Raw genomic sequence first — 72,089 nt, 5'->3', positions numbered from 1 at the left:
GGTTGCATATATGGATACTATCAAAATATAATTTGTGGATGTTATTTTGGATAATGTAGTCAATATAGTAGATATGTGGATACTACCAAAATATAATTTGTGGATATTATTTCTAGATAATTTGATCAATATAATGGATATGGCTATTGCTTTATAGTTTATTAATAGGTGTATTTTAATTTAAGTTTTGTGGCATATGTGAGTGAATGCTATCAGAATTTTTTATGAATGTTATTGTTGTATAATTTGATTATATACAATGGATAAGTAAGACTGTTCTATATTTTATTAATTAAATATTTTTTGATAACTTGCTATTAGTCTATTGATTTAAAAAATAATTAACAGTTTAATTTTATTGTACTGAGATATGTTAATGATGTATATTTTGAACTATTTTTATCTTAATTTAGATATTGGCATGTATCCAATTTTTTCTACTACAACTTTTATTTTCAGTTTTATTTTTTTTTATTAGGTAAAAAAATCATATAAAATGATAATTTAAAATCAACCTACTATTAGTTATATATTTTTTATCTTAAAAAAGTTATTATAAATATTTTTTTAATAAAATAATTTTCTATTTCTAAATTTTTAATAAAATCCAATATAGAACGTAAGGAAAGAAACAATATTTTAATAATAATTTTTATTAAAAATTTTTAAAGTCTGGCATAAGGCTTAACCGACCGATTTAGTGAGTTATCCAATATATCCAAATTCGAATTAACTGATAAAAAATTGGATAAAATTGGATATTTTTTTAAATAATTCAGTTAAATATAATTAACTACTTTTAGATCTGAACCCACCCAAAACTGACCGATGATCACTTCTACGTCCGTACACATTCACCACATATATGTTTTGAATTTCACAGATATATCAAAACTAATTTATCTAATTTTCAAAGGCAAAAATCAATTCATTCACTGTAACCGATACTAGACTTAATATTTCTAATATATGCACAGAAAATTTCATGCTTAATTTCTTTTCAGACTTTATCATCCATAACGTGCAGAGGTAGTGGTCAGCATACATTCATTTCATCTATTTCATATTATTATTTGTTACATGCAGGAACTGAATCAAGGTATATATATACTACCTGCTTTCACTAAATTCATAATTTATCCCACATTAAGGTCAAATCAATATATATACATATTCAGCATAGGAAAATTTGTATGCATGCATATCATACACAACTCTCATCTTTTCTTGCTTTGGGATGGTTAACTTGTTCCTTTTGACATCATTGATTTTATACTATATTCATACACTAGGCTTCGTTATGCAGAAAGAAAATTAATACACTACACATAGTTAATATTCATATATCAGATTCTTTCTTTGTAACACACAATGCCTATATCAGTATAACAAATATATTATGCAAAGGTTCAGTTAATACACACATGATCGCAACTTATATTTGAGGGATAAAATCAGAGTTTGATAGACTTAAATTAAAAATGGACTCCCCCTTACCTTGGTGAGTGAAGTAATTGGTAGGTTCTTTTTCTTGAATTTTTCGATGTTGGTATTTAAAATTTCTTGGTTTATTGTGTTCCTAATTCATAGAGGAGTTTATCAAAATCCTTTGAGGCAAAATGGCCAAGAGCTAGTATTTTTAAAAATTCAAAATCAGCCATGCACTTATTGCAGAAAACTGAAAAACTTCATATTTGCGCAATGTTTATAAAATTAAATTTAACAAATTCAAACAAAATCCAAATCACGATCCGTAAATTTTGTTAGAAAGCTAAGATCCTAAGGATCAAAATAAATTTTTAAAAATTTAGTTTTAATGCATAGGAAAGTGCAGAAAAATCAAACATTACTGCTGTTCACAGCAGGTTTATTAGCTTTGCAACCTTTTGTAATTCATCTCGTAAGGTTTTCAAACAAAGTCTAAAATTAACATAAAAATATGTGTTGGAAAGATATTTTCATATAGTTTATGAAAATAAAATTTTAGGTTAAAACAAATCTGTACAGAGGGCGTAAAAATTATTTCTGTATACTATTTTTGCAGAAAAATGTAAAAACAAAGGTGCTCACATATTTCATGTGTTTGAGGGGGCAAACATGTCAAATTTGAGCTCAAGATATGTTGTTGGAAATATGATTTTATTAATTATGTAACTCGGCTAAAGAAAGGCAAAATGTGCTAGAGGGTGGCTCGGTTTTGATAGTATAGGGACAAGGATGCAAAAAAAGGAAATGATCGCCTTAATGCAGTCTAGGTGAGTTACTGGGACTTGGTTTCCCCTATTCTATCCTTCCTCCCTTGATTTCTCTTCTCAAGGGTCTCTATGTCGTGATAATAGAGAGATCTAAGAACCTTGGGCTTTATTCTCTATTTGGAACTTACAAAAGCTTCGATATAAGAAATCTCGTTCTAGGTAAGGGGAGTTTACTTGCATTGGCCTTGTTCATTCACTAGATGTGGAGATATTTATATGTATAATTTTGTTTTAACTGAGGATGAGTTGATGCAGGGACATATTTATATCTATGTGATTGATTGTGAAAGTTGGATTGTTGTGTTAAGGCATGTAGGCTAAAATATTTAATAAAGACTGTGAAATATTTAGCATCTATATATCTATGCAAAATTGACTACACGTACTTGTTACTGAGTGTGTCAAATTTTGAAACGTAAAAAATTATTTTTATATATATAACTTCATCTACTTATTATTCTATATATTAAAATTCAGAATGTATAAAGTCATTCGCATTGACTCACTTACTTATTACTCTGTGCATTAAAATTTAAAACGTATAACTTATGAATCTATATCTATATATTTATGTAAAATTGACTACACCTACTTATTACTGAGTGTATTAAATTTTGAAACGTAAAAAATTATTTTTATATATGTAACTTCATCTACTTATTACTCTATATATTAAAATTCAGAATGTATAAAGTCATTCGTATTGACTACATTTACTTATTACTCTGTGCATTAAAATTTAAATCGTATAACTTATAAATTAAAATTATATTTTATTCACACTTATTATTTTTAAATTGTATTTAAAGAATGTTTATTAGTATTGGCGGTTATATTATGTTACAAACGGCAACATAAATATTTATACTATAAATTAGCTTAAATTATCGTTATTAAAATTAATTATAATATTTTTATAATTTATGAATTAAAATTATTAATGTATTTTAATATAATCTATATTTTATTATGTACTTCACACACTAAAATATATTTTAAATTAAAAAAATTAAACTTACAAAATTATTAGTTTATATTATATGTTTTTAAATTAAATTTATAATAAAAGATAAATTTGTATATTTAAATTGTTTTATTAATTAATTTAACATAATCTATATTTTAATATGTACTTCAAATATTAAAATGTAATTTAAATAAAAAACACATTTATAAAATTATTTGTTTATATTATATATTGTTAAAATAAATTTCTAATCAAAATACAATTTTATATATTTAAATTATTTTATTAAATATTTTAATATAATTTATTTTTCATATTTATTAACAATACTAAATTGTAATTTGAATTAAAAATACTACATTTATCAAATTATTAGTTTATAACATATATTGTTAAATTAAATTTCTAATAAAAAGGCAAGTTTACAAATTTAAATTATTTTATTAATTATGTTAATATAATATATAGTTTAATATATATTTCAAAAATTAAATTTACTTTAAAATAAAAAAAATTATAGTTACATAATTATTAGTTTATATTATATATTGTTAAGATCAAATAATTTAAAATTACTTTAATATTTTTCATAACTTAAAAATTATAATCATAATTAATTCATATTTATTATTTTTAAATTAAATTTAAGAAAAATTTATTAGAATTAATAATTATATAATGTTAAAAATGATAATAACAAAACTACTGTAAATAATATTTAATAAAAAATTATTAAAATTTATTATAGATAATTTAAACTAATTTCAAAATTTTCCATGTTAAATGTTAAAAATAGAAAAAAGAATATTAATTAAATTGTACAAAAATATTTTAAGAAAATTTGATGAAGTTCTCAAGTTATTTTTTAATTATAAATAAAAATGTATCTTTATTTTTAACTTATATTTAACATTTGAATGTTAATTATTCTTTTATATTATATATTATTAAATTAAATTTTCAATGAAAAGATAAGTAAATTATAATAAAAATGAAAAGACAACTTTAATCATATTAATTTTTTATTTTCTGATTTTTCATATATCAACAAGTAGGATTTCATTTCTATTTATATAAATCATGTTTACACAACTTTTGAAAATTGCTCACGATATTTTCTATTGTCATCTTTTTTCTTTATATTTTACAATCATGTTAATTGTCAATAATTACCTACCCACATAAGTATATGTATTTTTGAGTTTGATATTTTTTAGTTTGTTTCACTGAATTGTGTTATATATTTTAATTTAATTTTTTGAACAAGCATAAAGCTGTATTTTTTTTAAATGATATCATGTATTGAATTTTGTTTTTAACAGATTAATTTGTATCAAATCTATCACTATTATTCATGCTTTTGTAGGAGATCAACAAGTTGCAATGAAGATAAATAAACTTTTCTTAACGATCTGAATTCAATAATAAATGATTGTATCAAACCTATATCTCTAATCATGGAAATACCAAACCAAAAAGAAGGAGGAAATTAATGTATAAATTATAAATTTGTAATGTATTATTCAAATTTCTTAGATCATACAGTAATTTATTGATATTTTCTTTTAGGTCGTAACTTGAGGAAGATGAAACAGAAAATGATAAATAAAAGGCAACAATGAAAGGTTTAGAAGATTGAACCATTTTTATTGCAATATTGTATAAATACTTTTAACATTACATAGACTTTGAAAAATAAAATGTCATCAAACATTTAAGTTTTTTATAAAATAATTTTGTTATCTTATTATATATATCTTATTTTATTATTATATATATTATGTATTGACTTTGTTCTTAACATCAAATTTGTTTAAATTTTATTTGTGACTCATATAAACATCTATAATTCTAATTGATATAAAGATTAATTTTTATATTAAATAAAATCATTATTCTCTTTTAGTTTCTACTTAAGTCTTAAATAAAAAAAATTTAACTACTCTTTTTTTCTCTACTTCTATTATTTTAATTTTTAAAAATAATTTAATAGGAATTGACTTATCATAATAATGTATAACCTATTAATGTAGATCATATTTTATTTATATTTTATATTATAATAATTATGATGGTAAATTTAATTTTTTTAAATTAAAAAATTAACAATATTTTTATTTAATAATTTTGTTACAATTTTTTTTTATAAAATGTTATAATGATGATGATGTTATATTGCAATTTTTTTAATGTTATAATATATAGAGAACCATGTTCTCTAATGGAAAAATTCAGTCAGTTTGAACTTAAAGTTAGTTCTCAGGATATAAATTAAAATACATGTATTATACGTAAAATTATTAATTTAATACAAATATTTTTTATTAATATAATTATTTATTATGTTATATTTTTAAAATTATATATTTTTTATTTAAAAAATATTTAAATCAGGTTCACTAAATATTGATTTTTTTTTTTGTAAAACTATGTGATATATCAAATATTAGATTACAAAAATAGACACATAGAAATCACACAAAATTTATATCTGAAAGCAATCATCAAACCTCAAATACACAAGATTTACGTCAAATTGACTGCACCTACTCATTCTGCGTATATTAAATTTTGAAACGTAAAAAGTTATTTTTATATATATAACTTCATCTACTTTTTACTTTATACATTAAAATTCAGAATGGATAAAGTCATTTGCAATGACTACACTTACTTATTAATCTGTGCATTAAAATTCAAAACGTATAACTTATGAATTAAAATTATATTTTATTCACACTTATTATTTTTTAATTATATTTAAAGAATATTTATTAGTATTGATGGTTATATTATGTTACAAACGGTAACATAAATATTTATACTATAAATTAGCTTAAATTATCGTTATTAAAATTAATTATAATTTTTTTTATAATTTATGAATTAAAATTATTACTGTATTTTAATATAATGTATATTTTATTATGTACTTCAAATACTAAAATATATTTTGAATTAAAAAAATTAAACTTACAAAATTATTAATTTATATTATATGTTGTTAAATTAAATTTATAATAAAAGATAAATTTGCATATTTAAATTATTTTATTAAATATCTTAATATGTACTTCAAATATTAAAATGTAATTTAAATAAAAAAACACATTTATAAAATTATTTATTTATATTATATATTGTTAAATTAAATTTCTAATCAAAATACAATTTTACATATTAAAATTATTTTATTAAATATTTTAATATAATCAATTTTTCAATATTTATTCACAATACTAAATTATGATTTAAATTAAAAATACTACATTTATCAAATTATTAGTTTATAATATATATTATTAAATTAAATTTCTAATGAAAAGATAAATTTATAAATTTAAATTGTTTTATTAACTATGTTAATATAATATATAGTTTAACATATATTTCAAAAATTAAAATTTATTTTAAAATAAAAAAATTATACTTACATAATTAGTAGTTTATATTATATATTATTAGGATCAAATAAGATAATTTAAAATTACTTTAATAATTTTTATAATTTAAGAATTATAATCATAATTAATTCATACTTATTATTTTTAAATTGTATTTAAGAAAAATTTATTAGAATTGATAATTATATAATGTTAAAAATGATAATAACAAAACTACTGTAAATAATATTTAATAAAAAATTATTAAAATTTATTATAAATAATTTAAACAAATTTCAAACTTTTCTATGTTAAATGTTAAAAATAGAAAAAAGAATATTAATTAAATTGTACAAAAATACTTTTGAGAAAATTTGATGAAATTCTTGAGTTATCTTTTAATTATAAATAAACATATATCTACGTTTTAAACTTCTATTTAACATTTGAATGTTAATTATTCTTTTATATTATATATTATTAAATTAAATTTTCAATGAAAAGACAAGTAAATTATAATACAAATGAAAAGATAACTTTTATTATATTAACTTTTTATTTTCTGACTTTTTATATATCAACAAGTAGGATTTCATTTCTATTTATATAAGTCACGTTTACATAACTTTTGAAAACTGCTCACGGTTCTTTCTATTGTCATCATTTTTCTTTATATTTTGTAATCATGTTAGGTGTCAAGAATTACCTATCTACATAAGTACATGTATTTTTGAGTTTAATATTTTTTAGTTTGTTTCACTAAATTGTGTTATATATTTCAATTTAATTTTTTGAGCAAGCATAAAGCTATACTTTTTTAAATGATATCATGTATTGAATTTTATTTTTAACAGATTAATTTATATCAAATCTATCACTATTATTCATGCTTTTGTAAGAGAACAACAAGTTGTATTTATATTTTTTAAAATAATTACATACCTAATAAATATTTTAATGATGATATAATATATAAATATATATATTTATTTAAATTAAAATTTCATTTATTTATATATTGGTCTTTTTTAAGATGCAACATATTATTAAATCTATTATTATCTTAATAAATATTATCTTAATTTTATTAATTCTATTATTATTAAATTAACAAATAATTATTTAAAATTATTTCATATAAATAAATTAATTTACTTCTTTATTTTAATTAGAGAATAATTATAAAAATTTATTCATTCATATATTATTATTAATATTATAAACTGTGATAATATTTACTTATTTATTTATTAATATAATTCAATTACACACTTATAGAGTTTATCATAACTAATTCTATAATTAATATTTTTTCATAGAAATCATAAATTAAAATTATGCTTACTTATTTATTAATAATTTTTTAAAAATTGTAAGTGATAAATAAAATTAAATCATTAAATAAAAGCTTATGTATCCTGTAGAATTTTTAAATACTTTAAATTTTAACAGATTTCCTCTCAATTGCTTGCAACTCAAAGAAGAAATGTCAATTATGCTACTTAGGAATATCAATCCCACATTAAGAATGTGCAATGGAACAAAACTCTTTATGAAGGACAATCATTAAATTATGTTGGATTATATTTGTCAAAACCTATATTTAATCATGGTCAATTATATGTTGCATTGTCTAAAATATTAATAATTTTTTTAAAATTGTAAGTGATAAATAAAATGAAATCATTAAACAAAAGCTTATGTATCCCGTAGAATTTTTGAATACTTTTTGAATACTTTAAATTTTAACAGATTTCCTCCTAATTGCTTGCAACTCAAAGAAGAAATGCAATTATGCTACCTAGGAACATCGATCCCATATTAAGAATGTGCAATGGAACAAGACTCTTTATCAAGGATAATCATTAAATTATATTGAATTATATTTGTCAAAACCTATATTTAATCATGGTCAATTATATGTTGCATTGTCTAAAATAATGTTAATAAAAGAAATAAAAATATTTATTATTAAAGAAGATAACAAATATATAGAATATACGAAAAATATTATATATATAAAAATATTTCATAATCTTCTTTAGGGTAATTATATTTAATATAATAAATTTTTTACCATATTTATATATTTATATTTAAATTATATATTTTATATTTTAAAATAAATTAATTTAATAAAAATAAAACAAACCCATGCAACGCACGGACATATTTACTAGTATACTATGAATCCTATGTGCTGAAATAAATGAATGAGTGCTAATATGATGCTATAATACAAGTTATAAATGTTGAGCTATCGCTGTATATGTATGTATATAGCTAAATATTACTGAGTTGTTAAATACATAATTATGGCTAAGATGGATTATCGTGCCGATATTCATCATTTTAGAACCTAGTTGCATATCTAGGCAGGGTAGGCATGTATCTATTAGATAACATGCTGAGTTGTATTGTGTTGTATATATGGATCTAGGTACACTCTTAGGCCAGAGAATTGTAGGTTTCTTTTGGATTACTAGGGCTATGAAACCAATTGAAACTGAGCTGTTACATTGTGCATTAGATGGACTGCATTGTTGTGTTATGTATTTAAAAATATTGAAATAACAACCTATATAAACATTCATATTCACATTCTACTTTTATAACTGTGATTGTTATCTCGTAAGCTCACCCTTGCATTTTGTCTATGTTGGTGTGTGTTTTGCAATGATTGTACGGTGGTATGTGAGAAGAGGTGATAGGTAGTGTAGCTACTTCTCAAGCTGGAAGGTCTGGTTACAAAGTCGACATACTTTTGAGGAAAAATTGTTGCTTTGAATTATTTTGTCAGTCTAGGTTTTAGTGATAGATTTATATAGTTTAGCCATATTTATCAACAAATGTAATTATTATTTATATATTTATATTTTGAGCTCCACGTAGAGCAACTATTGTAAACACATACTTATGTAATTTTTGGATTGTATTAAAATGCCCATACAACTTTGTTATTCTGTTGTTGTTGAAGTTTAATTTTTTGAAGATCATATTTCTTGTACTATACATGCATTATCCCATAAATAAATTTCAATTAGGAGCAATAATGTAGAATGTCATTCATCCTTTACAAAAAGAGGTCTGACAATAATGATGCTAGCAATTGTTGGGTGTTTTAAGGAAAATGAAAGTTAAATGATTTCTTTTATAATTAAAAACCAAAACTAGTTTTTATGGTTGTCAAAATTAAAGTAAAAATTATTTTGAGCTTGAGTTAAAATTAATTCAGTTCCATTTTAGTCAATCATATTTTGTTGTAAAACTTTCATTTTGAAAATTCAAAACCCTAAACCCGTACAATTGTCCAAAATAGGCCCTAAATATTTTTGTTTTAAAAATTAAGCTAAAAATATTTTAAAATTGAGTTAAAAATTGATTAAAATTTATTTTAGCCAAACATGTTATGCTTTAAAAGTTGTATATGAAAATCGAAAATTGAGACCTCTTAGTCACCCTAAATAAATCCCTAATAATTGATTTTCACACAAGGACCCAAATTATTGAGAAATTATAATTTTAAATATAATTTTATCAATTTTCTATTTTTAGTAATTAAAGTGATTGATCTTATCAAGTTTTAGGAATCAACACAACAATTTGGTTACCAAAAAAGTATATGGCAATTGATGTACTACTTGAGTAAGTTTGTCAGCATTACATAAATGATATTAACTCAAAGACTAAAATGATTTACTTCATACTTTTACGAACAAAATAAATTGACTAAAATGTTAAAAATATATTGACTAAAAGTATTAAATTAAAAACAATATTAATTAAAAGTATTAAATTTAAAAATCAGTTTTGTTTTAAATAAAGCAAAAAAAAAAAAAAAAGCTTAAAAATTATAAGGAAATGGAATGTAAAAAAACAAAAATCACTTTTATTCAACAATAACAATGCATTTATAATAATTCAAATAAAATACAAATAAACTTTGATGACAAATTAACTTGCTTTTAAGTATAAGAACTACTTATTAAGTAAGATTAATAAATTGAAATAACTAAAAAACAAAAATCAAATACAGTTATAAAAATATATTGTTAATAATATAAAAAATATTTTTATATTTATTTATTGTCTATATTGTTGTTTTTTTAATTTTTATTATTTAGGTAGGTTAACCAATTAATCAATACGAGATGAGCTCAGTTGACATTCCTAATCTACTCTCATTTCAAACACAGACCAATTCATTTCATCACTTTTTTGGTGAGTTAGCAACTTACATTCTCAATCCACTTTCAAACACAAACCAAATCACTTCATCACTTTTTTATGAATTAGTTACTCAACATAAATAGTCATATTAGAATAAAGCATCTTTCTGCATTTTGAGCCATATTCAATGTAACACCTTAATTTAATTTCTAAATAATAAATTTCACAAAAATAAGAAAATATTTTTTTCATTTAACTAAAATTCCCATCACATGACTTCATAAAACTGTTTAAAACAATAAAGGATTACAAGTTTATTACAAAGATTGCTACAAGACTAATCCAGGTACATCATAAATTTTAAAATAAATTTTAAGTCCTATAGCAGTCCTATGAGTCATTTTCAAAGAGTTTCAATGGTCAGAGACTAGTTTTACACGCGTTCCTTAGCCGCTAAGCAAAAGGGGACAAAAAATAGACCAAAATCAAAACTTGGGTCCAAATGCACAAGGAAGCGTCAGGATGGGAGAAAGCGGTGGGGAACCTTTCCTTTGAGTCTTACGAGTTACTTTCATCTAGTTTCAGCAGGCTGAGATGAGTTTTGCACTCTGTCCTTAGCCGCTAAGCAAAAGGGGACCAAAATAGACCAAAACTGGAACTTAGGCCACAAGGCACTAGGAAGCGCTAGAAGGGGAGAAAGTGATGGGAAACCTTTTCTTTGATTCGTAGGAGTCATTTTCAAAGAGTTTCAATGGCCAGAGACTAGTTTTGCATGCGTTCCTTAGCCATTAAGCAAAAAGAAACCAAAAAGAGACTAAAACCAGAACTTGGGCCAAAAGGCGCCAAGAAGCGCTAGAAGAGGCTAGAGTAGTGGGGAATCCTTCCTTTGAGTCTTACGAGTAACTTTCATGGAGTTCCAGCGACCGAAGAAGAGTTTTGTGCCCGTTCCTTAGCCGCTAAGCAAAAAGGGACCAAAATAGACCAAAACTGTAACTTGGGCCAAAAGGCGCCACGAAGCGCCAAAAGGAAATAGAGCGGTGAAAAACCCTTCGTTTTAGTCCTAAGAGTCATTTTCAAAGAGTTTTAGTGGCCGGAGACTAGTTTTGCACTCGTGCCTTAGTTGCTAAGCAAAATGGGACCAAAAATAGACCAAAACTGAAACTTGAGTCCAAATGCACAAGGAAGCATCAGAAGGAGAGAGAGCAGTGAGAACCCTTCCCTTGAGTCCTACGAGTGACTTTCATGGAGTTTCAGCGGCCTGACACGAGTTTTGCACTCGTTTCTTAGTCGCTAAGCAAAAGGCGACCAAAAGAGACCAAAATCGGAACTTGGGCTAAAAGGCGCTAGGAAGCGCCATAAGGGGAGAGAGTAGTGGGAAACCTTTTCTTTAAGTCCTAGGAGTCATTTTAAGAGAATTCCAATGGTCGGAGACTGGTTTTGCACACATTCCTTAGCTGCTAAGAAAAATGGGACCAAAAAAAGACCACAACTGGAACTTTGGTAAAAATGCACCAAGATACGTTAGGAGGAAAGAGAGCGGTGGAGAACCCTTCCTTTGAGTCCTACGAGTAACTTTCAGGAGTTTCAATGGCCTGAGATTAGTTTTCCACTCGTTCCTTAGCCGCTAAGCAAAAAAGCACCAAAAGAGACTAAAACCAGAACTTTGGTAAAAATGCACTAGGAAACGTCAGGAGGGGAGAGAGCGGTGGTCAACTCTTCCTTTGAGTCCTACGAGTGACTTTCATGGAGTTTCAGCGGCCTTAGACTAGTTTTGCACGCACTCCTTAGCCGTTAAGTAAAAGGGGACCAAAAAGATACCAAAACTAGAACTTGAGTCCAAATGCACCAGGAAGCATCAGAAGGAGAGAGAGCGACCGGGAACCCTTCTTTTGAGTCCTAGGAGTGACTTTCATGGAGTTTCAGTGGCTTGAGACAAGTTTTAGATGCGTTCCTTAGCCGCTAAGCAAAAGGAGACCAAAAGAAACCAAAATCGAAACTTGGGTCAAAAAGTGTGAGGAAGCACCACAAGAGGAGAGAGCGGTGGTAAACTCTTCCTTTTAGTTCTACGAGTCATTTTTAGAGAGTTTCAGTGGCTGGAGACTATATTTGCATGCGATCCGTAGCCGTAAGCAAAAGTGAACAAAAAAGAAACCAAAATCAGAACTTTGGTCCAAATGCACCAAAAAGCGTCAGGAGGGGAGAGAGTGGTGGGGAACCCTTCCTTTGAGTCCTACGAGTGACTTTCATAGAGTTTCAGCAATCGGAGATAAGTTTTGCGCCCGTTCCTTAGCCACCAAGCAAAATTGGACCAAAAGAGACCAAAAGCGAAACTTGGGCCAAAAGGCGCCAGGAAGCGCTAGAAGGGGAGAGAGCGGTGGGAAACCTTTTCCTTGGGTCCTAGCAGTCATTTTCAAAGAGTTTCAGTGGCTGGAGACTAGTTTTACACGTGTTCCTTAGCCACTAGGGAAAAGGGGACCAAAAAGAGACCAAAATCAAAACTTTGGTAAAAATGCACTAGGAAACGTCAAGAGGGGAGGGAGCGGTGGTGAACCCTTCCTTTGAGTCCTACAAGTGACTTTCATGGAGTTTCAACGGCGTGAGACGAGTTTTGCACCCGTTCCATAGCCGCTAAGATAAAGGGGACCAAAAGAGACTAAAATCGAAACTTGGGCCAAAAGGCACCAGGAAGAGCTAGAAGAGGGTAGAGCGGTGGGGAATCCTTCCTTTGAGTCCTACAAGTAACTTTCATAGAGTTTCAGGGACTAGAGAAGAGTTTTGCGCCCATTCTTTAGCTGCTAAGTAAAAGGAGACCAAAAGAAACCAAAATCAAAACTTGGGCCAAAAGGCGTCACGAAGCGCTAGAAGGGGATAGACCCAAGGGAAACCCTTCGTTTTAGTCCTAAGAGTCATTTTTAAAGAGTTTTAGTGGCCGGAGAATAGTTTTGCACACGTTTCTTAGCCGCTAAGCAAAAGGGGACAAAAAAGAGACCAAAATCAGAACGTTAGGAGAGGAGAGAAGGTGGGGAACCCTTCCTTTGAGTCCTACGAGTGACTTTCATGGAGTTTTAGCGGCCTGAGACGAGTTTTGCACCCGTTCCTTAGCTGCTAAGCAAAAGGGGACCAAAAGAGATAAAAACTGGAACTTGGGTCAAAAGGCGTTAGGAAGCACCAGAAGAGGAGAGAGAGGTGATAAACTCTTCCTTTTAGTCCTACGAGTCATTTTCAGAGGGTTTCAGTGGCTAGAGACTATATTTGCTTGTGTTCCATCGCCGTAAGCAAAAGGGGATCAAAAAGAGACCAAAATTGAAACTTTGGTCCAAATGCACCAGCAAGCGTCAAGAAGGGAGAGAGCAGTGGGGAACCCTTCCTTTGATTCCTACGAGTGACTTTCATGGAGTTTCAGCGATTGGAGATGTGTTTTGCGCCCATTCCTTAGCTGCTAAGCAAAAGTGGACTAAAAGAGACCAAAATTAGAACTTGGGCCAAACGGCGCTAGGAAGCGGCAGAAGAGGAGAGAGTGGTGGGAAACCTTTTTTTGAGTCTTAGCAGTCATTTTCAAAGAGTTTCAGTGGCCAGAGACTAGTTTTGCACGTGTTCCTTAGCCAGTAAGCAAAAAAGGACCAAAAAGAGACCAAAATCGAAACTTTGCTAAAAATGCACTAGGAAACGTCAGGAGGGGAGAGAGAGGTGGAGAACCCTTCCTTTGTGTTCTACGAGTGGCTTTCATAGAGTTTCAGTGGCCTAAGACGAGTTTTGCATCCATTCCTTAGCCGCTAAGCAAAAAGGGACCAAAAGAGACTAAAATCGAAACTTGGGTCCAAATGCACAAGGAAGCGTCAGGCGGGGAGAGTGATAGGGACATCCAAGCCCAAGCCCAAGCCCATGGAAGAACTCACACACCAAGGAAGGCCCAAGATCCACTTGAATACTTATGTGTACCGATGACAAGGTCAAGAGCTAAGAAAGCCTAAGAAGCATTAGCACATGAAATACATCTTGTGTTGGAAGCCCAACATCAATTTGAAGCTCATAATACATATATATATAAAGTGTTGACTTGAACCTAGGTACTTGTAGCTAAGTATTACCTAATTATCACTAGGCCATCTTAGTTTACTTGTACTAATGGTGCTTTTCTTTTTCTCTTGTTTGACTTTGATTAAGCAAACTCTTAATTTGCATTGTACTAAAATCACTTTGGATTGAATGGAAAAATAAGAATTCAAATTGAAATCAAATTAAAGTGAGTGTTGTGCTTTGCTAGGGTTCTTCCTTGCAATCTTCGATCTTATCAAGAATTCATCCATTCTTGTGGCGATCTTATTGGCTTATCAAACATCATCGTTTGTGGCTCCCTCTCCATCATATTTTTTTCCTCTTTTTCATTTATAAGGTATGAATTTTAGATTTTTCCCAATTCTGAATTTTAGGGTTCATAACATTCTCTTCCAAACAAACTCCAATTTGTACACAAAATAACTTTAATTCATATCTCATGATTTATAACTCCAAATTAAGTGATTCTTGAGCCAAAATCATAGTTCACGACGTGAACTTTCCTATTGTTTTTGAAACACTCCATTCCGAGGTCTGTAGCTCAAGTTGCATCATAGTCCTTGTTAAGTCCAAAATTTAAGAGGCTTAGGATAAACCTCATCATTTGGTATCAAAGCTAGTTAACTAGGGCTAGTTTTGAATTGAATTTGGAATATTGGTGGTTGGTTGGGTGTTTGTGGTTTGTTTGATTTTGTGAAGCAATTGAAACAAGGAGAAGGAAAAATTGCACTTGTGGAAAAGGTCTAATTGGAGGTACTAAATTGTGCTCATAAGGTCTTTGCTTAAATGCTTCACTGGGCAACCAAGTAGGTGTTCTTTACCATAAGTTATGATTGTATTTGGGAACTTTGTGAGTGCAATTAAAAATTCTGTTTGTGTACTTAAGTAGGGGTAGAAATTGATGTTTGTGGCTATTTTGATGATACAAAATTAAATAAAAAATCAAAATTGTATTAAAAAAATTCGTATTTAAAAAAAAAAAGAGTGATTGTGTTGGTTGTTTGGGTGACTTGTAGTGTGGCTGAAATTTTCAATTGACTTGAAGTGTGTTTGCTGAATTATAGAAGAGTTGAAGCTTGTTCTCAACCTTTTGAATTGAAGGACCCAAAAGGAACTAAGTCACTCCAATTCACATTTATTCCTACTTGCTGAATTTTTTTTTTCTTGTCTTTTGTTTGAAAACAAATGTCTTTAACCTCCTTGTTTAATTGTTAAGTCTTGGTTTATTGTGCTTAGTTACTTTGTGTCCTTATTCTTAATCCCTTCCTTTTGCTTGTGTTGTTCTTACTTGTCTCAATTTTGTCCAAATAATTCCTTGTTACTTGTCTTTTGTTTTTGTTAGGTAGTAGAATTGTTCTTTACTACTTCTTTGTGTGGTGCCACTAATCTGAATTTAGAGCCTTTGTTAATAGTCACTTTCCTCTTACTTCTTGGTAATTGATTAGAAAATCTTGTAAGAACTTTAAGTTAGAGACTAAGTGGTAAAAGGCAAGAGAGTCACATTAGAGAAAGAGCCTAAAATTGAGTGAAACACTAAGAGTGATACACTTGTGAGGATACTTAAAAAAAATAAATTCAGAATTTAACCTATGGCTGAAAATAGAGAAAGGGAGAGAACACCATCATCTCCTAGGGACCAAAGATTGTTGTTTGATGCCTTGACCCAAAGGCTCACTAGATTGATGAGAGAACAAACTAAGGAGATATATGAGAGATTAGAGAATATAGAAAATCAAAATCATGAAAGAAGGGAGAGAGAAGAACATAATAGGGACAGGAGAGAAAATGAGAGGAATGGAGGGAATGAATTTCGAACATCATCATTTGTGGCGCCCACTCCATCATATTTCCTTCCTTTTTTTCATTTAGAAGGTATAAATTTTAATTTTCCCCAATTCTGAATTTTAAGGTTCATAACATTTTCTTCCAAACAAACCCCAGTTTGTACACAAAATAACTTTAATTCATATCTCATGATTTATAACTCCAAATTAAGTGATTCTTGAGCCAAAATCATAGTTCACAATGTGAACTTTCCTATCATTTTTGGAAAACTCCATTCTGAGGTCTATAGCTCAAGTTACATCATAGTCCTAGTTAGGTCCAAAATTCAAGAGGCTTAGGATAAACTTCATCAAAGAGAGCGGTGGAAAACCCTTCCTTTGAGTCCTATGAGTGACTTTCATGGAGTTTCAGCGGCCTGAGACGAGTTTTGCACCCATTCGTTAGCCGCTAAGCAAAAAGGGACCAAAAGAGACCAAAACCAGAACTTGAGCCAAAAAAATCCAAAAGGGGAAAGAGCGGTGGGAAACCCTTCGTTTTAGTCCTAGGCGTCATTTTCAAAGTATTTTAGTGGCTGAAGATTAGTTTTACACGTGTTCCTAAGCCGCTAAGCACAAGAGGCCCAAAAATAGACCAAAACTGAAACTTGGGTCCAAATGCTCAAAGAAGCATTAAGAGGGTTGAGAGCGGTGGGGAATACTTGCTTTGAGTCCTACCAGTAACTTTCATAGAGTTTCAGCAGCCTGAGAGGAGTTTTGCACTCGTTCCTTAGCCGCTAAGCAAAAGGGGACCAAAAGAGACCAAAACCAAAATTCGGCCAAAAGGTGCTAGAAAGTGGCAGAAGGGGAGAGAACGGTAGGAAACCTTTTCTTTGAGTCCTAGGAGTCATTTTCAAAGAGTTTTAGTGGTTGGAGACTAGTTTTACATGCGTTCCTTAGCCGCTAAGCTAAAGTGGACAAAAAATAGACCAAAACCAAAACTTGGGTTCAAATGCACAAGGAAGCATCAAGAGGGTTGAGAGCGGTGGGGAACCCTTCCTTTAAGTCCTACGAGTGACTTTCATGGAGTTTCAGCGGCTTGAGACGAGTTTTGTACTCGTTCCTTAGCCGCTAAGCAAAAGAGGACAAAAAATAGACCAAAACTGAAACTTGGGTCCAAATGCACAGGGAAGCATCAAGAGGGTTGAGAGTGGTGGGGAACCCTTCCTTTGAGTCCTACGAGTGACTTTCATGAAGTTTTAGCGGCCTGAAACGAGTTTTGTACTCGTTCCTTAGCCGCTAAGCAAAAGAGGACCAAAAGAGACCAAAAGTGAAACTTGGGTCCAAACGTACCAAGAAGCGTCAGGAGGGGAGAGAGCGGTGCGAAACCCTTCCTTTAAGTCCTACGAGTGACTTTCATGGAGTTTTAGTGGCCTGAGACGAGTTTTACACGAGTTCGTTAGCCGCTAAGCAAAAGGGGACCAAAAAGATACCAAAATTGGAACTTGGGTCCAAATGCACCAAGAAGCGTCAAAAGGGGAGAGAGTGGTGAGGAACCCTTCCTTTGAGTCCTAGGAGTGACTTTAATGGAGTTTCGGTGGCCTGAGACGAGTTTTGCACAAGTTCCTTAGACGCTAAGCAAAAGTGGACCAAAAAGACACCAAAACCGAAATGTGGGTCCAAATGCACCAAGAAGCGTCAGAAGGGGAGAGAGCGATCGAGAACCCTTTCTTTGAGTCCTAGGAGTGACTTCCATGAAGTTTCAGTGGCCTGAGACTAGTTTTGCAACTGTTCCTTAGCCTCTAAGCAAAAGGGGACCAAAAGAGACCAAAATCGGGACTTTAGCCAAAAGGCGCTAGGAAGCAGCAGAAGGGGAGAGAGCGGTGGGAAACCTTTTCTTTGAGTCCTAGGAGTCATTTTCAAAGAGTTTTAGTGGCCGGAGACTAGTTTTACACGCGTTTCTTAGCCGCTAAGCAAAAGGGGACAAAAAATAGACCAAAATTGAAACTTTGGTCCAAATGCACAATGAAGCATCAGGAGGAGAGAGAGCAGTGCGAAACCTTTCCTTTAAGTCCTACGAGTAACTTTCATGGAGTGTCAGCGGTTTGAGAAGAGTTTTGCACTCGTTCCTTAGTCGCTAAGCAAAAAGGCACAAAAAGAGACTAAAACCGGAACTTGGGCCAAAAGGCATCAGGAAGCACCAGAAAAGGAGAGAGTGGTGCGAAACCCTTCCTTTTAGTCCTAAGAGTCATTTTCAGAGAGTTTCAGTGGCAAGAGACTATATTTGCATGCGTTCTGTAGCCCTGAACAAAAGGGGACCAAAAAGAGACCAAAACTAAAACTTTGGTCCAAATGCACCAAGAAGCGTCAGAAGGGTAGAGAGCAGTGGGGAATCCTTCCTTTGAGTCCTACGAGTGACTTTCATGGAGTTTCAGTGGTCTGAGATGAGTTTTGCTCGAGTTCCTTAGCCGCTAAGCAAAAGAGGACCAAAAAGAGACCAAAACCAAAACTTTGATCCAAATGCACCAGGAAGCGTCAGGAGGGTAGAGAGCAGTGGGGAAACCTTCCTTTGAGTCCTTTGAGTGACTTTCATGGTGTTTCAGCGGCCTGAGACGAGTTTTGCACGAGTTCCTTAGCCGGTAAGCAAAAGGGGACCAAAAAGAGACTAAAACCGGAACTTTGGGAAAAATGCACCAGGAAACGTCAGGAGGGGAGAGAGCAATGATGAACCTTTCCTTCACTGAGTTCGGTGCTGATCGTCTTGGTTACCTAAAAAATGAATGTAAGGGTGAGTACTTTACACTGTCCCACACACACACATGCATAACTTAGAGACTCACCTTGCATAACTATAGGTATTCTAATATATTCTACTCAAGTCTAGGTAATCACAAACAACATTTCATTCTAGTTTATAATCGATACACTCATGGCACTAAACTGTTTACACATGTGCACTCACTATACCTAGCCACGCCCTTTGTGGCACTGTGATCATAGATTTACACCATGAATGGTCACCGGTTACCCTCGCCTCACAGATACCATGTGGGCAATCACAGGTCGCTCAACAAAGGTAGTGGTCAGAGTTCTAGTTAGGAAGAGAGTGTGTGCCCTGTGGTGCACCCACACTCACTGTTGGTATCACCACCACTCTCTCTTCCCCAAGGTATTTCTACCGTCCCCATCTTCCACACCCCCAGTGTATCGCTGAACCATTCACAGCACAATATAATGGCATTAACATGCCCTATCCACACACATTTCAGCATTTAGTCATAATTCACGGCACAAAGCCCACCATCATTTATTTTACACGGCTCTCAGGTCCACATTTGTTCGCAATAATCGTTCTCAATACATGACACACGTGCCCACATGCATTTACAACATAATTCATGTCAACCACCACATAATATTCACCATTCACAGCACACGGCACAATTATTCATTCACAGTCCATTCAACATACAACATTTCCAACACACACAACAATTTCAACCGAGTCCGTACCCATTAAGTCACCCAAGCAAACACAATTTAACCATTTCGGCACACCTAATGCAAACCGACCTCTACCACTCCATGTCCAACATAATAAATTCATCAAAACACACATATTCTCACATTCCATTTTAGTCACATTATAATGCATAGAAAATACATGAATTTCTAAACAAAATGAGATAGGGTGGGGTCCCCCTTACATCAAATGAAGATCAACACAAAAGATCGACAATGAGAAGGCTCCCCACATGGACTTCGTCCTCTAAGCGTTTCCCACATGGATTCAACCTTCAATCTTGTTCCCGAATGGCTTTGGAGGCAATTTAATCGGTAGAATAGGGTTTTGGGTCGAGAGAATTGAAGAGATTTGGAAGGGAAGGTGAGAACTAACCTTTCTCGAACCCTAATCCCTTTAAATCCTCTCTGGTTGTGACACTTTTGCTACAGCGAGATATTGCTTGCTGTAGCAACTCCCTCCCTTGCTACAGCGAGAAACTCAGACAAAACTGCACTCTGGTTTTTGCAGAATCTTGCTACACAGCGAGACCCTCTCGCTAAGTGAAACTGCACCCAGAAATGCAGCCCAAACTATGGCTTTGTCGTTGTAGCGAGAGACCTCTCGCTATAGCGAGAAAGGCACAGTTTCATGATTCACGCCCAAGGGCCTTTCGCTACAGCGAGAGTGCCCTGTAGCAGCATCTATACTTAGCCTATTTTTAGCCCAATCACTCCCATCCAATTATGTATATTTATATACACACATCCATACATATTATACCCACAACATTATCTGTCAATCTTGGGCAGCCTTCATCTTCTCTCTGATCATTTTGATCTGTTCGTTTTGCTTTTGAATCATATTCAGTGCACACAGAACTGTTTCCCTAGTTTCATACCAACACAACGGAGTTCTGCACCTCTGACCATACAAAGCCTCAAATGGCGCCATCCCAATGCTAGCATGATAACTGTTGTTGTAGGTGAACTCCACTAGCTACAAACATTCTTCCCAAGTCCCTTGGTATTTAAGCACACAAGCCTTCAACAAGTCTTCCAGGGTTTGGATAGTTCTTTTGGTCTGACTGTTTGTCTGTGGATGATATGCCGAACTAAGTCTCAATTTAGTCCTCAACGCCCTCTGTAGGCTCTCCCAAAACCTCGAGGTAAACCTCGGGTCTCTATTGGACACCACACTGGTCGACACTCCATGCAGTCTGACTATCTCCCTCACATACAACTCCGCAAGTCTCTCTAATTTATATTTCATGTTGATCGGGAGAAAGTGCGCAGCCTTAGTTAACCGATCCACTACCACCTAGATGGCATCATGGTTGTTCTTGGTCTTCGGCAACCTAGAAACAAAGTCCATAGAAATACTATCCCATTTCCACTCAGGGATCTCTAACGGCTGTAACAACCCAAGCGGACGTTGGTGCTCTACCTTCGCCTTCTAGCAGGTTAGGCATCTAGCCACATATTCAGCCACATCCCTCTTTATTCTGTTCCACCAAAAACTCTTCCAGAGGTTCTGATACATTTTAGTTGCACTGGGGTGAAAACTCATTCTGCTGTTTTGTGCTTCCTCAAGCACCATTCACCTCAATTCATCCACTTGTGGAATGCACACTCAGTTCTAGAACTTAATTACCCCGTTCTCATCACAGTGGAACTCCAATTCCTTTCCTTCACCTTTCTGTCTCATCATGTCTTGCAGGAAGGCATCTCCTTGCTGAGCATTCTATGACATACATCAAAAAGTCATTATGAATCGTTGTTGCTCCGAGATACAAGCTCCCCAGCCTCACCTCCATGGCCAAGTTCATATCCTAAAATTCCTCAATTAGTTCCATTTCTTTTATCATCATTGTTGCCGCATGCAATGACTTCCTACTCAAAGCGTTGGCTACCACATTTGCCTTGCCAGCGTGGTAAGACAATGTGAAATCATTGTCCTTGAAGAATTCCATCCATCTCCTCTGTCGTTCAGCTCCTTCTGATCAAATAGATACTTCAAGCTCTTATGGTCGATGAACATCTCAAACCTCTCTCCATACAGGTAGTATCTCCATACCTTAAGAGTAAAAACTACCATCGCTAACTCCAAGTCATGAGTCGGATAGTTGCTTTCATATGGGCGTAACTGTCTTGAGACATAAGCAACCACTCGTCCGTCTTGCATCAAAACACACCCAAGTCCTTGCTCAGACGCATCACAATACACATCAAACTTCTTCTCTGAGTCAGGCAGAACTAACACGGGCGCTGACGTCAACCTTATTTTCAGCTCTAAGAAACTAGCTTCACACCCCTTGGTCCACTTAAACTCCCTACCCTTGTGGGTCAGCTTCGTTAAGGGCAAAGCTATCTTAGAAAATCCTTCAATGAACTTCCTGTAATAGCGTGCTAGTCCTAGAAAACTGTGAACTTTCGTCAAATTTGTCGGCCTCGGCCACCCAGCCATTGCTTCCACCTTTGGAGGGCCTACCATAATTCCTTCCTTCGACACTACATGTCCCAAAAATTGAATCTCTGGTAGCCAAAATTCGCACATGGAGAATTTCGTATACAATTGTCTCTCCTTCAGAATCTTCAGAATAATCCTTAAGTGTTCGGCATGCTCTTCGTGAGCCTTCAAATAAATCAGTATGTCATCAATGAACACCACCACAAACTTATCCAAAAACTCATGGAAGATTCTGTTCATGTAATCCATGAACACCGCCAGCGCATTGGTCACTCCAAACGGCATCACCAAATACTCATAGTGACCATACCGCATCCTGAATGCTGTCTTAGGCACATCCTCATCTTTTACCCTGATCGAGGGTACCCTGACCTCAAGTCAATCTTAGAAAACACTGCAGCTCCCCTTAACTGGTTCATCAAATCATCGATCCTCGGAAATGGATACTTGTTTTTTATCTTCAACTTGTTCAGCTGTCGATAATCCACACATATCCTTATGCTCCCATCTTTCTTCTTCACTAAGAGCACTGGTGCTCCCCATGGTGACACACTCGGTCTTACAAACCATTTTTGCAACAAGTCCTCTACTTGCTTCTTGACCTCTGCCAACTTTGTAGGTGACATCCTATAAGGTGCCACGAAAATCAGGCTTGCTCCCAGAATGAGGTCAATGGCAAACTCTATTTCCCTCTTAGGTGGCAACTCAGAAACACCTTTAGGAAAAAACCTCCAAGAAATCCCTCACCACTGGGATATTCTCTGGCTCTGTGACACTTTCAGCCTCCATTGAAAATATCACCATAAAGGCCTTAGCGTTTACTGTGTTTTCTCATGCACCCTGACTTAGCAATCTCCGGACTTTCGCCATTGTCGCACCAAAGATCAAAGTCTTTTCCCTACAATCCAATAGTACATAGTTGGCAGCCAGCCAATCCATTCCCAAAATTACATTCAGTTGGGAAAGAGGCAAACAAATCAGATCGCCTCAAATTCCTTACCGTGCACCATTATTGGACACCCTAAACACACCCATGATATCATAACTGGTTTACCCGTTGGGATAGTTACCACAACATTACAAGGCAGTTCAGTCACATACAAGTTCAGGCTTTTCACACAATCCACATATATAAAAGAGTATGTAGCACCCAAATCAAATAGCACATCTATTAATCGGCCCTTAATTACACATTTACCTCGGATCAGCTCCTCAGACTGTGAAGCCTCTGCCCCTCTCATAGCAAAGACTCTACCAGAAATGCTTGGCTTCGGCCCCCGTTCTCAGCCTCGTGCTCGCTCTTGATTCTGGCCTCTGAGTTGTACTTGAACTGCTACTCCTTTTGGTGGCCCATCATATATTAGCAGTGTGCCCTAGTTTACCACAGTTACTATAGCTTATCTTTGGCTGTGGGTAGTCCCTCACCATGTGTCTCCCTCCACACCTAAAGCACTTGATTGGTCCTTTGAAAGAGCCGGATCTTGAGCCACCCCCACTACTCTTCTCTTGTGATGAACTCTTTTTGGACTGAGAATTAGATGAGCTGAGTATGGTCCCTTTGAAAATCTAGGGGGTCTTCTGTCTTGCCTCACTAGACCGACTCCCCTAGTATCCACTGTTTTGCCTCTTGAGTTAGCTTCAAAGATTCTACTCTTGCCCACCAGGGTGGGCAAGTCCATCAGCTGAAACACACTGACTGCAGCTCAGATGTCTGACCTCAGTTGTAACGCCCTAAATTTTGTAATATTAATTATTATTATTTATATAAATTTGAATGCGTGTATATGTGAGTATAAGTGTAAATGAATGTTGAAAATTTGCATTGAATGCGTAATGATGGTGTTTTGTGTGTAATGAGTATGAATATGTGTATATATATATATGTGTGTGTTTTTGGATATGTGTTGTGGATGTATGTATATATATATATATGTGTGTGTGTATGCATGGCTGGATATGGCTGAAATTAGGCTAAGTGCCTAAGTGCAGGGTGTAATACTGGGCTGTCCTCACAGCAACGAGAGGATTTTCGTTGTAGCGAGAGGGCCCTAGGAGGAAGGACCAAAATTGTCGCCTTCTCGCTGTAGCAAGAGATGTCTCGTTGTAGCGACAACGCGACAATTTTGGGCGCATTTCTGGGTGCAGTCTCGCTATAGCGAGAGGGTCTTGCTGTAGCGAGATTCTGCAGAAACCAGAGTGCAGTTTTCTCAGAGTTTTTTGCTATAGCAAGAGGGCGTGTCGTTGCAGCGAGGAGACCATGTGTTTCTCTGTTTTCATTCCCTTTCTCTGTTTTTATGGTTTCCCTGAGTTCTCATGGAGTTTCTCCATGTGTTTAAAATGAAATCTGTGGGGGGGGGGGGAACATTTCTTGGTGGATTTAGTGTGTGGGTCTTCAATCCAAGGTAAGGGGGACTCTACCCTACTCTTTTTATGTGTAATTGATTGAATATGGAGTTGTGGCTGAGTTAGAAGGTAGAAAACGTGTAGAGAATGAAAGTTGATTGAGAAATGTGATGAGGGCCGTGTGCCGTGAGATGTGAATATTGTGTGTGTTTACCCAAAATGGATGAATGTGAATTATATCCTAGATGTTGCATAATAGAATGAATATTGTGTACAAATGTGGGCCCGAGGACCTGTAATATAAATGAATGTGGGCCTAGTGCCATGTATTTGAATGCAAGGTGGGCTGTGTGTCGTGTGTGAGCATAATTATTGTGTGCGTGAATGAAATATGTGTAAATAGGCGTGTTAGCGCTGTTGTAATGTACTATGAATGGTTCAGCGATACACTGGGGGTGTGGAAGATGAGGACGGTAGGAATACCTTAGGGAAGAGGGAGTGGTGGTGACACCGACTGTGGAACAGGGTGTACCACGGGCCACACACTCTCTTCCTGACTAGACCTCTGACCATTATCTTTGATGAGTGACCCGTGACTGCCCATGTGGTATCCGTGAGGCGGGGGTAACCGACGACTATTCATGGTGTAAATCTGTGATCACAGTGCCACAGTGAGTGTGGTTGGTTGATGAATCCACTTTTTATTGGATTTTTACTTGTCATTTTGATGTTTCTTAATAGAAAAAGTAAACTTAAGAAGTGTAAATAACATAAAAACATCATTTTGGCCAACTATCATAGGTTTCTTAATTTTTGGTTAATTTACATTAATTTACATAGATATAGTTTGCAATTTTGATCATTTGAATAATTGTGCAGAAATTTCTAGACTTTTTCCATGGATTTTTAGCCTTTGAGAAATTTTGAGTTGAAAGTGATCACTTTCAAAAGTGAAAGTGGACACTACAGCAAGCTAGATCCAGAGGGCAGGCCAGAGTAACCACTTTCAGAAGCAATAGTGATCACTCCCGAACCAAAGGAAGAACCCAGACCTGCGCGTGTTTACTCTCAGAAACGATAGTAAACACTCTAGAGAGCCCCAGAGTTCAGGACCCTGCGCGTGTTTACTCTTGTGAACGATAGTAATCACTATGCTCGCGCGTGTTTACTCTTGTAAACGATAGTAATTACTATGATCGAGAGTGTTCACTGTCGTGAACGAGAGTAATTACTCTGAAGGCGTCAACTTTTCTATATATGGATTTTTACCATTTAGGGTAGGGGGACTTTTGTAGAACTTTTTTCTCTCAGATATACCACAAATTTTAAGATACTCTTGGAGAGCCTAGGGTGGCCTTGGGTGACAGCCAAGGGTCCAACCTAGGGTTTGATTAACATTTTCTCCTTGCTTCTCTTTGATTTTTGTATTGATGTTATTGATTTCTCTTTACTTTCATTTTGCAATTGTGAGACCCATCCTCATGAAGGGTTAATTTTCTTGTAATCTCTAGTGAGTTCATATGAATTCTTGAATTCTTGTTTTTTTAAATGTTAATGCAAATCTTTTTCTTCCATGAATTTCTTCCTCCCAAACTCCTGAATTGAATTAATGGTTGAATGAGGGGAGCATTGCGTAATGAACCCTAATTCATTTTAAGGAAATTCTAAATTTGAATTGCTTAATTCTTGTTTAATTCCAAGATTGCATAATCAAGGAATGAGAGATTGGAGTTCATTGGATTGCTTAATTCATATGAAAACATAAGGTTGATTTTCGCTTGTTAAATCAACCTAATTCTGGGAGGAGAGGAAGAGTATTAAATCTTGAGAGGAATAGGGATAGAGTTTATATGAATGAACTAGGGGTTACTACATTTTATCGATTGAACTTTGCAATTTAATTTTCTACTTAAGTTGATTGAACTTGAAATCACAAAACCCCCCCTTTTTTTACTTGCTTTCTAAATACATTGCACACTACATGTTTGATATTTGGTCACTTGTCCAATGATTCATGGGAGACGACCTAGGCTTGCATCCTAGACTACATAAATTTTTCTGCATATTTTGATGAAGGTTCACGACAAATCTTTTTGCATAACGAGTAGTGAAAAATCGTTCCATCATTGGTGTGCGTGTGCACGGGATTATTATTAATTGTAATTTTGAATGTGAAGTGTTGTTGGTGCCATAAGTGCATTGAAATGTACTGGATAATGATGTTGTTTGTGTTGTATCTGTATCAATGTATTGGAAATGAGTCAGAGGTGAGACTCTATGTTTGATTGTGTTTTGGTAGTGTAGAGTACTCACCCTTACATTTATTTTTCAAGTAATCAAGACGAGGAGCACCCGACTTAGCGAAGGGGTGGATGGAACTGCTATAGGACTTAGGATATTATTTTAAAAAACTATTGTATTTGAATGAGTCATGTAGCAACTATTTGATGTAATTTGTAACCTTTTTTTCTTTATTTAAAATGTTTGATGAAACTTGGATTAAAAATGGAAATTTAGTATTTCAAAAATTTACGAAATTCCTTATTAACTGAAATTAAATTTAAGGTGTTACAATTTGGTATCAGAGCAGTTCATCCAAACCGGACTGGGGTATTAGACTGAGGTATTAGACTGAAGTGTTCAAGATAAGTGTTAATTGTTTTGTTTGCCTGAATTATAAATGTATTACTGATTTGATGTGCTAAATTGTGACTGTTAAATTGTGTAGCTTAGATTATGTCTGGTAGAGGTAAAGGTAGAGGAGCTAGGGGCACCAATGACCTTATGGAATGCATGACTCAGATTTTGGAAGCCATGGTGCATAATCAAGGCGGAGAGCCAACTGAGTATCGAGGGTTGTCTGCTTTCACTAGGCATGATCTTGCAAGGTTTGAGGGTGGATTCAATCCCGAAGGAGCCCAAAGGTGGTGGTGTTATACAATTTCTAAACACTAGCAAGTGCACTAGGAATTGCAGCAAGTAATGAGTAATTTTTAAGATCAGAGTATTGATAGTCATATTTTAGTACATCTTTCTCTCCATGTTTTTGGTTTAATTGAGTCTCATTAGTGTACTATTTTCATGTATTAGTTTAGATTTGTGTTGGTAAGTCATGTAGGATTTAAATGTAAATCTTTCTTAATTCCCGCCATAATTTCTTGTTTTGACACAGTTTCTTGCAAAGACCATATCTGGAGCTACACTACTCGTAATTGAACAAACTTGGTGTCCTTGGAAAGATAAGAGAAAGATCTACAACTTATCTGTTGGGAGACAAGCCCGGTTCAAGCATCTTCAGGCCCAATAATGCGTCACAATGTTGCGGCCCTGCAATGACATTTTGAAAATTTGATTGTATTGTTGACATTACTTAGTTAGGTGTTTAGGAACCTTATTAGGGAGTTGGGCCTTAATTAAGCCTAATTATTTTGTTTTTAAATAAAGGTTATGACTTCATGTAAAAAATATTTTCCCTCATTTTTTTTAGAATTCAAGGTTTCAAGAACTACATTGCATTCGAGTTTCGGATTAGGTTCTATCGAATTTCTTCCTTTTTCTCTCTTTTCTGATTAGGTTGATTACGTTCTTCATGATCTTGAATTTCCGTTTGCATCCTAAATAGAGAATAAGTTAATTTAAGATTTGAAATAATTGAATTCACCTAATTCAATCAATCAATTGTTCCAAATTTCGTTAGAGTATTGAATTTGGGATTGCGGTTCTTGTTTTGATGGAATTCATAATCTAGATTTAGATTTCAGAGTATTAATGTCAAATTGAATTAGTGTTGATTGGAATTTCGTTGGAATTGTATTCGTGTGAACAATGTGAATTTCATTGTAGGGATTGAGATCTTGAATTGGTTGAAGTTCATATTTCGTTGGAATTGTTCTTTATTCTTCTTCTATTGTTTACAATTGAATTCAAACAAATCGTCCCCCAAGCTAACTGTAAAATGTATGATGGAACCGAAAGCATAATGCATTTTATGTCCTTGTGAGATGACCTAGGTTTGCTCCTTGTATTGCAAAATTGTTGAGAAAATCTAGCTTGTTTGATACCATTGCGACGTGGTTATCAAGTATCGTCTCCACAGGGAATTAGGAAATCAATTATCAATTCACAGAACAATAACTAGATAAGCTATAAGAATTTGTAAGAGTTGTAACATTCAAAAAACAAGAAACAAGAACAATTAAAAGGTAAAAAACTTGCAGAAAACAGAGTACTAATTAGAAATGGATGAATGATAGTTAGAAATTTATTTCACAAGAATGTCAATATCAATTCAATTATGCCTCTGAATATTCAAGCAATTGGTTAATTGACAATCATTTTCTCTTATTAATAGTCAAAGTTTAATCTCTTAAATCATTGACCCTAACGAGTAGCTAAATCACCCTAATCCCTTAGGTGAAGTTCAATTTCAAGTTGCATTAAGACTTAGAACCGTAGGATTGTAGGATTAGGTTCCTTTATCCCTAAGAAATCCCTAATTCTGGTTGCTAATTTAGATCAGAGAAGCAAATCCAACTTCCATTGGCAAATGTTCCTCTTTGATTAATCATACGAATTCCCATTCAAAGATTGCAATGACAGCAAAATTAACAACTCAATTAATCCAAGAATTCAAATTTCAGAAGCAAGAAATGAATCAATACATCAATTCAAGGTACATAAACTCCAAACTACGAAGAATTAAGCAAACATTGTAGCAGAGAAAAAGAAAGAAGGAGAAGAAGAGAAGAAACTCAGAGAAGCCATCTCCACAAGCTCCAATCCAATTCCTCTTCTTAGAGCTTCGAGTTTCAACCCCAATCCTCTCTCTCAATGAGAATCTAACAGAAAAAATGAAAAATGAACAAAAGACCCCGAGTTTTGAGCTTATTCTGGTATTTATAGAATTCTCGACTCTGCGCGTTGTCACTTTGGTTCATAAGAGTGGCCATGCAGAGGCTCATGTAGTTTCTGAAAACTGGAACTATCACTTTCGATGATAAGAGTTACAACGCAAGAGGTCGAGTGGTTGCGTGTGATCACTTTCAAGAGCAAGAGTGGCCACGCACAACTTGCCTTGATACACTTCTCTCTGGAACATCTACTTTTGCCAGCAAGAGTGGTTACGCGCTTCTCGCTAAAATTAAGTCTTCTCTGGAACACTCACTTTCGCCAGCGAGAGTGGTCACGTTGAAGTTTGCTGAATTTTAGTCTTCTTTGGAACATCCACTTTCACTGGTAAAAGTGGTAACGCAGAGCTCGCTATGTATAAGGTTTCTCTAAAACACTCACTCTTGCTAGCAAGAGTGTTAACGCCCAGTGTGTATTCCTCTTTGATGCCTGGAGTGATCACTTTTACTGACAATAGTGATCATGCCCAGCTTGCATCCCATAATTCTTGTGCTTTGAGTCCAGAATTGTTACTTGATGAATCCATATTTTACTAGTATTTTACAATAGTTTTTAGTGCAATTAATAAAGAAAACATGCTAGAAAGAGTAGAAAACCCTTAAAAAAATAATAAAATGTTACATGTCACTTTTAAACATAGTTATTTTAAAATTCATTGATTTTCTATGTAAAAAGTTACAATTCAAGTATGCTTTTGTAGGGAATTCTGAGCTAAGTTCATGAGGATTGGATGATCAAAGGAAAAATAGAAGACAAGTAGCAAAAATTGGAGGAAAGAAGTTGATAATTGAAGAACAGCCTCTAAGTGATCACTTTCGCTGGTGAAAGTGATCACTATAGAACCATAAATTGAAGAAGAGTTTTTGCATAATCACTTTTGCTAGCAAAAGTGATCGTTCCAGAGAGGTTGCATTGAGAAAAGCTTCTGCGTAATCACTTTTTCTGGAAAAAGTGAGCGTTCCAGAGAGTCGTCCAAGAAGAGTTGCTGCGCGTGTTCACTATTTTCAACAAAAGTGAACACGCGCAAGAAGGTAGCTTCTGCATGATCATTATTTCTAGTAGAAGTGAACACGCGCATGACATTAGTAAGGGAAGCTTCTGCGTGGCTACTCTTTTCAACAAAAGTGAACACTTTGAAGTGCGCGTGGCTACTATCACCAGCAAAAGTGAACACGCGCAAGTGGAAATGAAGAATTAGCCTCTGCGTGATTACTATTGCTGACAAAAGTGATCACGCTAGCAGAGCGGGAATTCTGTAAAAGACAGTTAGCTCAGGAATTAGGGGATTTTTGTTCATTTTTATAATTTTTCATTGTTTTTGTTGTTGAGAGAGTGAGAGAGAGAGATTGAGGGCGAACACCAAGCTTCATTTCTTGAGGGATCAGATTGGAGATTGGCTTGAAGATGTTTCTTCTTTGTTCATTCTCTTCTTCTCTTCTCTTTTCTTCTCTTTTTGTAATGTTTGCTTAAACTCTTTGTGGTTAGGAACTGTGAATCTGAAATAGAAATGTTGAATTGATTTTGGATTTGAACTTTGAGTTTTGGATTGGATTGAGTGATTGATTCTGCTGTTAAAGTAGTGATTGAATGGAAATTTGATCAACTAATCATAGAGGAACTCTTATCAATCGGAATTGAATTTGTTTCTCAGATCTGAATTAATTGCCAAGGCTATTAGTTTCTTAGGGATAAGATATCTTAATCTTGCAATCTTTTGGTTTCTCAAACTTAATGCAGCATTTGATTGGATTAGATCTAAGGGATTAGAGTAATTTGATTAGATGCTAGATTCATTGAGGCAAGGAATTGTCCTTTGATTAATATAACGTGAAACTGATTGTCATTCCATCTAAATGCTTGAAAGTTCAGAACTTTATTGATTCAATGTTGAAGTTTTGGTGAAACAATTTCCTAACTATTCTTTCTACATTTGTTTACTATATACTTTTGTGCTAACTGTTCTGTTTTACTTTCTAATTTCATTTTTGATACATTCATACCAAATCCATCTGAAATTTGTAAAGCTTAACTAATTGTGATCTTGTGAAGTGGTAATTGAGAACTTTATTCCCTGAGGACGATACTTGGAACTCAATTTGATTCTAAGATTTTTTATAACTTGCTACAACAACACTAGTACACTTACTAGTCAGTTTACTTTCAGTGCAACAGCAGTTGTAAAAGTAACACTACTCTTCTTCTTCCTTTCCATTGATTTTCCATTTCCATGAACCTTACTCAGATTATTCCTACAAAAAAAAGATTAAATTCTTAATTTCTAAGCAGAAATCTCACAAATGCTAAACTAACTACATATTAAAACAAAACCTTCAACCATTCTATTTTTCTGAGTTTTTTTGCTTTTTTTAACATATTTTCCTTATCAAATGGGTTAAAATTACACTAAAATATTAGTAAAAATATGGATTCATCACTACCCCAAACTTGAATTTTTGCTTGTCCTCAAGCAAACCATACTAAAACAAGGATAGTTCATCTATTTTTCAAAATCAATTCATAAACTGCTTATTTCAGATTTTTCAATTTCCAATTCTGTGTTTTTTGCAAAATTTATTCATACTACATAATCATCATTGAGTAAGAATTGCTATCTGAGTTCATATATTTCATCAAAATTCATGTGAGCACAATTAATAAACATGATCACAACTCACTTAGAAGTGTTTCCCTCATCACTCAACAATGTTTAGGTACTATTTTCTCTCTAAATCTAAATCATCAATTTAACTATATTCTACCATATGCTTGCCTATATTCTCAATTTCAAGGTCAAGGTAGGTATTGAACAAAATGGAACACAATTCATGCATTTTCAAAAGATCAGGGAAATTTTGAGTGAATGACTTTAAAACTAGCATGGGTTTTCAATATTTTTCACTAATTCCCTCAATTATGCAACATATAATTTCACTCGTGCAGCAACATTCTAAATTTTTCTTTTCTCTTGCTTTTGCTTTCATACACTATTTTCTTTTCATTCCTTTTTCTGTAGCACTTTGCTGCATATTCTTCTTTTGAACTCACATTTTGCTATTTTCACCATCTTTGCTGCATATTTTTCATTTTTCTGCAGCTTTTTGCTATTTCTTTCAGTCTTTGTGAACTCAAAACTTAGATAGCTTGCTATTCCCCACCCCAAACTTAGAACTTTGCTTGTCCTCAAGCAAATAAATTGTAGAAGCCACCCCAAACTTAATTGTAAACTCATTCTTAATTAAACTCACTATGCCTCTTTTCATTTGACTGGTAAAATTAGTTTTTCAGCAAGGCTTATAATGAGGTAATTTCAAGAAAGACTATTAAGCTCAAAGGGATGAACTAAGATATTCAAGCACAAAGGAAGGTTCATTTAGACTAACTAGGCATAATCAAACAAGGCCTCCATCATATGTGTGAAAACTGTAAAGTTGCATATTTAATCAAGAAACAAGGCAAGTTCTAGAGAGTGCAGCAAAATTATGATTAATCACACATGAAAGAGAAGTATGTAGTTTAAGTCTCGCTAGGATTTTGTAAGTGAACATGTTAATCATTGAACTCACAATTCACTTTTTCAGAATTATATGCACCTAGTGGCAAGACTGCCACATTTTGAAAATACAAGTGTAATCTCATTTTGAGAATGGGAAAAATAACTTAAAAAGAACAAAATCAAACATAATTCACAGAATTATTAATTAAAATGCAATTGTTTCCCATAAAGTAGTTTAATATCCATTTTAAAATTTGTGTTTTTCAGAAAATTTTTAGTGTATTGTGAAGCTAACACATGAATAAGAGGTAGAAAATGAAACCCTCTTTTCATGGCAGCTTGTGCAAGTGTCAACATCCATTGTGTGTGAGTGCTACGTGATTGTGACATTTTTTGCACAAAACACCAAAAATTCCATCAATTATCAGAAAAGTAAAGTAACTAAAATTGCAAAATTTTAAAACATAACAGAAACTGAACTTCATTACAACTGAAAAGTATTAAAATTATTTTGAATAACTACTGCATTTACAGAAACAAAAACTCCTAATTGTTAAAATTTACATAAATTGAAATTAAAAACAAACAGAATGAAAAATCATAATCTATTCTGCTGCTTCATCCTCATCCTCTGAGGTTTCTTCTTCTTCTTCCTCCTCTTCTTCATCTTCTTCCTCCTCCACCACTTCTTCAGTTGGCTGTGGGAAGTGAGTTTTGTATATTGGTAAATCCTTAAAAACTGAGAAGCGAAGGCACTGAGCATTCTCTGCCAAATCAGGAGTATGGTACATTTCCTCCTTAGTCATTCCCAATTTTTGACCAAGATTCAGCAATACACACTCTAGTAGCATTGTGCCAGATTTGACACTATTGTGCAGCTCAGTTTGCCTTCCTGCTAGTTGGTTATGTCTCTCAGCCATTAGCTTCAAGGAGTCCTTCATCATCATTGGTTTTTCCTTTTTGTATTTTGAAAGAATGGGGGCTGTTGAGGTGCAAGATGTGGTAGCATATATTTCTTTTACCATGGACACAGAGATGGGAGGCACAGATCTAATCCTTTCTTGATAGTCTCCAAACTCCACCCCTACATCTTCACAAAGTAGTGTGATTACTGATGAAAAGGCCAGTGAATCGCTCTTGGTCTTCAGGATGTTGATGATGCATTCATTGATGATTTCCCCCACATCTATGTACATGTCTGTGACTATGACGAAAAGCAGCCCAGCCCTCTTCATTGCCAATGTTGAGCTGTGCTTTACTGGCATGAAAGAATTCAGTATAAACATGCTCCACACTTTGGCGAAAGGTAGCAAGTTCTTAGTGATTATGCATTTTGGCTTCTTGGCCTAGTTCAACTTCCAAGTTGTACCTGGCCTTCCAATCTTTTCCAAGATTTGCACATAATCAATGTTAGGACTCTTTCTGAATGAGTTGAACTCCAACTGTCCAGGGTGCCTTGCAGAGTTGATGTTCAGAACTCTGTTGATATTTGCAGAAGTGAAGTCTACCCTCATTCCCTTTACCATTGTGTTGAACTTAGGGAATTGGACTCCTTTGAACTTCACAGCATTGCCATAAAACTCCTGAGTTATTTCCCTCCAGCCCATGCCAACTAAGGAACAGAGGGATTCCCAATCCCTCTTCTGAATTTCTTCTTTGTATTCTGGGTAATTGTCCCTAGCAATTTCAAAAGCTGTATCAGGGACAATCTTCCTCCTCAAAATATTAGCTCTGAAAAAGTTTTCATGAGCAATACTTTTGAACCTGGGATCACACACTTCAATTGGACTTGAGGCTGAAGCTCTATCCATTCTGGCCTTCTTTGATCTAGGAGTGTTCTTAGAAGATCCAGCTTGAGTGTTTTTGGAAGATCTCCTTGGAGTGTTGTTGGAAGACCCAGCTTGAGTTTTCCTGGAAGATCCAACTGGTGTATTCATGGAAGTTCTAGCCATTTTCAATGTTCTGCAATAAAGAAGCAATTTGACAGTTAAATTTTTCAATACATAGATGCCTAATTACTGATACACAACACTGAGTAATCAAACTAATTTGTAGGTTCAAAATGCATGTAATATCAAAATATCTCAGGGTAATGCAGAAGGATAATTTCACCAAGATTTTGTACTTTCAATAAAAGTCTATTTTAGCAGTATAGGGTATATCCATATGCAAATATAAAAGCACAGATGTACATTATTTAACAACCAAATTCATAGAAATTTTAATTTGGTATCCCTAATTTGTAAGTTCAAAGTGCACACTTTCTCAAAAAAATATGGTAACGCAGAGAGCTAAGTTCAGGTTTAAACTAATTCTCAACACAGTTCTGCACTCACTCATTATCAGCAAAAAGCTATTGTATCACAATCATCCAGAACTAGTTTCAGAATCATAAATAATTTTAGATAATCATATTCAGATATTTTCAATCCAACACTTTCATAGAAGTCTATTTAGACATATTAGATTCTGCAGAAATTTGGTTCAAATAGTGTGCAATGTAGGTTCGACTAACCCTAAAAGAAAATTCATTTATGACAGAGAAAGCATATTCTGAATATTATCTATTCTATTGTGGAATCAAATAATAGCAGAACAATGCCATTTGCCCCCTTTGACATTTTCTCCAAAACATTAAAACAGAAAACCCTAATCCACCGTTTCAGAGATATAAGGGTAGCGTACCTGGCAAGAGGATGCAGAAATGTGTGAGAAATGTACTTGCTATTGTTGGTCAACGCACACAAGAAGTGAAATTGCAGAGAATACTCAGAGAAAAGGAGAATTTTTTAGGTGCAAAGGTGTGTGCGTGTTGACTTTAGGGAGTATTTATGGCCACGCGTGAGCACGTGACCACTTTCAAAGTGAAAAGTGACCGTTGCAGCATTTAAGACATTCAGTGTGGTTACTATTTCTAATCAGGGTAAGTGTTCCAGAGAGTTTTATTTTTCTGAGTGAAAAGCGCGTTATCATTATTGCTGGGCAAAGTGACAACACGTAAGCTACGCACATAGAATTTTTCAAATTTACCTCTGCGTAATCACTCTCATCAATGAGAGTGAGCGTTCCAGAGGAGCGTGTTAACCTTCCTGCTTCTGCGTGATTACTTTTATCCGTAAAAGTGATTGTTCCAGAAGGGAACATTAAAGTGCTTCTCTGCGTAGCTCCTTTCCTGCAAAATAGTGACTCCTCTCATTAGTTAATTGCCTCTCCACCCTTAAATAGCTCACCTATCACACTCTAATCCTTTCAATACACACTCACAACATCAAATCCTACTTCATGTATCAAATTCACCTCAGAAAATAGATGCAATAGTATCAATTTACAAAATTTGCAGAATTTTGAATAACATGAACAATGACAATTCTAAAACAAAACAGAAAGATTAAAATGGGTTCAAAATGTGAATTGCTTCTCACAAAGTTCTCTTTTAATGTCACTAGCTTGACGTTAAATGTTCCTCACTCAAGAGGAACCAGTTTGAGACATGAGATATTTGTTGCAAATTCTTCTCTATAATAGACCTTCAATCTTTGGCCATTGACCTTGAATTCTCTCCCTGTCTTTTGATCCTCAATCAGAATTGCTCCAAAGGGAGATGTTTCTTTGATCATAAAAGGCCCAGACCATCTTGATCTTAGTTTTTCTGGAAATAGTTTCAGCCTAGAATTAAACAACAATACTTGCTGTCCAGGTCTGAATTCTCTCTGCATAATGAACTGGTCATGAATTCTCTTGGTTCTTTCTTTGTATAGCTTTGTATTATCATAAGCTTGCTGTCTTAACTCCTCTAATTCATGTAGCTGCAAAATTCTCTTCTTTCCAACACTTGGTATATCAAAATTCAGCCACTTAGTAGTCCAGTAAGCTCTATGCTCCAACTCCAAAGGTAAGTGACATGCATTTTCAAAGACTAATTGGTAGGGTGACATACCAATTAGAGTCTTAAAGGTAGTCCTATATGCCCATAGAGAATCATCTAGCTTCTTTGACCAATCTTTCCTTGCATTATTCATTACTTTCTCCAAAATCTGCTTGATTTCTTTGTTTGATACTTCAACTTGTCCACTTGTTTGTGGATGATATGGAGTAGCAACCTTGTGCTTCACACTATACTTCATGAGTACTGCTTCAAGATGCTTGTTGCAGAAATGAGCACCTCTATCACTTATCAAGAATCTGGGTACTCCAAATCTTGCAAAAATATTCCTTCTTATAAAAGAGATCACTACCTTGGCATCATTTGTTCTTGTGGGAATGGCTTCCACCCACTTAGAAACATAATTTACTGCCACTAAGATATACTCATGAGCAAATGATATGGGAAAAGGTCCCATGAAGTCAATTCCCCACACATCAAACAATTCCATTTCTAAAATATTTGTCAATGGCAGCTCATGCCTCCTAGAGATGTTGCCTGTCCTTTGACATTTATCACATCTTTGAACATATTTATTGGCATCCTTGAAGAGTGTAGGCCAAAAGAAACATGCCTGCAAGACTTTTGCAATAGTCCTTGAACATGCATGGTGGCCTCCATATTCTAAATTGTGACAATGCCATAGTATCTCAGCTTGCTCATTTTGTGGGATACATCTCCTAATTAGACCATCCACCCTAATTTTGAACAAGTATGGATCTTCCAACACATAGAATTTCCTGTCATGTAAGAATTTCTTCTTTTGCTGCCAAGTTAGTCTCTTTGAAATGAGTTGAGCAGCCTTAAAATTTGCAATACCAGCAAACCAAGGCATGTTGTAACATCTCATACTTTGATTAAATAAAATGAAGTTTGTTAAAGTATAAATTGGAATTAGATTTGGATAGAATTTATATTTAAAAAAAAAATGAACAGTAAAACCGCCTATGAATAGTGTCGATGAACAGTAAAACTGCGTATAAACAGTGAAATCGCCTATGTACAGTGACGATGACGTCGTCAATGACATCAGCATGACGTCATGGCTGACGTCACATCCACGTACAGTATGCGTATAATCTGTGTACAGTACGTGTGCACAGTGATTGCGAACAGTGTTTCCGGCATGAACAGTAAGGCGGTGAACAGTATTTCTGGAGGTGAACAGTAACTTTCAAAAATTTTCTATAAAAAAGGGGGTTGCAGACGAAATTTTCATTTCTTCACTCCTATCCAAGGTTCTCAAAGGTTCTAAAGTCATATCTCGCCATTTTCTCACATACTAAACCTCCTAAACTTAGATTTTTCTTCAGATCTGTGATTCTACGTTCGATCTAAAGGATTACAAGTAAGTTTTTCTAAGTTTGAAGTTAGATTTACCGTTCGTTTCTCTTCTTCTTCTTCTTATAGATGTTCATAATGTTCTTAGGAAAACCTCCGTTCTAGAGTTAAACCTTTGGTTAAATCCTTGTAAAAGCTCTGTTTTGAGGTAAGGGGGGCTCTACTTTATCATTTTGTTATGTTTATTACTTGTATTCTCATAGATCTTGTCATGTATGTGATTATATGTGGAATAATCCCTGTTTTATGAGAAATAATCAGTGAAAAGTGAGAATAATTGGCTGTTTATGTGATTTTATGATGAATACATGGTGAAAATGTGATATTGTGTTCAAATAGGGCATGATAAGGTATATTGAGGATGGTTGATATGATTTTATGATTTTGTGATATGGAATATACAAAGAGATGTATGTGTCATGTTTGAATATGTTGTGTTTCATGTAAAAATGATGTGTATTGTGAATATGTCATGGTTTGATGTATATGATAAAAAGTATGAGGAAATATAATGAAAAATATGTGTGAACATGATAAATGGCATATGTGACACATGTGAATATACTTGAAAGAGTATAAGATGGAAAAGGATATGATGTAAATAATTACAGAGATACACTGGGGGAGTGGAAGATGGAGACGATATGGTATATCTTGGGGAAATGTAGGGTGGTGAGTGACATTTGGGATTGTGCACGGAATATTGTGTTCGAATGCACCACATGGCTACACACTTGTTTCCCAACTTGACTCCTGACCATTACCTTTGCTAAGAGGCTGTCTATTGCATGCGTTGTATCCGTATTACATTGGGCCATCCAGCGACTATTTACATGGATGTGTAAGACCTCAAAATAGAGGCATCGGATAACTGTGGGCACAGGGCGCTGTAAGCGCGGATAAAAGTAAAAGAAATTGTGAATCTGTGGAATATAATATGTGTTGAGATGAGAACATGCTTATATGACACTATGATATGTAATGCCATGATGTTTTCTTTAACTGTGATAAGATGTGTTTTGTGATAAATATGTGTGATGTATGAGTGGTAGGGTAGAGACTCACCCTTACACAACATTTTTCAGGAAACCAGAACAAATAGTACCAGGCTCACAGTGCATGGATAGATGAGAACTGCTATAGGACTTAGTTATTTTGAGTTATGTAATGAATATTTTCAATTCTATAGCATTCTTTTGAAACAGTTGTAAAACTACTATTTCTTTTTGTTGCTGATGAAAATTTTAGAATCTTTGTTTTTCGAAAGTACTTATATGAACCCTATATCATTTCATCGTTTCTTTTTCATTAGAGAGTTTTTGAAAGAACATTTACTTTACCATATTAATTTTTATGAAAATTTATTATATATTGAGGAAAGAAATATAAGGCGTTACATATGTCTTCCACTGCAAGTAGCCTTTCATCTAGAAATTCTTCATTGATTTCTAAGGAGTTAGGGATTAGACTTTCCAATGGAATTCTGGACAGGTGGTCAGCTACCCCATTTTCCTTTTCCTTTTTATCTCTAATTTCCAATTCAAATTCCTATAGCAATAGAATCCATCTCAATAGTCTTGGCTTGGCATCCTGCTTGCACAATAAGTATTTAAGTGTATAATGGTCAGTATATACTATTGTTTTTTATCCCATCAAATATGATTTAAATTTGTCAAAAGCAAACACAATAGCTAGGAGTTCTTTTTCAGTAGTTGTGTAATTTACTTGTGCAGGATTTAAAACCTTGTTGGAATAGTAAATGACATGCAATTTCCTATCCTTTTTCTTACCTAAAACAGCACCTACTACACTATCACTTGCATCACACATCAATTCAAAAGGCAAATTCCAATCAAGTTTTGCAAGAATACCTACAGAAATGAGTTTCTCTTTCAAAATAGAAAATGCATGTAAACAAGAATCATCAAATACAAAATCAGCATCTTTCACAGGTAAATCACTAAGAGGTTTTGCAATTTTTGAAAAGTCTTTGATAAACCTCCTATAAAAGCTTGCATGACCTAGAAAACTCCTAACTCCCTTAACATTAATTGGTGGAGGCAGTTTACTAATGACTTCTATTTTTGTTTGATCCACCTCCATTCCTTTTTCTGAAATCTTATGGCCAAGGACAATCCCTCTTGTACCATGAACTGACATTTCTCCCAATTCAACACAAGGTTATTGTCTTGACATCTCTGCAAAACAGTGGATAGAATAGCTAAGCAATCATCAAATGAATTACCAAAAACAGAGAAGTCATCCATAAAATCAATGATGTTTTCTACCCAATCAGAAAAAAATGGAAAGCATGCACCTTTGGAATGTAGCAGGAGCATTGCACAATCCAAATGGCGTTCTTCTATATGCAAAAACTCCAAATAGACATGCAAATGCAGTCTTCTCTTGATCCATAGGGTCCACTGCTATTTGGTTGTATCCTGAATTTCCATCAAGAAAATAGTAGAAGGAATGTCCAGCAAGTCTTTCCAACATTTGATTAGGAAATGGAAGTGGAAAATGGTCCTTTCAAGTTGCATCATTCAACTTTCTATAATCAATACACATGTGCCAACTAGTGACAGTCCTAATAGGTATGAGTTCATTCTTTTTATTAAGCACAACTGTCATCCCTCCTTTCTTAGGGACAACTTGGACTGGACTCACCCAGGATAAATGATCCCTGCATCTAGCAACTTCATCACTTCTTTCTTCACTACTTCTTTTATGGCTGGGTTCAACCTTCTTTGTGGCTGTATAACTAGCTTAACTTTCTCTTTAAATAGAATTCTATGTTTACAAAAAGAAGGATTTATACCTTTCAAGTCTAAAATACTCCAGCTTATTGCTAATATGTGCTTTCTCAAAATTCTCAACAACTTTTCCTCTTCTTCCTCCTTTGGATCATTGTTGATGATGACTGGATTTTCATGATTCTTATCCAAGAAAGCATATCTCAGGTAGGAGGGTAGCTGCTTAAGCTCTAGCTTCTGATTTTTCTCTTCTTTAACTTCCTTTTTCAAGTCCTCTTTAACTGAGTTTTCTACAGGAGTTAGAATTGGTAGAGTTTCTAATTGTTGCTCAATTTCGATGATATGTTCTTCTCTAATAATTTCAGATTTGATACTCCCTGCAGCTATTGTTTCTCTCAACACATAATTTTCATCAAATTTATCAATAGGATAATGTGATGAATCCATATTTTTACTAGTATTTTACTATAGTTTTAATCCATTTGATAAGGAAAATGTGTTGGAAAAAGCAGAACAAAATCATAAAAATAGAATGATTGAAGAATTTATTTAAATACATAGTTAGTTTAGCATTTATGAATTTTCTGTGTAGAAATTAATAATTGAAGTGTGTTTTTGTAGAAAATTTTGAGCAAAGACCATGATGCTGGTAGATCAATAGAGAAATAGCAGAAAAGTAGCAAGTCTGGACTCAAAGAACATGGCTCATGGAGGTTAAGCTGGGCATGGTTACTCTTGCCAGCAAAAGTGAGTGATTCATAGCTTAAATGAGAAGTTGAGTGTGGGCGTGATCACTATTATCACTGAAAGTGAACGTTCTAGAGAGGTTCAATCTCAGCAGAGCTGTGCGTTGTCACTCTCGCCAACAAAAGTGAACATTCTAAAGAAGAAAGAATTTCAGTGAGCTCTGCGTGGTCACTATTACTGGCGAAAGTGAACGTTCTAGAGAAGGCAAGATTTTAACAAGCTCTACATTACCACTCTTGCTAGCGAAAGTGGAAGTTCCAGAGAGGAGTGAAACAAGGCAAGTTGCGCGTGATCACTCTTGCTCTCGAAAGTGATCACGTGCACTCCTCGAAAGTGATCACGCGCACTCTTCAACCTCATGCGTTGCTACTCTTATCAACAAAAGTGAATGCTCCAGTCTTCCAAAAATAGAATAAGCCTCTGCGTGGTCACTTTTATGAAACAAAGTGACAACGCACATAATCGGGATTTCTATAAATACATGTCTTAAGCTTAGAACTGGGGATCTTTTGTTCATTTTCCATTTTTTCTGTTAGATTCTCGTTGGGAGAGAGTGAGAGAGAGGAGTGGGGTTGAATTTCGAAGCTCCAAGAAGAGGCATTGGATTGGAGCTCGTGGAGATGGCTTCTCTGCACTTCTTCTCCTTCTTTCTCTTCCTTTGTTTCAATGTTTGCTTAATTCTTTGTAGTTAGGAGTTTATGGAACTCGAATTGATGTATTGATTTGACTCTTGCTTCTGAATTTTGAGTTCTTGGATTAATTGAATTATGAATTCTGTTGATATTGCAATCTATGAATGGAAATTCGTATGATTCATCAAAGAGGAACAATTACTAATGGAAGTTGGATTTGCTTCTCCGATCTGAATTAGCATTTAGAATTTGGGGATTTCTTAGGGATAAGGAGACCTAATTCTGCAATCCTAAGGTTCTAAGTCTTAATGTAACTTGAAATTGAACTTTACCTAAGGGATTAGGGTGGTTTAGTTGCTTGTTAGGGTCAATGAGTTAAGGGATTAACCTTTGGCTATTAATATGCAAAACTGATTTTCAATTAACTTAGTTCTTGAATGTTCAGAGGCATAATTGAATTAATATTGACATTCTTGTGAAGTAAATTCCTAACTATTCTTCATTCCTATCTCAATCCATCACAACTTTATTACTCTATTTTTACTGCAAGTTTACTTCTCCGTATTGTTTTGGTTATTGCTATTACATGTTACAAATTTCATTCAAAATTCATATGGCTCAAATGGTTATAAGTCTGTGAATTGATACTTGAAATCTAAATTTCCTGTGGAAACGATATTCTGTTCTTAAAAATTACTCATTACTTGCTGCAATCCTAGTGCACTTGCTAGTGTTAGATTGTAAACAACATAATGTGTAATAATAGAATCTAAAATATCTACTCTCATGCATGTATTATCTTCAATTGGATATTTCAGAGCTTCAAAAACATTAAACACTACCTTTTTGTCTTGAACTCTAAGCATAAGCTTTCCTTTTTGTACATCTATTAGAGCTCTCCCTGTTGCAAGGAATGGTCTTCCTAGGATCAAAGGTATATTAGCATCCACCTCCATGTCCAAGATGACAAAATCTGCAAGGAAAATGAACTTATCAACTTTAACCAGTAAATCTTCAACTACTCCATAAGGATAAGTGTAGGATCTATCAACTAGCTGTAGTGTGATATTGGTAGGTTTCACTTCTTCTATCCCTAATATCTTCATGATAGCCAATGGCATTAGGTTAATGCTGGCTCTCAAATCACACAATGCTCTTCCCACAGTGCACTGTCTTATTTCACATGGAATGCTGAATGATCCTGGGTCCTTTAGTTTTTAGGGAAACTTTCTCTTGAGAATGACACTGCATTCCTCTGTTAAAGGTACTGTCTTGTCATGCTCTAGCTTCCTTTTTCTGGAAAGTAGTTCTTTCATAAACTTTGCATATGATGACATCTGCTCCAAGGCCTCTACAAAAGGAATGTTAATATGTAATTTCTTAAAACATTCAGAAACCTTTCAAATTGCTCCTCCTGTTTAGGATTTTAGACCCTTTGAGGATAAGACAGCCTTTTGTATTTTTCTGGATCTATTGGCTTGCAAGCATCTTCAAAGAGTTGCTTTTTTGTCTTCCTCTCAGAATTTGTGGTGCTTCTACTTTTTCTTCTGAATGCTCTCTCTTTAATAATTTGAAATTTCCTTGTTACATATCTTGTTCAATTCTTCTTTCTTCAGCTGCATCACTTGCTTTCTTTTTTCTAGCTTTTGGACTTGTAACTACAGCTCCACTCCTTGTAGTGATGACTTGACATTGCTCCTTAGGATTGATCATAGTATTACTTGGAAATCTTCCTTCATCCCTGCTGAACAATTGTTCAGCTAACTGTCCAATTTGTGTTTCTAGTTTTTTATAGAAACTTCTTGGTTCTTGAAGCTTGTTTAGGTCACCTTCATGAATTGCAGCATGGTCTTGTCCATCTCAGTCAACCTTTCATTCATCGGTTTGGAAAATTTCTGATTTCCTTGAGATTGAGTAGTTGGATTTCTCTAGAAAAAAAGGCAAATTAGAATTAGAGTTCTTGGCAGCAGAATATTGATTATTCCAATTAGAATACTGCTGATTTCTATTATTTGAAAATTGAAATCTAGGAGGAAATGAGGATTGTTGTCTCTGAAAATTGCTTATATAATTCACTTGTTCCTATGTTTCACTTGTAGATGCATCACATGCACCATTTGCATGATTTCCTCCACATAAATTACAATTTAGTTGACTTGTTGGTATGCTTCCTACTTGAAGATTGCTAATTTGTTGAGTTAGGGCAGCTGTAACATCCTATATTTTGATTTAAATAAATGAGGTTTGTTAAAGTATAATTGGAATAGATTTGGATAGAATTTATTTAACAAAAAAAAAAAAAGTGAACAGTAAAACCGCCTATGAACAGTGTCGATGAACAGTAAACCGACTATGAACAGTAAACCGCCTATGAACAGTGAAACCGCCTTTGTACAGTGACGATGACTACATCAATGACATCAGCATGACGTCATGGCTGACGTCACATCCGCATACAGTACGCGTACAATCCGTGTACAGTACGTGTGCACAGTGTTTCCGGCGTGAACAGTTACCGCGAACAGTGTTTCCGGCATGAACAGTAAGGCGGTGAACAGTGTTTCCGGCGGTGAACAGTAACTTCGAAAATTTTCTATAAAAAGGGGGTTGCAGACGAAATTTTCATTTCTTCACTCCTATCCAAGGTTCTCAAAGGTTCTAAAGTCATATCTCGCCATTTTCTCACATACTAAACCTCCTAAACTTAGATTTTTCTTCAGATCTGTGATTCTACGTTCGATCTAAAGGATTACAAGTAAGTTTTTCTAAGTTTGAAGTTAGATTTACCGTTCGTTTCTCTTCTTCTTCTTCTTATAGATGTTCATAATGTTCTTAGGAAAACCTCCGTTCTAGAGTTAAACCTTTGGTTAAATCCTTGTAAAAGCTCTGTTTTGAGGTAAGGGGGGCTCTACTTTATCATTTTGTTATGTTTATTACTTGTATTCTCATAGATCTTGTCATGTATGTGATTATATGTGGAATAATCCCTGTTTTATGAGAAATAATCGGTGAAAAGTGAGAATAATTAGCTGTTTATGTGATTTTATGATGAGTACATGGTGAAATTGTGATATTATGTTCAAATAGGGCATGATAAGGTATATTGAGGATGGTTGATATGATTTTATGATTTTGTGATATAAAATATACGAAGAGATGGATGTTTCATGTTTGAATATATTGTGTTTTATGTAAAAATGATGTGTATTGTGAATGTGCCATGGTTTGATGTATATGATGAAAAGTATGTGGAAATATAATGAAAAATATGTGTAAACATGATAAATGGCATATGTGAACATGTGAATATGCTCAAAAGAGTATGAGATGGAAAAAGATATGATGTAAATAGTTACAGAGATACACTGGGGAAGTGGAAGATGGAGACGATATGGGATATCTTGGGGAAATGCAGGGTGGTGAGTGACATTCAGGATTGTGCACGGAATATTGTGTTCGAATGCACCACATGGCCACACACTCATTTCTCAACTTGACTCCTGACCATTACCTTTGCTAAGGGGCCGTCTATTGCATGCGTTGTATCCGTATTGCATTGGGCCATCCGGCGACTATTTACATGAATGTGTAAGACCTCGAGATAGAGGCATCGGATAACTGTGGCCACAGGGCGCGGTAAGCGCGGATAAAAGTAAAAGAAATTGTGAATCTGTGTAATGTAATGCGCGTTGAGATGAGAATATGCTTTATATAACTTTGTGATATGTAATGTCATGATGTTTTCGTTAATCGTGATAAGATGTGTTTTGTGAAGAATGTATATGTTATGTATGAGTGGTAGGGTAGAGACTCACCCTTACACAACATTTTTCAGGAAACCAGGACGAATAGTACCAGGCTCACAGTGCATGGATGGATGAGAACTGCTATAGGACTTAGTTATTTTGAGTTATGTAATGAATATTTTCAGTTCTATAGCGTTCTTTTGAAAATGTTGTAAAACTACTATTCCTCTTTATTGCTGATGAAAACTTTAGAATCTTTGTTTTCCTAAAGTACTTATGAATTAATGAAATTTTACTCTATGAACCTTATATCATTTCAATGTCTTTTCCTTATTAGAAAGTTTTGAAGGAAAATTTACTTTACCATATTAATTTTTATGAAAATTTATCATGTATTGAGGAAAGAAATATAAGGTGTTACAGCAGCTATTTATTCTTAAAAAATCTGATTTTGTAGCTGGTTCTGTGCAAGAAAGGCTTCCAACACCTTAGCTTCATATCCAGTGTTTCTTCCTTGATTTCTTGAGTTTGAATTTTGGTACATTAAGAATGCCATCATCTCGATAATCCTCTAGGCTTCTTCTAAAGATTTTGTATTTAAGGAACCTCCAACAGCAGCATCAACCATTGTTCTTGTTGATGTATTTATTCCATTGTAGAAAGTTTTCAACTGCATCTAATCTGGAATGCAATGGTGTGGACACCTTCTCAATAATTCCTTATATCTCTCCCACGCTTCATACAATGATTCTCCTTCCTGTTGTACAAATGATGTGATTTCACCCCTTAATTTGGCAGCCTTGGATGGAGGAAAGTATTTGGTTAGAAACTTATTCACAAGTTCTGTCCAAGTTGTTATGCTTGCTTGTGGTTGAGATTGCAACCAGCATTTGGCTTTGTCTCTCAAGGAAAATGGAAATAATCTTAGTCTGATGGCTTCCTCACTAACCCCATTCATTCTGATTGTATCGCATAACTGCAAAAAATTGGAAATGTGTATGTTAGGGTCATCAGAATTTCCACTAGAAAACTGATCCTGTTGGACTAAGTGTAATAAGACATGTTTAATTTCAAAATGGTTGGCTTGGATAGTTGGCCTAATTATAGAAGAATTAGAACCTTCCATGTTAGGAATTGCATAATCCCCTAATGTTCTAATTCTATTTTGCTCTGCCATTTCTATTTCTGGAGTTGGTTGTCTCAAAGGTGTAGGTGTTTTTTTTACTCTAGGAGTGTTCTGAATCCTTGGAGAATGGACAACCTCTAATTCACTATCAGAATCCAAGAAAGTTTCTACTCTAGTCTCTCTTCTTAATCTCCTTAAGGTCATGTCTATATCAGGATCAAAGACCGGAGTTGATTTATTTTTATTTCTACCTCGCATACAAAATTAACAATATAGAAATAGTATGAAGAAAACAGAAAACTAAACTAAATCACAGTATGTAGGTGCAAACTAACTACTACTAACAATATAAATTCTATCCGAAATCAGAACTACATAGATATAGAGTTAACTATTCAATTAATTGCAAACAGAAAAATTCTAAATGTAGTCTAATACTGCAAAAAATTAAAAGAAACTAAGTGCTCAATTTAGCTATCTTTCTGCTACTAATGATATTGAAACTCAAAATTTCCTCGACAACGGCGCCAAAAACTTGTTATACAATTTCTAAACATTAGCAAGTGCACTAGGAATTGCAGCAAGTAATGAGTAATATTTAAGATTAGAGTATCGTCTCCACAGGGAATTAAGAAATCAATTATCAATTCACAGAACAATAACTAGTTGAGCTATAAGAATTTGCAAGAGTTGTAACATTCAGAAAACAAGAAACAAGAACAATTAAAAGGTACAGAACTTGCAGAAAATAGAGAACGAATTTGATGTTGAGATTAGAAATGGATGAATGATAGTTAGGAATTTATTTCACAAGAATGTCAATATCAATTCAATTATGCCTATAAATATTCAAGCAATTGGTTAATTGACAATCAGTTTCTCTTATTAATAGTCAAAGTTTAATCCCTTAAATCGTTGACCCTAACGAGTAACTAAACCATCCTAATCCCTTAGGTGAAGTTCAATTTCAAGTTGCATTAAGACTTAGAACCTTAGGATTGCAGGATTAGGTTCCCTTATCCCTAAGAAATCCCTAATTTTGGTTGCTAATTCATATTAGAGAAGCAAATTCAACTTCCATTGGCAAATGTTCCTCTTAAATTAATCATACAAATTCCCATTCAAAGATTGCAATGACAGCAGAATTAACAACTCAATTAATCCAAGAACTCAAATTTCAGAAGCAAGAAATGAATCAATACATCAATTCAAGGTCCATAAACTCCTAACTACGAAGAATTAAGCAAACATTGTAGCAGAGAAAGAAAAAGAAGGAGAAGAAGAAAAGAAACTCAGAGAAGCCATCTTCATATGCTCCAATCCAATTCCTCTTCTTAGAGCTTCAAGGTTCAACCCTAATCCTCTCTCTCACTCTCTCTCAATGAGAATCTAACAGAATAAATGGAAAATGAAGAAAAGAACCCGAGTTCTAAGCTTATTCTAGTATTTATAGAATTCTCGACTTTGGGCGTTGTCACTTTTCTTCATAAGAGTGGCCACGCAGAGGCTCATGTAGTTTCTGGAAACTGGAACTATCACTTTCGATGATAAGAGTTACAACGCAAGAGGTCGAGTGGTTGCGCGTGATCACTTCGAGAGCAAGACTGACCACGCACAACTTGCCTTGATACACTCCTCTCTGGAACATCCACTTTCGCCAGCAAGAATGGTTACGCGATTCTCGCTAAAATTAAGTCTTCTCTAAAACACTCACTTTCGCCAGTGAGAGTGGTCACGCTGAAGTTTGCTGAATTTTAGTCTTCTTTGGAACATTCATTTTCACTAGTAAAAGTGGTAACGCAGAGCTTGCTATGTCTGAGGCTTCTCTGAAACACTCACTTTTGCCAGCGAGAGTGTTAACGCCTAGTGTGTATTCCCCTTTGATGTCTAGAGTGATCACTTTCATTGACAATAGTGATCACGCCCAGCTTGCATTTCATAATTCTTGTGCTTTGAGTCCATAATTGCTACTCTTCTTCTTCCTTTCCATTGATTTTCCATTTCCATGAACCTTACTTAGATTATTCCTACAAAAACAAGATTAAATTCTTAATTTCTAACCAGAAATCTCACAAATGCTAAAATAATTACATATTAAAAGAAAACCTTAAACCATTCTATTTTTTTGAGTTTTTCTGCTTTTTCTAACATATTTTCCTTATCAAATGGGTTAGAATTATACTAACATATTAGTAAAAATATGGATTCATTAGGTGGCTGATATGGAGAAGATCTTCAATGCGATGGGGTGCCGTGAAGAGAACAGGGTTGCCTATGCTACCTATTTGCTGTGTGGAGAGGCTGAGGACTGGTGGAGGTTTTGTCGGTCAAACCCTGCCATAGGAAGATGGCTATATCCAATGGGAAGCATTCAAGACTATCTTCTCGGGGGTATGAATGTGGGGGAATATGCAACTAAGTTCCAGGAGCTGATGAAATACTGGCCTCATTATCAGCATGGTGATGGAGAGGAGGATCTGTGTGCTTAGTTTGAGCATGGATTGAGGACGAACATCCAGGCTGCAGTTAGTGTGTTTCAACTGACGGACTTGCCCACTCTTATGAGCAAGAGTAGAATCTTTGAGGCTAACTCAAGAGGGAAGACGGTGGACATTAGGGGAGCCGGCCCCGTGAGGCAAGATAGAAGACTCCCTAGGTTCTCAAGGGGACCGTATTTGGGTTCAAACAGCTCTCAGTCTCAAGGGAGTTCATCTCAAGAGAAGAGTAGTGGGAGTGGTTCAGAATCGAGTTCTTTCAGAGGACCACTTAAATACTTCAGGTGTGGAGGGCCACACATGGTGAAGGACTACCCACAGCTGAGGATAACTTGCAACAACTGTAGGAAGTCGGTAGTGCAAGCGTAGCTCATAGGCTTGAATCAAGAGGAAATACGGGGCAAAGTACGGGGTAGAAGCTGAGCACTCCTAGTAGAGTATTTGCTATGAGTGGGGCAGAGGCTTCACAGTCAGAAGAGCTGATCCGAGGTAAATACATTATTAAGGGTCGATTACTTGATGTGCTGTTTGATTCGGGTGCTATGCACTCTTTTATATCTATGGACTATATGAAGAGTCTGGGCTTGTAGTGACTGAATTGCTGTGTAATGTTGTGATGATTACCCCTACGGGTAAGTCAGTTGTGACGTCATGGGTATGCCTGGGGTGTTTGATAATGGTACATGGTAGGGAGTTCGAGGTGGACTTAATTTGTTTACCTCTTTCTTAACTGGATGTAATTCTGGTAATGGATTGGCTTACTGCCAACCATGTGCTGCTGGACTGTAGGGAGAAGACTTTGTTCTTCGGTGCGACAATGGTAGAGGTTCCAAGGCTTATGAGCCAGGGAATGTGGGAGAACGCCATAAACGCCAAGGCTTTCATGGTTATGTTCTCAATGGAAACTGAAAGTGTAGTGGAGCCAAAGTATATTCTGGTGGTGAAGGATTTCTTAGAGGTTTTCCCCAAAGATGTTTCTGAGTTACCCTGAGAGTTTGTTATTGACCTTATTTCGGGGGCAAGTCCGATTTCTGTGGCATCTTACTGGATGTCACCAGTGGAGTTGGCAGATGTTAAGAAGCAGGTGGAAGACTTGTTGCAGAAAAGGTTTGTGAGACCGAGCGTGTCACCATGGGGAGCACCAGTGATCTTGGTGAAGAAGAAAGATGGAAGCATGAGGATGTGTGTAGATTATCGGCAGTTGAACAAAGTAACAGTCAAGAACAAGTATCCGCTTCCAAGGATTGACGATTTGATGGATTAGTTGAGGGGAGCCGTAGTGTTCTCGAAGATCGATTTGAGATCAGGATACCATTAAATCTGAGTGAAGAATGAGGATGTGCCTAAGACAGCGTTCAGGACGCGGTATGGTCACTATGAGTATTTGATGATGCCGTTTGGGGTGACCAATGCACCTGCGGTGTTCATAGACTACATGAACAGGATCTTCCATGAGTTTTTGGATAAGTTTGTGGTGGCGTTCATTGATGACATCCTAATTTATTCAAAGACTAAAGAAGAGAATTTTGAGCACTTGAGGATTGTTCTACAAATTTTGAGAGAGAGGCAACGATATACAAAGTTTTCTAAGTGCGAATTCTGTCTGACGGAGATCCAATTTTTGGGCCATGTGGTGTCAAAGGAAGGTATCATGGTAGACCTGCAAAAGTGGAAGCAGTGGTTGAGTGGCCGAGGCCAACAAATGTGACTGAAGTCTGCAATTTTTTGGGATTGGTGGGCTATTATAGGAAATTCATTGAGGGATTCTCTAAGATAGTGTTACCCTTAACGAAGCTAACCCGCAAGGGAAAGGAGTTCAAGTGGACCAAGAGGTGTGAAGCTAGTTTCTTGGAGCTGAAGATAAGGCTGACTTCGGCGCCGATGTTAACGTTGCCCAACCCAGAAATTTGATGTGTATTGTGATGCATCCAGGCAAGGACTTGGTTGTGTTTTGATGCAAGATGGGCAAGTGGTCGCCTATGTCTCAAGGCAGTTGCACCCGCATGAAGTCAACTATTCGAATCACGATCTGGAATTGGCCGGAGTGGTGTTTGCTCTTAAGGTATGGAGGCATTACCTATATGGAGCGAGGTTTGAGGTATTCAGTGACCACAAAAGTTTGAAGTATCTATTTGACCAAAAGAAACTAAATATGCGGCAGAGGAGGTGGATGGAATTCCTCAAGGACTACGACTTCACATTATCTTACAACCCTGACAAGGCAAATGTGGTAGCTGATGCGTTGAGCAGGAAATCATTGCACGTGGCAGCAATGATGGTGAAAGAAATGGAGTTAATTGAGGAGTTTCGGGACATGAACTTAGCCATGGAAGTGAGACTAGGGAGCTTATATTGCCAAGCGACGACGATTCATAATGACTTTTTGGTGTACGTCCGAGATGCTCAGCAAGGAGATGTCTTCCTGCAAGACATGATGAGACAGAAGGATGAGGGAAAGGACTTGTAGTTTCACCGTGATGAGAACGAGGTGGTTAAGTTCCGGAACTGAGTGTGCATTCCTCAAGTGGATGAGCTTAGACAGATGGTGCTTGAGGAAGCACATAAGAGCAGGATGAGTTTTCTCCCCGATGTAACTAAAATGTATTAGAACCTCTAGAAGAGTTTTTGGTTAAATGGTATAAAGAGAGACGTGGCTGAAATGTGGCTAAATGCCTAATTTGCCAAAAGGCGAAGGTAGAACACCAGTGTCCACCTAGATTGTTATAACCGCTAAAGATCCCTGAGTGGAAGTGGGATAGCATTTCCATGGACTTTGTTTCTGAGCTGCCTAAGACTAGGAACAACCATGATGCCATCTGGGTAATAGTGGATCGATTGACCAAGGCTGCACACTTTCTCCCGATCAACATGAAGTATAAATTGGAGCAACTTGCGGAGTTATATGTGCAGGAGATAGTCAGGCTGCATGGAGTGCTGACTAGTGTGGTGTCAGATAGAGATATGAGGTTTACCTCGAGGTTTTGGGAGAGCTTGCAACGGGCGTTGGAGACTAAGTTGAGATTGAGCTCGACTTATCACCCACAGACTGACGGTCAAACTGAATGGACCATCCAATCCCTAGAGGACTTGTTGAGGGCTCACACTCTTGATAGTGAAAGTAGCTATGTCCAAGGCTAATTTGTCTATAAACCTTGCGTGTAAATACTCTTACTATTGAAAGTAGCTACGCGCAAGGCAAATTCACACAGAACACATGTGCGTGACACTCTTGCTAATGAAAGTGTTTACGCAAAATAACAAAATTTTGGAAACCACTTTCAAGTGTCAACTTTGGACGTTTGGAGTTCCTACTTCAGTCTTAGAAGCTTCTAGAAGGCTTTCCACGTTATTACTTAGTGATTAAAGTGTCAATATGGAAGAAGGCGAAAAAATTATAAAAAGCGGTTAGAAGTTCATATTTGTAAAGCTTTTTTCATTTCTTTCATTTTCATACCTTAGGAGAGTTAGAGAGGGAGATTGGGGGTGACTTCTAAGCTTTGGACCTTGAGAAATTAGGCTGGGGATTGGATTTATGAAGAAATTGTACAACTCCTCTTCTCCTACTCTTTCTTTCTCTTTTTCTTTCAAGAACATGTTTTGATTTCTTTTTGTTATAGACTAATGGATTCGATTTTGATATTGTAAATTAATTGTGGATCTGAATTTTAAGATCTTGATTGTATTGAACGTTTAATTGTTTCCTTAATGCAATTCTTGAATAAGCTAGTCAATTGAATTGAACCTAAAGGATTTTCATCAATGGAAGTTGAGTTAATTTGTCTGATCTGAATTGAATGTCAAGGTTATGGAGATCTTAGGGATAAGAATTCGTGATCTCTTAATTTCTAATGCCTAATGCAATGTTTGACTGAATTACACATAGGGAATTAGGGTAGTTCAGTTAGATATTAGGATCAATGAGGCAAGGAATTGTTGTAACATCCTTATTTCATTTTTCGTTAAGTTATGTTTATTTAATATTAAGTAACATTCGAGTGCATTTAGAAGGGAGTATAAAGGATTTTTGTAAGGATTGTGATGGAGAAGATCTCGCTAAGGTGAGGTAAATCTCGCCCAGGCGAGATTGAACGTGTAGAAATATCTTGTTGTAGGGCTATCTCGCTCAAGCGAGATAAGATAAATGTTGCCTAACTGTCACCTCGCCTAGGCGAGAGTAATCTTGCTTAGGCGAGCTGGAGTTTTCATCCAGGCGAGATGGGTCGCTCAGGCGAGAATGCACAAGAGAAATACCATGCTCTTTAGACATCATCTCGCTCAGGAGAGATGGGTCTTGCTCAAGCGAGCATATCAAAAAAGAGGGTGCGAGACCACTGCCTGCATATCTCGCTCAGGCGATAGACCCGCCACTCAAGCGAGATGTCCCTTGCTCAAGAGAGAACGGGCAGGGTTGAGGGATATCTAAGAGATTTCTCGCATGAGAAATTCATTCTATTTCAAACTCACGTTCTTCTCTCAAGTTTTCTCTGATATCTCTCTTCCTTTTACCTAGATAAAAGCCTCAAAAACTTCGTTTTCTCTTCAAAGTTGAACTTGGACATTGGAGCAAATTGACTCTAAGTAAGTTTCTTCTTATTACACTTAAGTTTCTCCGATTATTTTCCTATTTTTGTTTCTTAAGGATATCTCTTGGTGTTCAGGAGAACTTCCATAGTTGACTCTCGATCCTTTTCAATATATCTCTGTGAGCTCATCATCGAGAAAAGGAGAGCTCTATTTGATCGTTATCCTATAATATTTATTTTATGCTCATAGAGCACTCTTATATGAATATGGTATAAGAATAGATGATTGAGATACCTGTTGTGTGGAGTATGAATGAAAATATGTTTGTTTGATTGTTTAGACTGATTAATTGGCTGGGTCAAATGGCTGATATATGCTTACTTGCATTGTATGATGAGTACTTGATATGGAACTTGCTGAGTGATTTTGTGTGATTTTTTGAAATATATTCGAGTAAAATGATATAAGGTACGATGTTGATATCAAATGATTTATGGTTGAAATTGTATCAATGAATGTATGCATGGAATGGACTTAGTCTAGAAGTACTTGACTAAGCACGATTTGATGAGTGAGAAAGAGAATAATTTGAGAATGACCTAGGAGTCGGATATGAATTTGATCTAGTGTGAATAGTTACAAAGATACACTGGGGGGTATAGAGTCCGGAGACAATGAAAATTTGGGAAAAACGTAGGTTGGTGAGCGACATTCGCGTATGTGTACACACTCTTTATGAGAGCAAATGCGTCACATGGCCTCACACTTGTTTCCTTACTAGACTCCTGACTATGCCTTTACTAAGGAGCTGATCATTGTACATGTTGTATCTGTGTGCATGGGCTAACCGGTGACTATTTACCCAGTTGAGTAAGACCTCGAGAAGTGTTGGAGGCATTGGTATTTGTGATCACAGTGCATTAGGAGTGTGCGTTGGAATAAGAGGAAGGAAAATAGATAATGAATTGTTGATTGTTATGTGTGATGTGAATATGAATTCATGAAATTGAATATGTTGTATTTATGTTAAAATTATGATTTTTTTTATGCTAAGTGTTTGCAAATGGATGGAATAGACACTCATCCTTACTAATAATTTCAAGGAATCAGGATGACAGAGCCTCAAGGAAGGATTAGATTAATAGATAGTTCTGTACATTTTAGGTTAAATTATGTATTCAATGAGTATCAGAGGGTAAATTATTTTAAATTTGCTGTACTTGTAGATGATGAACCTAGGGTTTTTGTTATGATAGAAATGGATTACTCTTGTAGTGTTCCTTTTGACTTTCCTAGGAGTAGAATACACCGGACTCTCTGTGTATATATGCATAGAGGCACAGTTAAAACTCTTGTAGCCCTCATGTATCTATTTACCTACCATGACCACAACTCTCTTGGAAGACCGTTTAGATGGACCTTTAAGCGCATCACTAATATAAAGATTAAAGCTGATTTGGGTGATCATTACCTGAGATTAGATGAGGATCTTGATTTGGAAGACCTAGTTGAGATAGAGAGTTGGGACGCTGGAGATGAGTAGGACTGATCTTCAGTAGTTGGTTTTGGAGAAATTGCTCTAGGACTTATACTTGTTTGTTGGATTGTAAATATTATGATTATGTATGTATTGTGTTAAGTACCATTCATTTTGACAACAGTTTGTATAGTTTGATGCTAATGTATGTAATTTATATTTAGATTTTCCAAATTGAAGAATACTTAGTGCAATCGTGATGTTTATTTATTCTTCACAATATTTATTATTATTGTTATATTAGTATTGTCAGTTTTAAAATTTCCATTTATATATAGAACTTAGAGAAAATTTTCAGAAATTTGCTATAAACAATTCATTAAATTCATCAAACGATATTTTGTATTAAATGATTAAGAATGATTTATACATTGTATGAATTTTGAGATAAGGATGTTACAATTGTCCTTTGATTAATCTAGTGAAATTGATTATCAATCAATTAAGGAACTTAGAATTCAAATCTACTTCAGTTTTACAATTGATAAAGAAGTGAAATCAATCATAACTTCATTCACATATTATTTTATTTCTAAATTCGTATCTTTGTTTTGGTGTAGATTTTTAATTTCTGCACTTTATTGCTTTTGTTTGTTAAATGATTCAAAATTTCTACAAATTCATTTAGCTCAACTAGTTATTGATTTGTAATGTGGTAATTGATAGACCTTATATCTGAGGATGATACTTGGGACTCACATTGATTTCCAAATTTTATTACTTACTATAACTACCTAGTACACTTGCTAGTTAGTATTCTCTAATTTTTGTGACACAAAGACCGCAAGAAACATGAAGTGAAGTGAAGTGAAGTCAAGAGTTGACCATCTTAAAGCTTTTGGGAGCATAGCATATGTTCATGTATTCAACTAAGGAATATCCAAGCTTGATGACTTTTGTGTGAAGTATGTGTTCATTGGTTATGATACAAACTCAAAAGATTACAAATTATACAACCTAAGCAATGGAAAAATAGTAGTGAGTCAAGATATTGAATTTGATAAAGCTTAGAATTAGGAGAGGAAGAAAACACTCATAACTTTTTTCCATACTTTAAAGAAGGAGATCAAGGAGGCCAAGTAAATGGGTTTTCTATTCCACTTCTTTCACCAACTCATGAAATCTCATCATCTTCTAAAAAAGGTTCGAGTGAAAGGTCTAAAAAACATGAGAAGTCTCCAAGAATATATAAGTAAATTAAAATGATAAATGATTTCTTTTATTTGTTTATTGAGTGAACCTTTGTATTTTGATGAAACTATGAAAGACCAAAGGTAGAGAAAATTCATGAACGAAGAAATCAAAGTCATTAAGAAGAATGACACTTGGAAACTATCAAATCTTCCTTAGGGTTATAAAGCAATTGAAGTATAATGGGTATTTAAAATTAAAAAAATGCCAATAGATAGGTAGAAAAGTTACTGAAGGCTATAGGCAATACGGTGTTGATTATGATAAAGTAGTTGTACATGTTGTTTGCATGGAAACAATTTGTCTTCATATCTCTTTGATAGTTCAAATAAAATAGAAATTTTTTCAAATTCATGTCAAATCGACATTTTTTAAGTAACATAATTTTTTAGAAAAAATGGACTAGTCAGTTAGAGAGCTTCTAGAACTCTATTTAAAATCAACAACATTTTTTAAATGTGTAAATGTTAGATATAATGTCTATAATTAATTTTGAGCTTGTCAAATTGATTAGACAACTTTTGTTCTATGAAACAATGATTATAAAAAAATCCTAATTATTTAGAGAACTCATCTAAATGATTGTATATATTTTAGACTATTTATATTTTAAAAGATCTTTTAGAGTCTATTTACAAAAGAAAAACATAGAAAAATGATTATATAGCATCTTCTCATAAAAAAAAATTGTAGTCCTTGTTTCTCTTGAACTTATTATATATATCTTTTAGCTATATAGCTTTAATTTGTATCATCTATTCTTAATGGAGAGTTTTTTTAGAGATTCTTTTTCTTTTTATATGTGAAAAGGTGAGAAATTCTCTTAATGCAAAGATAGAAAAACTATTGAAAGAAGAATTTAAAAAAAAATTTATAAACAGTATTTAGATACTAAATACAAGTCATAAGTGATTGATATATAGCCGAATTAAGATAAATTAAGTTTACACTTTTTAAAAAGGCTAAATATCCTTCTCCCATGATAATCGAATCATATATTATTAGGAAGAAATTGTTTTTAAGAATACAAAGCCATTGTTCTTTGAAATTAATTACAAAAATATTTGTAAAAATATTAAAACCTCAATTGAACTCCCCGTCGTGAGTTTTGAGGTCACTTGGTAGTAAAACTAAACTAAAATAGTGGTACAAAAATTTTGTCTATAAGAAGTCCCTAATCTTGGCTCTTTAACCCCAAAGGAAAACAAAAATATATGAGGGTGGATCCCGTAACATGATTGATGAAGCATTGTTAATAAATTTTTTAATAATGTTGTCTCATTAATCTAAAATTCGATGCACCCATATATTTGTAGTCATCTCTACAATCCCAATTTGCTTTGTTCGGGACCAGCAATACAATTTAAAAAAATAAGTTTATAGATTTACTCGGCAGTAAATAAACCAATTAATTAGTCTGATATATAAAAGCCACAATGTCACGTTCCCTCGTGTTCTCTCCTCTCTTTTATTTTCCTACGGAAGGTAAACGTAGAATAGAAAGTAGATGAAATCAAGTAAAACATGACTTAAATCACAAGTGAAGAAAATACAGTAAGTCATATGATTTCCAATTATTAGGCCACAAAGGAACTGAAAAAGAAGAGGAAGAGAAAACACTTCCATCGTTCCCCTTTCTCAGTAAGCGCTATTAAATGAAAGGGTAACAGGACAATTTCTGTTGAGCAATTCTTCTATCATTTGCAGCGCAATTCTCTCCTCCTCATCCATCTGCCTTCTCACAAGTTCTTGCCTTGCCACTTGTTGAGACTGTTCACGTTCAGAAAACGAAGAAGAAGAAGGTAGAGAACTATCACCATCTTCATTGGCTCTCTTTTTCCCCAACTGAACCATCATCACCCAATTCGAATCAGAACGCTGGCCCGCACGTTTTTGCCACACTCCAATGTGGGAATTCTCGGTGTCGAGCCTCAGGCATGTCATAGAAGGGGAGGGAAGTTTCCCGCATTTTCGAAGCTTCGCGTGAAGAATCTCTTCCATTTCCTTTGAGATAGATGGGGTTTCTTCTGCGGTTTTTGGTGTTTCGAGTATTGGGAAATTTGTTTTCGCATTTCGCCCACTCATCAATATAGCTGCTTGGTCATATGCTCGTGCCGCTTCTTCCGCTGTATCAAACGTGCCTAGCCACACCCTCCTCTTCCTGTTTCATGTCCCATCCGTATAAAGTTTTATTTCATTTGTAATAATAAATATACTTTTTATATACAGCTCTCAAATTGCACATGAAAAGTAAATAAATAATAGTTTTCTTAAGGTCTATTCAAAGTATATATAATAAAAATTTAACATAGTATTTTTTATTAAAAATTATAACGTTTAATATTAATTGATTAGATTTTGTTACATGATTTTACTAAAAGTTGAAAACAGAGATACAATCGCTTTAGTTGCTAAGTTTAATTTGTAAATTTTTTTAGAAAATGTTATTTATTTTATTTCGTCTGCTGGTTACATTTTGTAAAATTTGAGTTTATGGCGAGGATTTTGTGAAACGAAGGTATAAGTATGTAACGGTTATAATTGCTGCGCGAAAATGGGAATTTCCAAGAGAAAACAGAGGGTGAAAGAGGAGAGGATTATGTGTGAATAAATTTCTAACTCGTGAGCTTACGAAAGATGAAGAGGGGGCGGAGCTTACAGAAGTGGGTGGCGAATTTCGGATACCCATGAACCCCAATGACGCTGCCTGACACCTCTGAACTTCCTTGATTGCACCATGATGGTTTCGTTATCGCTGGAGAGAGAAAGGGATATGCTTCACCCAATTTTGATTTCGCAGTGTTTATAATAAGTACACAAGGAATAGAATGCCTAGATATAAAGGGAGAAAAGTAAGACGAGGGAAGTGAGTTTAATCAAAAGAGGGGGCCATCTAAAAGGCTTCTTTTGCTGAAATTAAACATGGTCACCAAATCCTTCCCTCAAAAGTAACTCTTCAATTAATGCTGGTGTTTGAGTTGCTGTCCACTCATCCCAATCTTTACACTTCTAGATGTAAAATTAACGTTCAACATCTATTGGGATTATTAATTGAAATAAAATTTTAATTTTGATTAACACAAAACAAAATACTTAAATTTTACTCCTAATTCCTTAATTTTACTGTCCCTTTGGGTAACAAGCGTCGGCTTTGTGCTATTATGATAAGCAGATATCAATTTGAAAATACCAGAGGTCTATGCTATCATTGTATACATAGGGAATGACCATAATTTTTCATGCACAAGAAATCCTGGAAAATTTCGTTTGCTCTGGTCGTTCTTGCACCTAAACCTACTCAAACTACTGGGCTAATTTACAAGCCAAACACAAGGGTTAAAATATCGTTAATATCTATAATGTATATTCTTGCAAGTTCAAATTGTTAGGGGATCAGACAGCACATGTAATACATGAAAGCGGAAGACTAATGACGAAGTTGACACCCAGTCGGATTCTATTATTTGCCATTATTATGTACTAAATTCAAATTATTACACAATGGCTAACTTGCTGTAAAGGGCTAAATTCAAAGGTGGTTGGTGAAGATAATTATATCAAGTTATATGGTAGTTCGTACATAAAAGTCCGAAATCACAGTTTAATATCCACATCTAGTACGAGAGTTATGACAACTGATTTTATTTTCATTTAACTATATATAAAATGTCCACGAGTAATTTATTCGTTTTCGTAAGGAAAAAGTGGGTCTAAACTATAATGTAACTTTTAAATGGACGTCGGAAAATTTTATTCCCTTGAGTAAATTTAAATGATTCGGCTTCGTAGAGACTTAAAGTGACTTTTAAACATTAAAGTATCGTAAAAGCGAAAAAGAAGGAAGAGGATGTTGAAAAGATGAAGTAGACGTGGACGAACTAGAATGGTGATCATGAAACGAGAGTTGCAATTAAGGATATATATGTTACGGGTTCAAGAGCCAAAGGATGTAATTGAAAATTGAATTATGGAAGACAAGTGGCGAACATGGGTTGTGGGAGAGGAGTCAACTTTGGTGGTGTTGGATGCTAATCGACACATCCTCCTTAATAAAGAGAACTTGGTTTTTATAAAGTCATCGATCAAAAAGTGTCTTTCAAGTTTAAAAAAATTTAAAATTAATCTTTACTTGCAATTTGCGATTGTCACTAACTCAAAAATTTAAGTGGTTAAACAATCATCAATACAGAATGAATAAATTTTCACATCATATATATATTTAAGAAATATTTCTCCCTGAAAATATAATATTTTATTATTTCAGTCTCTAAAACTTTAATTCATTTTAATTTATAAAAGTTATATAAATATTTATGCTTTTTCATCTTTGACAATAAATTAAAATCATATTATTTTTATTAAATATAAAAAATAAAAACAAATATACTTTTATAAAATCTAAAATCTAATAATATTCATAACTAAAATTACATTTAAATTAATATTTAAAATATTATATTTATGATTACACACGTTTTAACCGTTAATGTATAATTGAATTTTAAATAATTCACATGTGAGAAAATACAGCTAGTTAAGTATCTCTTTACTTACATTGAATGACTAAACATGACATAAATCTAAATTTTATAACTTGCACATAAACTAGGGAATGAAGTATGATCATAAATTTTTTAAAATAAAAAATAAAAGAAAAAATGATTTTTTTTGTTATAATATGAACTTGAATGAGATATTTGACTGTCATAAAAAATTGAAGATGTATCATTGATTGATCTAGCATGAAATGCTTTCTTTTGATATATGTGTAAGGTGAACTAAGTCTAAGTATGCTCTAATTTAGACAATTCAATCAAAGAGAGAGAGAGGGGTAAGAAAAACTTCCCCTATCAATAGGGGTAGTTGGTCAATCCAAAAGTGGTCTTCTCTTGTGCATGTTCTTGCAAGTTCTCATGAAAAACCTTGAGTTGATGCCTATTAACCTTGAAGTTCCTTTGAGATCTGATATCTTGAAGTTCAACAACACCATAAAAAAAAATATTATCAACAAGAAGGGGACCATCTCATCTAGATCTTAATTTACTAGGCATCAACTTAAGTCTATAATTATATAACATGATTTTTTCATCAATATGAAATTCTTTACGCCCTATTATCTTATCATAAAAAGTCTTGGTGCGCTTCTTGTAGATGTTTCATATGCTTCCTTACAAATCTCCTCCAAAATTTGAAATTGAAGCTTTCTATGTAAACCAGCTGCCTCCATATCCAAATTGCATCACTTGATCGCCTAGAATGCCTTATGTAACACCTTAAATTTTATTTCTAAAATAAATAAATTTCGTAAAAATGGAAATAATAAATTTTCATTCAAATGATTTCCAAAGTATGGTTCAACAAAATATTCCAAAATAATAAGTGTTTATAAATTTTGATCAAGGAAACTGCTACAGGACTAATTCAAGTACATTAAAATTCTAAAATAAAATTTGAGAGTCCTATAGCAGTATCATCCATTCCCTCACTAAGTCCGGTGTTGATCGTCTTGGTCACTTGAAAAATAAATGTAAAAGTGAGTACTTTACACTATCCAACACACAATCAAATATAGTCTCACCTTGCACATGCATCGCATCATTTTAAATACAATTGACCCAGGTATAATCACAAGCAACAATATCAAGTAATTCATTTCATTTCACAACCGGTGCGTTCACTACACCAACAACAATATTTCATGCACAAGTGCACTCGCTGCACTTAGCCATGCTCATTGTGGCACTGTGATCACAGTTTCACACCATGGATGGTCGCTGGTTACCCCTGCCTTGGCAATCGCGTGGTCAGGAGGAGAGTGTGTGGCCTGTAGTGCACCCACGTTCACTGTTGGTGTCACCACCACTCTTTCTTTCTCGAGGTATTTCTACCGTCCCCATCTTTTACACCACCAGTGTATCGCTGAACCATTCTTAGCATCAGTACAACAAAATTTAACATGCCCTATTCACACACTTTCAATTGTACACAATACTCATATTTGTATATGGCACTCAGACCTATATTCATTCACATTACACGGCATTCAGGCCCATAATCATTTACAGTACACGGCACACAGGACCATATTCATTTACATTTATTAAATCACCAATCAATGGTATTTCATAATACCCAATCACCCACAATGGTTCAACTAACTCATCACACATCACATTGCATTCAAACATACAATAATTTCCATCAAAATACACGTTTTCTACCCTCTATCTCAGCTACATTACAATATTTAACAGAATAAATGGAAATTAAACACAATGAGATAAGGTAGAGTCCTCCCTTACCTCAATTCGAAGACCCACAACGTGAATCAACACTAGAATCGTCCCCCACACAGGTTTCGTCCTAATTACATGGAGAATTTCTATGAGAATTAAAAGAGAACCATGAAAATAGAGAATGGGGTTGAGAAACCAAAACCCTAACCATAAAACTTCCCTCCAAACACCTCAAACGTGAATCCAACCTTCAATCTTACTCTCAAATGGCTTTGGAGGTCATTTAATTGGTGAAATAAGGCTTGAATTTAGAAAATTGAAGAAATTTTGAAGGGAGATATAAGAAATGAGATTTACAAACTGTAAACCCCTTTAAATCCCTTCCTGGTTGCAAAGTCCCCTTACTGCAGTGACACTTTCTCTTGCTACAGCGAAAATCTCAGAGAAAACTACGCCTTGATTTTTTGCACAATCTTGCTATAGCGAGACTGCACCCAGAAATGCACTCCAAACTGTCGCTCTCTCGCTACAACGAGAAGGCAACAGTTTCACGCCTTCCTCCTAGGGCCCTCTCGCTACAGTGAGGCATCTCTTGTTACACCTTATGCTCCACCTATACTGGTAGATGACATGTCTTGCCAAAGATTACCCAATAAGGAGACATTCCTATAGGTGTCTTGTAGGCAGTCCTGTAAGCCCAAAGAGCTTCCTCCAAGCGCATGCTCCAATCCTTCTTATTGGGTTGGATAGTCTTCTCCAAGATTTGCTTAATTGTCCGATTGGAGATTTCTACTTGTCCGTTATTTTGCGGGTGGTATGGTGTGGAAACTCTATGCACAACCCCAAACTTTCGAAGTAAGGCATTCAATGTGCGATTGCAAAAGTGTGATCCCTAGTCACTGATCAATGCTTTAGGGAAGCCAAACCTGCAGAAAACATATGGTTTGACAAAATCTACAATAATACAAGCATCATCAATACAAGTGGCCTTTATCTCCACCCACTTGAAGACATAGTCCATTACTAACAAAATATAAACAAAACCAAATGAAACAAAAAAAGGACCCATAAAATTTATACCCCATACATCAAACACCTCAAAGAAAAGAATAAGTAGTTGGGGCATCTCATTCCTGCACAAGATATTCGCAGTCCTTTGGCATTGCTCGCTTGTGTTACAAAAAGTGTGTGCATTTCGAAACATAGTAGGTGATGAATCCACATTTTGCTAATATTTTAGTTATCTTTTCAATAGATTTTTAATAGAAAAATGAAGTTACAAAATGTAAATACCATAAAAATGTTGTTTCTGTTATTAATTTCAAATTTATCTAAATTTAGTTCAATTTACATAGTTTTATAATTTTCTTTTGAAAATATACTGATTGGAATAATTGTGTAGGAAATTCTGGGCAAGGATCCATGGAATTTGAGCTTTTAAGAGAAAACTAGGTAGAAGTAATCACTTCTACCACCCAAAGTAACTATTCTAGCAAACACTCTCTAAAGGCCAAGTGAAAGTAATCACTTTCAGCATTCATAGTGAACACTCCAAAGCCACTTTCAGGAAGCATAGCTGCGCATAATCACTTCTAGTGTTCATAATGATCACTTTCACTGCATATAGCTACTTCTAGTATTCATAGTGATCACTTTCACTGTGCGTAGTTAATCGCAGCATTCATAGTAATCACTTCAATCAGGACAGCACTGCAATGAGACCTGCACGTAATCACTTCCACCATTCAAAGTAATTACTGTAGGAAAACGTTAATTTTACTATAAATAGATCCCCCAATTAGAAGAGAGGGACCTTTTTGCCATTTCTTGTACTTTTTCATTTTCAAAATTTTATAGGATCAGGGTAGGAGTTTTGGACGGCTGCCCAAGAACTCCACTTTAGGTTTCCATTTCTCACTTTGTTTTTGTGATTTTCTGAATATTGATTGTTTGTAATGTTGGATTCCATCTTATGGAATGCTAAATTTTAGGATTAATTTCTACTATGGTTCACAATGATTTTTGAAGTTTGGGTTGATTGTTAACACCAATTTCCTTTTGCGCGGACTTTATTTTTCCTAATCTCTTGAAATCTAAGTTAGGAATTGAATAAGAGTTGTTTGCTTAATTCAATCCAAGTTCTTTTCTTAACAAAAGATTCATAGTTGAGTTTGCTTAATTCTGAATTAGGTTTTTGGTTTGCTTAATTCCAAGGACTAGAGATTGGAGTTCATGTAATTTGCTTAATCTTGTATGAGAATCCAAGAATTAATTGACGTTTGTTCCAATTAATTGAAGTCTATGAGGGAATTAGTATTTAATTCTTAGTTAACTAATGATTGAACCAACTATGGATGAATTAGGGATTAATCTAATTTGTTGATTGATTTTCTTAATTTTGTATTTCTATTTTGAATGATTAAGGGCTTTAAACCACAACCAAACACCCCTTATTTTCTGAATACAATGCACACCATATGTTTGATATTTAGTCACTCATCTAATGATTCATAGGAGATGACCTAGGTTGACTTAGCTTAGTATTACATTTAAATTACTCATACTTTAATAAAGATAGCGACAAGTTTTTCATCGAATTAGCACTGTTGCTGGAGAATCATTGGTGCTTTATTAGATATTAAACATGTTATTTGTTTTATTTTGTGTTTTGAATGTTTGTGTGTTTGTTTTATTTTGATTATTGCATTGTGGTAGTATAACATAATTCTGAATTTGTAATTGCTTACCTAGTACTGCATAGTTTTGTTTATTTCTTAGCACACTGTTTTTGCATTTTCTGTTTATTCTGCATAATTTTTCTTTTCACTCTTTCATAATTCTGCACCTTTATTGCATATATTCTGTAGATTCCTATGTACTTACTTCTGCATTTTCTGCATTTCATTTATGTTTTTATTTTTTATACACTTTGCATTTTTGCATTTTATATTCTATTTTCAAAATTCTGCTGCATAACTCTGGATTTGTGCTGCATTTGTTCTGTTTCAATTTTCTACAATTTGTATTCATTTTATGCACCTTACATTTTGTTTTCAAAATTCTACTACATAATTTTGCATAATTTTGCAAAGTTCTAGGTGTATACTTCTACAATTCTACATGATTTTTCTGTTTTAATTTTTGGCATTTTACATAATCTACGTATGTCCTACACTTGTTCTATTTCTATTCTATTTAAACTTTCTACATACTTTTCTGCATTCTACATTCTCTCTGTTGCATAATTTTCTATATAACTTTAATTCTGCATCACTCTACTGTCTAGAATCTTTTACAATTCTCAAAGTTATTCTTTAGTGTATGACAAGAGCAAATCCAAGTTTCCTATATCCATTTGACCTAAAAATTGATAGGACATATCACAAACAAATTAGGCAGTCTATTAATGCATATGTACATAACTCTGATAGTGATAGTGACTCTGTTTTTGTTTCTTTTTCTACTTCTTCCTTCGATTCTCATTTTGATTTAGATATTATGGTTGAGAGAACTTGTTTCACTTGATGTATCTATGCAGACATTATGCATCTAATATCCTATTATAGAAATACCTTATGTGCTTAAGTCTGGATTGATTCATTTGTGGACCATGTTTCATGGTGTTGCAGGTGAGGATCCATATAAACACCTCAAAGAATTCTACATTATTTGTACCACCATGGGACCAGCTGGAGTTTGTGAGGATCACATAAAGGTGAAAGCATTCCCATTCTCATTAAAAGACACAGCCAAGGATTTGTTATACTATTTACCACCTGGATCAGTTGTAACGCCCCGAGTCTTGTAATTTACTAATTATTAATATAAATATAAATACATGAATTATTGTTTGAATGTGTATTTGATATATATATATATATATAGATGAATTACCCTATGTTTATGTATTCGAGTATATGTTGGATGATGGTGGGAATACATATGTGTAAATGTATGGGGATATCGATATTGGGCTGGAATTGAGCATGTTTAACTTGTGGTTGGCCAGGATTGATTGAGAAGTAGGCTTAGTGTGTTCATGTAGGGGTATTCTTGGTGTAGCGAGAAGGCCCTGGAAGAAGAACGTGAAACTGTTGCGCTCTCGCTATAGTGAGTGGTCCCTCACTATAGCGAGAGAGTAATAGAGGGGGTGCATTTCTGGGTGCAGTCTCGCTGTAGCGAGAGGGTCTCGCTATAGCGAGATTCTAGCTAGAGTGCAAAATCGTTTGAGATTTTCACTGTAACGAGAAAGGGTGTCGTTGTAGCGAGGGAACCTCACTGCAGCAAGAGATGGCTTGCTGTAGTAAGAGTGTCACGACTAGAAGGGTATTGGTATTTGAGGGGTTTAGGGTTTAGGAAATTCATTTCCTATTCCTCTCTTCAAACTCTCTTTGATTCTCTTGACTCTCAACCTTATTTCATTGTTTAAATTGCCTCCAAAGTTGTTTGGGTGCAAGATTGAAGGTTGGAATCATGTTTGGAGCATTTGGAGGTGAATTTTAATGGCTAGGTTTCAGTTCTTATCCCTTTTCTATTTTCTTGATTCTCTTTGGGTTCTCATGGAATTCTTCCATGTGTTTAGGATGAAATTCGTATGAGGTATGCTTTCATTGTTGATTTGCGTTGTGGGTCTTTGATTTAAGGTAAGAGGGGTCTCTACCCTATCTCCATTTGTTTTGAATCCAAATATTTGCTATGAGTTACAAAGTGATTAAGATTGTGGATGAAATTGTGTTAGTATGCCATCGCTTGATGTTGAATAATTTGAATGGTGGAAAATGTGTGTGAATGGCATGTTAGATGTGATTGTGAATGTGTCTGAATATTTTGAAAGCTATGAATGGTTCAGCGATACACTGAGGTTGTGGAAGATGGCAACGGTAGAAATACCTTGGGGAAGAAAGGATGGTGGTGACACCTGATGAATGCATATTTTACTAGTATTTTACCTTAGTTTTTAATTCATTTGATATGAAAAACATGATGGAAAAAGCTGAAAAACTCATAAAAATAATAGAATGTTCAATTCATTTCTAAATAGTTTAATTGTTTAGATTTTGTGAATTTTCTATGTAAAAAGTATTGATTAGAACCTATTTTGTAGGAAACTCTGAGTTGAGATCATAAGGTTGGAGGATTAAGAGAGAAAGATAGAAGAAAAGTAGCAAATTTGGAGACAAGGAACAAGAATTGATGAAGATGTGTTAGGCGTTATCACTTTCGCTGGTGAAAGTGATTGTTCTAGAACTTGGAAACGAAGGGGAATCTGGGCGAGATCACTATTGTTAGTGAAAGTGAGTGTTCCAGAGTTTCTCAGAAGAGTACAGATGCGCGTTGTCACTTTTGCTGGCGAAAGTGAGCGTTCCATAGTTTCTCAGAAGAGTACAGATGCGCGTTGTCACTTTCGCTGGCGTGATCATTATCGCTGGCGAAAGTGAGTGTTCTAAAGAGCTCCCCAGCATAGCAAGATGCGAGTGATCACTTTCGTTCACAAAAGTGAACATGCGGCCTCTGCGTGGTTACTTTAGTGCAAAAGAGTGATAACGCACGAAAGGCAGGAATTCTATAAATTGCAGAAAAGCTCAGAAACTTCGCATCTTTTCTCATTTTTTCATTTTCATACCTTAGAAGAGGTAGAGAGGGAGATTGGGGGCGGTTTCCAAGCTCTGGATCTTGAGAAATTAGGCTGGGGATTGGATTTATGAAGAAATTATGTAGCTCTTTTTCTTATACTCTTTCTTTCTTTTTTTCTTCTATGAACATGTTCTGATTTCTTTTTCTTATGGATTGATGGATCCGATTTTGATATTATAAATTGATTGTGGATTTGGATTTTAAGATCTTGATTGTATTGAACGTTTAATTCTTTCCTTAATGCGATTCTTGAATTTCCTATTCAATTGAATTGAACCTAGAGGATTTTCATCAATGGAAGTTGAGTTAATTTCTCATATCTGAATTAAATGTCAAGGTTATGGATATCTTAGGGATAAGAATTCGTGATCTTGGGATCTCATGATTTCCAATGCCTAATGCAGTGTTTGATTAATTTACACCTAAGGAATTAGGGTAGTGAATTGAATATTAGGATCATTGAGGCAAGGGATTGTGTAACACCTTATATTTCTTTCCTCAATATATGATAAATTTTCATAAAAATTTAAATGGTAAAATAAATTTTCTTTCAAAAACTTTCTAATAAGAAAAAAAATGAAATGATATAAGATTCATAGAGTAAAATTTCATTGATTCATAACTACTTTAAAAAAAAAAGATCCTAAAATTTTCATCAGCAACAAAAAGAAATAGTAGTTTTACAACTATTTTAAAAGAATGCTATAACTGAAAATATCCATTACATAGCTCAAAATAACTAAGTCCTATAGCAGTTCTCATCTATCCATGCACTGTGAGCCTGGTACTATTCATCCTGGTTTCCTGAAAAGGTTGTGTAAGGGTGAGTCTCTACCCTACCACTCATACATAACACATAATCACCATAAAACATATCTTATCACGATTAAAGAAAACATGATAGCATTACATATTATAGTGTCATATAAAGCATGTTCCCATCTCAACACATTATATTCCACAGATTCACACTTTCTTTTACTTTTATCCGCACTTACCATGCCCTGTGGCCACAGTTATCCGATGCCTCTACCTCGAGGTCTTATACATCCATGTAAATAGTTGCCAGATGGCCCAATGAAATACGGATACAACGCATGCAATAGACGGCCCCTTAGCAAAGGTAATGGTCAGGAGTCAAGTCGAGAAATGAGTGTGTAGCCATGTGGTGCATTCGAACACAATATTTCGTGCACAATTCCGAATGTCACTCACCACCCTACACTTCCCCAAGATATCCCATATCGTCTCCATCTTTCACTCTCCAGTGTATCTCTGTAACTATTTACATCATATTCTTTTCCATCTCATACTCTTTCAAGTATATTCACATGTTCACATATGCCATTTCTCATGTTCACACATATTTTTCATCATATTTTCACATACTTTTCATTATATACATCAAACCATGGCATATTTACAATACACGTCATTTTTACATGAAACACAATATATTCAAACATGAAACATCCATCTCTTTGTTTATTTCATATCACAAAATCATAAAATCATATCAACCATCCTCAATATACCTTATCATCTCCTATTTGAACATAATATTACATTTTCACCATGTATTCATCATAAAATCACATAAACAACCAACTATTCTCACTTTTCACTGATTATTTTTCATAAAACAAGGATTATTCCACATATAATCACATACATGACAAGATCTATGAGAATACAAGTAACAAACATAACAAAATGATAAAGCAGAGCCCCCTTACCTCAAAATAGAGCTTTTACAAAGATTTAACCGAAGATTTTAACTCTAGAACGGAGTTTTTCCTAAGACCATCATGAACATCTATAAGAAAAAGAGGAAGAAGAGAAACGAACGGTAAATCTAACTTCAAACTTAGAGAAACTTATTGAAATCCTTTAGAACAGACGTAGAATCACAGATCTAAAGAGAAATCTAAGTTTAGGAGGGTTTAGTATGAGAGAAAATGGTGAGATATAGCCTTAGAACCTTTGAGAACCTTGGATAGGAGTGAAGAAATGAAAATTTCGTGTGAAACCCCCTTTTCATAGAAAATTTTCAAAATTTACTGTTCATTGCCAGAAATACTGTTCACCGCCTTACTGTTCACTCCGGAAACATTGTTCGCGGTCACTGTTCACGCTGAAAATACTGTGCACGCATACTGTACACGGATGTGACGTCAGCTATGATGTCATGATGATGTCACTGATGACGTTATCGGTCATTGTACATAGGCAGTTTCACTGTTCATAGGCAGTTTTACTGTTCATTATCACTATTCATAGGCGGTTTTACCGTTCACATTATTTTTATTTTTATTTTTTTTAAATATGAATTATATCCAAATCTATTCTACTTATACTTTAACAACCCTCATTTTATTTAAATCAAAGTACAGGATGTTACAGATTGTCTTTTGATTAAATAAGTGAAATTGATCATCAATCAATTGAGGAACTTATAGTTTAGATCTACTTCAGTTTTGCAATTGATAAAGAGGTGAAATCAATCTTAACTTCATTTACACATTATTTCATTAATAAAATTCGTCACTCTGTTTTGTTGTGATTTTCTGATTTCTGCACTTTATTGCTTTTGTTCTTAAATGCTTCAAAACACTCCAAATTTTGTTTAGCTCAACTAGTTATTGATTTGTGAAGTGGCAATTGATAGAACTAATCCCTGAGGACGATACTTGGGACTCAAACTAAATTCCAAATTTTATTACTTGCTACAACTACCTAGTACACTTGCTAGTTAGTGTTCCCTTAGCTTTGTGACAACACCAACAGTGATCGTGGGTGCACTATAGGTCATACGCTCTCCTCTTGACTCGGGCTCGAACTAACACCTTTGCTAAGGGGGCTCGTGACCGCACATATTGTATCTGTGAGGAGGGGGTTA

At 34.5% G+C, this 72,089-nt stretch overlaps 1 protein-coding gene and 1 non-coding gene across 2 annotated transcripts; one reads left to right on the top strand and one right to left on the bottom strand.

Moving 5' to 3' along the window:
* The first annotated feature begins 47,133 nt into the window (after nt 1-47,133).
* LOC113848721 lies at nt 47,134-47,240 on the top strand. The gene has a single exon (XR_003501981.1). It is a non-coding gene; the product is annotated as a small nucleolar RNA R71 (small nucleolar RNA).
* Nucleotides 47,241-58,958: 11,718 nt separating this feature from the next.
* LOC113874173 (ethylene-responsive transcription factor WIN1-like) lies at nt 58,959-60,059 on the bottom strand. Its single transcript, XM_027512396.1, has 2 exons — nt 59,980-60,059; nt 58,959-59,481 (listed from the first exon to the last, which is right to left on the bottom strand). The coding sequence occupies exons 1-2, from the start codon at nt 60,057-60,059 to the stop codon at nt 58,959-58,961; spliced, it is 603 nt and encodes a 200-aa protein (XP_027368197.1).
* Nucleotides 60,060-72,089: the final 12,030 nt, after the last annotated feature.

This window comes from Abrus precatorius, unplaced genomic scaffold (genome assembly GCF_003935025.1).
Source record: "Abrus precatorius isolate BTA unplaced genomic scaffold, Abrus_2018 Scaffold8, whole genome shotgun sequence".
In the NCBI taxonomy this organism is placed as follows: domain Eukaryota; kingdom Viridiplantae; phylum Streptophyta; class Magnoliopsida; order Fabales; family Fabaceae; genus Abrus; species Abrus precatorius.
Note: the sequence above shows the minus strand (reverse complement) of the source record. Positions and strands in the feature narration are given on the sequence as shown.

Excerpts from the sequence above, each read along its gene's own strand:
- LOC113874173 (XM_027512396.1), bottom strand. The coding sequence starts at position 60,059 with ATGGTGCAATCAAGGAAGTTCAGAGGTGTCAGGCAGCGTCATTGGGGT. Across the intron at positions 59,482-59,979 it reads GAAATTCGCCACCCACTTCT|GAAGAGGAGGGTGTGGCTAG; the intron begins GTAAGCTCCGCC and ends GACATGAAACAG.